This window comes from Mus musculus, chromosome 13 (assembly GCF_000001635.26).
Source record: "Mus musculus strain C57BL/6J chromosome 13, GRCm38.p6 C57BL/6J".
Lineage (NCBI taxonomy): Eukaryota > Metazoa > Chordata > Mammalia > Rodentia > Muridae > Mus > Mus musculus.
Window position 1 is genome coordinate 50,195,317 of NC_000079.6, and position 55,918 is coordinate 50,251,234.

Below are 55,918 nucleotides of genomic sequence, written 5' to 3' on the forward strand. Positions count from 1 at the left end.
AGTGATGCTGTGACCCTGGATGTGGGGAAGGGGGGAGGACCCAGGTTCACCTGACAGCAGGTAGCTTCAATCTCTCAAGTGCATTTCTCTTCCAGATCCTGGGCCATTACCATGTTGTAATTGGTATTATAAAGGTTGAGGTAGGGGAAAGAAAAGTGTACATGGAGAGATGAGGCCCCTCCATTCCACTTGCTCACATTCAGTGTTTGGTCCTTGCACTAAGGTGCTTGAGCATCACAGTCCTAGCATGTGAAGTCACAAGTGGATACCTTACCCCTGTGTGTTCTCATTCCTCATCCTGATCCTACTTAACTATCTCCAGGTTGTACAGATGCAGGAAAAAATGCAGAAGAGACCAAGACACCATCACAACCTATGGAAATGTAAGAAATCTTTGTCTAATCGAATTTTTATACCAGGATGTGGGCTCAGGGTCTGGGTATCTTCATTCTGGATATGCTATGCAGGGTGGGATTTGAAGGCATCTTTGTAGGATGTGAGACTAAGGGGCATAGGATATGTAGGTGATGGAGGTGTCAAATTTACACAGACAGATGGGCCTCTTGATCCTCTGATTGGGGCTGATGCTTTTGCCTCCTGTCTTTTGCAGCCCCAACAAGCAACATTACAACAATCTTATTTGATTTTTATGGGGTACATCCTCTATAAACTCTGAATCAGTTGTGGATACTGCCCATGAGCTCAGAAGCTTTTCCTTGGGAAAACATGAATCTGTGATGTTTATTGATACCTGTGGCCTGATGAAGGTTCATCCAAGGCTAAAGGACTTCCACAGCATTCCCAGTATCGGCCATTACCTCACCACCATGTGACACCAAACTTGGTAGATGAGAAACAAGTCCAAGAAAAAAAAATCCTCCCAAGATCTACCCCAAAACAAACACCTCCTTGTTTCAAAAGTAGGACCTATGTGGTGCCATATCCCACCACTGAGAGAAGGATACAGGCATCCCTACCAGCTGGAAGCCTGCCTGGGAAACATGGACCATATTAAAAGAAACCAAAGGTTATGATGAGCAAAAGCATAAAAAAGCTATTAGCAAGCCCACTGACAACTTGCCCAGGGGCACCCTGCATTGTAAAGCTATCAGTCCAGCCACCATCCATCCTGAGCATTGCAGGAGGCTCCAGCTCCATAAGGACCCAGAGAATAATGAAAAGACAACTAGAGTCAGAGAACAACAAGGAACCCCATTCAGATTCCTCCCCTACAGGAAACCGACCCAGGTACAGGAACATTTGCCAGCAAACACTGTTCATTATTGCAAGAACAGGCCTCAACTCTCCCAGCCTGCGCAGCCCTCCATCTTCAACACCAAACCCTACAAATGTAGTAAATGGAAGGGGTTTGTGCCCACAGGGCTGCCCTTAAAGAAGGACATAGCAAAGTCTGATGTGCATAACACCATCAAGAAGGACCTTGGTGTTGGGGCACAAAAGGTGCCTGGCACTGCAAGCAGCAGCCCTGGGAAGGAGGTGAGACCCAGGAAACCTGCACTGAGGACAGACAAGGTGTCTTCCATGAAACCTACTGAGCACTATTCCCTGCCTGAGGCAAAGAGAGCATCAAATTTCACAGAGCTTCCAGTGGTAGCTCCATAAAGCTCAAGGATATAGCCAAGTCTAGGATAGCAGAAAAAGAAGAGGCTACTTCTAAAAACTCTTGCAAGAATACCTTAAGCAATGATTTACCAGAAAGAAACCTCAGCAAAAAATACAGTTGTCAAGGGGATTCTTTAATGATTGATCAACCAACACCAGCTGCTGAGCAGACAAAAGTCTTAACCATTAAAATGGTCATCTACAGAATGATAGCTGCACTGAAATCCCTTGTGGATGTTCTGTTCCAGATCTTGGAGGACACTGAAGGGGACCCATCAGAGGTACAAGGGAGTGAAGTGGAATCACTGACACCCCAGCTAACATCCCACTCTTCTGAGAGTCTGTTTGACACAAACTATAGCAGACCAGCAAGCAGGAGGAGCTGTGGCCATTCCAGCCCTGAGACGCATAACTATTCTTTCACATATAGAGGAATGGGAGACAAACTGCAGTTAGGGATTAAAGCCCAAAGAGCCTGTGACCCATATATGAACCAAGAGAAGAGCAGGATGTGCTTTGACCAGCTCCACATGCCCAAGGGGAAAGAACTTCCATGTGAGTACAGGAGAATTGGAGCCAAGCAGGAGCTAGGTCTTGCTGCCCAGCAAGCTTCTGACTCTAGGTTTTGGGATAGAAAGGAGCTGTGGTTGGCCTGGGATGGGTGCTAACCATGAGAGTGTTTTTCAAGGCACTGCAGTGATGCTGTGACCCTGGATGGGGGGACCCAAGTTCACCTGACAGCAGGTAGCTTTAATCTCTCAACTGCAGTTCTCTTTCATATCCTGTACAAATCAATCTTAGTCGACTTTTCTGGGGTACATTGTCTATTATCTCTCAACTAGTTGTGGCTACTAACCATGAGCTCAGAAGCCCTTCCTTGGGAAAACATAAATCTGTGACATTTATTGATGCCAGTGGCCTGATGAAGGTTCATCCCAGGCTAAAAGACTTCCACAGCATTCCCAGTATCAGCCATTACCTCACCAACTTGTGACACCAAACTTGGTAGATGAAAAACAAGTCCAAGAAAACAAAATCCTCCCAAGATCTACCCCAAAACAAACACCTCCTTGTTTCCTGTGGCCCTGATGAAGCTCCATCCCAGGCTAAAGGACTTCCACAGCATTCCCAGTATCAGCCATTACCTCACCAACTTGTGACACCAAACCTGGTAGGTGAGAAACAAGTCCAAGAAAAAAAAAATCCTCCCAAAATCTACCCCAAAACAAACACCTCCTTGTTTGAAAAGTAGGGCCAATGTAGTGTCATGTGTTACCAGTGAGAAAAGGATATAGGCATGCCTACCAGTGGAAGCCTACCTGGGAAACATGGACTGTATTCAAAAGACGCCAAAGTTTATGATGAGCAAAAAGATCAAAAAGCTATTAGCAAGCCCACTGAGAACTTGCCCTGGGTATCATGTATTCTAAAGGTATCGGGCCAGCCACCATCCATCCTGAGCATGGCTAGAGCATTCAGCACCACAAGGAGCCAGAGAATAACCAAAATGCAACAAATGGTGAAGAACAACAAGGAAACACATTCAGATTCCTCCACTTCATGAAACCAAACCAGGTTCAGGAACATTTCCCATCATACACTGTTCATTATTGCAAGAACAGGCCTCAACACTCCCAGCCTGCCCAGCCCTCCATCTTCAATGCCAAACCTTACAAATGCAGCAAATGGAAGGGGTCTGCGCCTACAGGGCTTCCCTTAAAGTAGGACATAGCAAAATCTGATGTGCATAACACCATCAAGAAGAACCTTGGTGTTGGGGCACAAAAGGTGCCTGGCACTGCAAGCAGCAGCCCTGGGAAGGAGCTGAGACCCAGAAAACATGCACTGAGAACAGAAAAGTGGCCCTACATGAAACCGGCCGAGCTCTATTCCCTGTTTGAGGCAAAGACCAAAATTAAGCCAGCATCAAACATCACAGAGCTTCCACTGAAACACGGGAAACCCAATCTGCAGATGCTTGTGGCAAGGGATCTGACCCCACCTGGAGTTCCAGCCTCAAACCTCCCCCAGGTTGTGAATCCTGCCTCACCCATCTGTGATTCCAAGGCTGCCAGGGTCCTGGAAAAGTTGCATCACCAGGAACCAGGAGGGACAAGGATGAAAACTGCATCACTTGCGAGGCCAGACAGAGATGAGTTTATACACTCAACTGCAGAGGCTCAGGAGACCCAAAGAGCCCCTCCACCTGCTGCCAGCCATGGGGCCAAAAAGTCCCATCCAGATCCATTGCCGAGATACCTGATGTTCAGAGACCTACTTCCTACTTCCTGGCAGCAAATCCCCAACAGATCAGGACCATCGGAGGCATTGGAAAAGGCAGTCTGAAGCCAAGTACCAATCCCAAAATGGCCAAGCATGCAACACAGAAGAGCTTTCAGGAGGTGGACTTAAGACATCACCCCAGGGTTATGACAATAGAAGGCCCTGGAGAAAGGGTCCGACCTTCAGCAGGCAAACAAAATACAGTGGAGGTGAAAGAAGAGCCACCTCGTGCATGGAGAGTGAGCCTGGGATTCAGTGAGTCACAATGGCAAAAACATCAATATCAGTCCCAGGGTTTTTGGGTCTTTATGGGCCAACAAACTCCCAGCCCATCTACAAATACCTACCTCACAACACATGCAGGACTCAAGTCAGAATATTTTGAGTTCAAACCAGAAGCCAAGAATCTAGCCAGTGAGTAACCATCCAGTTGGCCCAGTAGAGTCCACCATGCCAGGGTCAGCCTGCCCTGACAGAACTCTCTGCCCAGCTTCCAGGCTAGTTGCCAAAACACCAAGATTCCCAGGGCTTATCTGGTGTCTAAACGAAGAGTCAGGAAAGGGTGGAAACTAATGACATCAGTGTTTCAAAGGATCAGAACAAAGTGCTGGATCTCAATGAGTTTCACCTTCATGAAGAGAGGCAGAGCACTCTAAGATCTACAGGCATAAGTCAGGGAGAAAGGAATGTGAGAGTAAGACATTCCATCCAGAGCACCACCGAGCTCAAGGATACAGCCAAGACTTGGATACCAGAAAAAGGAGAGGCTATGTCTAAGACCTCTCAGAAGAAAATCCTAAGTAATGCTTTTCAGTGTCGAAACCTTAACACAAAATGCAAGGGACAGCAGGATATTCTAAAGAATTCTAGCTCCCCACCAGCTACTGAGCAGACACAGAAGGTTGTAACAACAAAAGAGTCCATCTACCGTATGCTAGGTGAAATTACATGCCTAGCGAATATTCTGTTCCAGATCTTAGAGAACACTGAAGGGAAGCAATCAAAGGTAAAAGAGTGGTGTAAGTGGAATCACTGAGATCCAAGCTGGGTGCCTCATCCCAGACCTCTGAGGGTCTGTATAACACACACCATAAGAGAGCAGCAAGCAGGATGAGCTGTGGCCATGCCAGCCCAGAGGAGCATCACTGTCCATTTACATATATGAGAAGTAGAGACAAAGTGCACTCAGGAGTTAATGTCCAGAGAGCCTGTGAACAACATCCAAAGCTAGTGAAGAAAGAAATGGGCTTTAAGCTCTTACCTACTCCCAAAGGGAATGAACGTCTATGTAGGTACAGGGTAACTGGAGACAAGCACAAGCCAGGCCTTGCAGTCCAGACAGCCTGTACACCTGGCAAAATTAGGATCAAGTTTGGATTAGGGCACTCTCCACATAGAAGTCCTGAGGGGCACCACCATTCGTTCAGATACACACAAAATGGAGAGAAAGAGGAGCCTGGTTTTTCCCATAAAGCCTTTGACCCACATCAAAGTACAAGGAAAGGAATAGGTGGTGGCTTCCCTATAAGTTCCAAAGAGAACCATCCAGTCAAGATCAAGGAGAACTGGAATCCAGTGGCACTCAGGTGTTGCTGGCCAGAGAGCCTCTGACACCCAGTAGACCAGAATAGGTCAAGGAGCAGGTGGCTCAGGCCACCCATGCCTCCACACACCAGGAGGTTCTAAAAGATGTCCCATCTGCCCAGTCATCATTTCCCCCGAGCCTCCTGGTAATAAACTTGGGTTTTTTCGACAAATAATCTTTTCTTTCTCGAGCTCATCCTTCTCTGCTCATGGCTCCTGCCCAGAAAGGAAGTGATTCCTGGTTCACATTCCTGCTTTTGAGCAGAGCTGTTTCTGTCCTACAGTGATGGAGGAGGGAAAGGTTCCTCCATGCATGTTGGTAGTAACAGCTTGTGTACTCCTTGGGCTCCAGCTCAGGAGTACAGGGGCTTCCTCTGGCACATGGCTGGGCTTAGTCTCTGGTCCTTTGAAGCCTGTTTTCCCAAGTCCACTCACTTCAGTAACTAGTATTAGCCAGTGGGGTTAGAAACTTTTAGTATGTTTGAGGACTGTTTATATTTGTGATTTATTATATATGCTGAGCCTTGAGCACTCTCCCAATTTACTAGCAGTCTTTCTCTGCAGTTTAGAGGAGCATATATTTTGGCTGTAAGCCCTTCATTGGTTGTATATCTTTGCAGGAAATTATCCTATTCAAAGAACTTTCCCCTGGATATTGAGTTACAGGTGGCTGTGTACAACCATGTGAGTGCAGGTAATTGAACCTTAGTCCTGTCTAAGGCAGCCTGTGCTTTTAACTACTGAGCCACCTTTCCAGTCCCATATGTCCTAATATTGTAAAAAATGACTTTAACTAGTTCATTCCTCAAAAGAATTTCATTTTCCCCTTTATTTTTGCATATCTGTCAATTTCTAAGAAGAAAAAAACTTGAATTTTATCACAATTATTTTGAATCATTTAATAGTATATTGAATTCTTGTTTTCATTACATTACAGTGTGTATCACTTACGATAACCAGTATCACTAAAAAACTGATTTTTTTTCAAAGATTTCTTTTTTTATATATAAGTATACTGTAGTTGTCTTCAGACACTCCAGAAGAGGGCATCAGATCTGTCCTGGAGTTGTTCTGAGTCACCATGAGGTTGCAGAGATTTTAACTCAGGACCTTTGGAAGAGAAGTCAGTGTTCTTAACCACTTAGCCATCTCTCCAGCACCAAAATTGATTCTTTTTGAAAATGAACATGATGCTACTATTTTAAGTTTAGAAATTTTTTTTTTGGTTGTCCTGGAACTCACTTTGTTGAGCCTGGCCTCGGACTCAGAAATCCAACAGCCTCTGCTTCCTGATTTCTGGGATTAAAGGTGTGAGCCACAACACCTGGCTCATGCTAGCTCTAAGTTTAGAACTATTAAATGTATCTTTCCATAATATTGTAAAACTTTCTAGGGTTTCCAACTTGCATTATATATTTTTCTAAATGCAAGTTATATTTTAGAATTATGGCCACTAGACCACTATAATTTATGTGGATTTGTTTTGTGTTCCTTAAGGTAAAAATATACAAGTAAATGTGTAGTGAGGGAGAATTCTGGGAAAAGGAGTAGGAAATGAAAGAATATAAATAAAATATTGTATGAAAAACTTACCAACAAATCAAAACAATGCTTTGGAAAGTAAAAATATATGTACTATTACACCCGTTCAAATGACATTAACTAAGAGTTCTCTTTGCTATATAGAAAGACAACTGACTTCTGCGTATTGAACAGCTAACCAGCTAATTTGCTCACTTCTCAGAGCTTTCCTCTCTGCAATTTTCCTATAAGATCTGCTGTTGGGATGGACATGTGCTATCCACTTTCAGCCCACTTCTCACTGAATCTCCATTCTCTAGTGTGATATGGACTTTGGGACAAAACTGGGTCAAAAGCATTGCAGTGAAACCCTTGTACATAGAAATAGAGAAGAACTTCTATGTACTCTGTCATCTATGTGTAGTGTATATTTGTATGATAGGTGTATTTGTGTATGTGTGGTGTGTATGTGCATGTATACCTTTCCTTTATTTCCTTCTAACAGATTGGTGTACAAATACATGAGGTGAATCTGCAGACCATGAAGGAAGTCCTTACAGCTACCCATTCATGTTGTATGCAACTCCTCCCTAGTTGCACATGGCCTTGCAGAGGGTCTGAAGTGTATATCCCAGAGAAGACTAGGGGAGGGGATCTCCAACTTATATAGATGTATGTAGAAGACATCAAACTCACTGGGTACTAACTTTTCTAGTGCAGTTTTGCAGGAGGAAACACCCACCCCTCTGTGGGTAACCACCAACCTAAGCTCTTTAAGTGAACCCTATACACTCATTGGTTCCCAGAGTGGATGCTGTCTGCATGTATCACTGGGAGCTGAGGAAGGAGGGTAGATATTAAGTCTCCCCATGGGAAGAAATGCTATTGACACCCAATCTCGTAACTTTTACTTCTTTTAATATGTCAGGGCAGGAGGTGTCCAAGAGGACCTTACTCTACGATGATATGTGGGTCATTACAAGAGGAGGAATGTCCAGCAGGACCCTATACCTATCCCTGTACTTCAGGTGACACTGTCATCAGGGGTTTGTCTAGCAGGTTCTGGTACCTGGCATTGTACATGCCAACGTAGAAAAGATGCTGTCAAGGCAGGAATTTTATCTAGAAATCTATTGAGTGTCCTACATGTCTTAAGCTAGCAATTATCTATAGCGTTATTTTATAATTTGTAGTTAATGTCCACTTGTTAGTGACTACTTACTATGTGTGTCTTTCTGAATCTGTGTTACATCACTCAGGTTGATATTTTCTAGTTTCATCTATTTGCCTGTAAATGTAATGGTGTCTTTGTTTTTTATTTATTATAAGTATTAGTATTAGTACTTAATCATTTTTACAATCTACTTGTTATCTCCTTCTCAGTCTGCCCTCTAACAGTTCCTCACCCCATTCCTCCTTCCACATCTCCATGAAGATATTGCAACATCCTAGCCCACCCCACTCCATAGGGACTCAAGTGTCTCGGGGTTAGATACATCTTCTTCACTGAGGCCTGTCCAGGCAGTCCTCTGCTGTATATGTGTTGGTAAGCTCATATAAGTTAGTGTATGCTGCCTAATTTGTGGCTTGTTGTCTGAGAGATCTTGGGGGACCCAGTTTGTTTGAGACTGCTAGTCTTCCTATGGGGTCCTATGGACTCACCCTCTTCCTCAGCTTCTTCCAGCCTTTCCCTAATTCAACCACAGGGGCCCCAGCCTATGTCCTTTGGTTCACTGTAACTTCACCTGACTCTTTCAATTGCTTGTTGGGCCTCTCAGAGGGCAGCCATGCTGGCTTCTGTGTGTAAGCATACCATAACATCAGTAATAGTGTCAGGAGGGTTCCCCCACCTCCTACCTCCTGAGTTTGCCTGTTTCCATTCTTTCTGCTGGCCCTCTAGGCTTCACTACTCTTTCCTGACACCCACCTCAATTATGGTCATGTTTCCATTTTCCCTTCCCTGTCTCCTCTCCCACACAAGTCCCTCTCACTCTCTGCCCCTCAGCCCTGAGATTGCTTTCTTCTTCCTTCCAAACAGGATTGATACATCTTCTGATTGTTAACCTTTTTGAGTTCTGTGGATTGTAACATATGTATTTTGTGCTTTTATGGCTAATATCAAATTATTAGTGAGTATATACCATGCATGTCCTTTTGGGTTTGAGTTCCTTTATTCAGAATGACATTTTCTAGTTCCATCCTTTTGCATGCAAAACTCATGCTGTCCTCATTCTTAATAGCTGAATAATAGTCCATTTTGTAAATGAGCCGTATTTTCTGTATGTATTTTTCCATTGTGGGCCATCTGGGTTGTTTCCAGATTCTGAGTATCACAAACAAGGCTGCAATGAACATAGTGGAAGAGGTGTCCCAGTGGCATGGTGGGGAATCTTTAGGTATATTCCTAAGAGTGGTATAGCTGGATCTTCAGGAAGATCTATTTCCAATTCTCTGAGGAACATCCAGAATGATTTCCAGAGTGGTTCTACCAGTTTGCAATCTCAAAAGCAATGGTGGAGAGTTTCTCTTTCTCCACATTCTCCCCAGCACGTCCTGTCAACCGAGTTTATGATCTTAGCCATTCTGATTGGTGTCAGGCAGAATCTCAGGATCATTTTGATTTGCATTTCCCAGAGTACTAAAGACTTTGAACATTTCCTTATGTGCTTCTCGGCTATTCCAGGTTCCTCTGTGGTGAATTCTGTTTAGTTGATTATGTTGTTTGCATTTTTAGAGGTTAGCTTCTTGAGTTCTTTATTTATTTTAGATATTAGCCGTCTATCAGATTTGGGGTTAGTGAGGATTTTTTTCACAATCTGTAGGTTGTAAATTTGTCGTATTGGCTGTGTCCTTTGCTTTACATAAGCTATTCAGTTTCATGAGGTTCCGTTTATCAATTTTTTACCTCAGAGTTGTGTTTAGGAAATTTTGCCCCATGCCAATGAATCCAGGGCTCTTTTCCACTTTCTCTTCTATTAGAGTCAGTGTATCTTGTTTTATGTTGAGGTCCTTGATCCAGTTGGATTTGAGCTTTTTGCAAGATGACAAATATGGATCTGTTATCATTTTTTTCTACATACCAACTGCCACTTAAACTAACACCATTTACTGAAGATGCTTTCTTTTTTCTCATTGTATATTTTTGGCTTCTTTGTCAAACATCAAGTATCCATAAGTGTGTGAATTTATTTCTGTGTCTTCAATTCTATTACATTGATCCACCTGCCTGTCTCTGTTGCCATTATTCTCACTATTGCTCTGTGGTATAGCTTGAGAACAGGGATGGTGATTCCCCGAGACGTTCTTTTATTGTTAAGAATTGTTTATATTGTCCTTGTTTTTTGTTTTGTTTTGTTTTGTTTTTTGTTTTTTTTGTTTTTTGTATTTCCATATCAAATTGAGAATTGCTCTTTCCATGTCTGTGAAGAACTGTGTTGGAATATTGATGGCTATTGTATTGAATCTGTAGATTGCTTTTGGTATAATGGCCATTATGACTGTTAATCTTACCAATCAATGAGCATGGAATATCAATCCCTTTTCTGAGGTTTCTTTGATTTCTTTTTTGAGAGACTTGAAGTTCTTGTCATATAGAAATGTCCCCTGTTTGATTAGAGTTACTCCAAGATATTTTATAGTATTTGTGACTATTATAAAGTATGTTGTTTCCCTAATTTATTTCTCAGTTATTTTATCATTGGTATAAATGCAAGTTACTGATTCAAGTTAATTTTATATGCAGCCATTTTGCTGAAGAGGTTTCTCAGCTGTAGAAGTTTATTGGTAGAATTTTTTGGGTTGCTTATGTATTCCATGTTATCATCTGCAAATAATGATACCTAGACATTTTCCTTGCTTTTTTTTATCCCCTTGATATCCTTTTGTTGTCTTATTACTCTAGCTACACCTTCAAGAACTATATTGAATAGATACAGGAGAGTGGTCATCCATGTCTCATTCCTGATTTTAGTGGAGTTTCTTCCAGTATCTCCATTAATTTGATATTGGCTGTTGGTTTGCTGTATATTGCTTTTATTATATTTAGGTATGAACCATGAATTTCTGATCTTTCTAGTACTTTTAATATGAATAGGCATTGTTTTTTGTCAAATGCTTTTTCTGCATTGAATTAGATGATCATGTGATTTTTTTCCTTTTGTGTTCGTTTATATAATGGATTACGTTAATAGATTTTTGTATATTGAACCAACCTTGCATTTCTAGAATGAAGCCTGTTTGTTTGTGGTGAATGTTGGTTCCCATGTGTTCTTGAACTCAGTTTTCTAGAAATTTTTGAGTATGTTTGAATCAATATTCATAAGCAAAACTGTTCTCATTCTTTGCGGGATCTTTGTGTGGTTTGGGTATCAGAGTAATTGTGGCTTCATAGAATAAATTAAGTAGTATTCCTTCAGTTTCTATTTTATGAATGAGTTGGAGGAGTGTTGGTATGTAGCTCTTCAGTCCCATCTCCTCCAGTCCTGTTCTCTCAATAATCCCTGCTGAATGACAAGCTGTACCCCCAAAAGGACATGGGTTCAGGAAATGCTTCCCAAATGCTCTCCAGGGCAAAACAAATGTTGCTGCAGGTCTGGTAGCATGGAGGGCAGGAGTCTACCTAGAAAAATGCACTTAAATCTGAGTTTAAAAAAAAAAGCCTTAAGTCTCACTTCTCACTCAACTTAGTGCTTCTCGCTGCTCCTTACCAATGACCACTCAGGACTAGGGAGCAGCTGGCAAGGACAGAGCAGCCTCACAGGCTCTCAAAGCATGCATCTCAACCCCTTCCTTCCCACTCTGGAAAAGCACTATTCTATCTTCACCCAAGAGCTGGTATATTTGGTTTGTTTCTCTGGAACCATCAATAAAAGAAGCAAACTTTTCCTGTTTTCCTCATGTTTACCTATGAGAGTGGCAATCTCTTGACAGCTCAGTAGCACACAGCCTGACTTGGCCAAATGGACTTAAGAATGCATGCATTCGGACTGCATATTGCTACCAAAATGGAATGTGAGAATATGCTATGCACCTCAGGTTGAGAAATGACCAGGAAGTCAAGATCTAAAGGGTGATATATAATATATATATCAATTCTATTATTCATAAAAACCTTGTTTAGTAATAAAAAATTGCTTTGTTTAAATATGAATATTAGAGTCTGCTTCTCATGGTTAAGAAATAATAGACTTTCTGAAAAGCAGGTGCCTTTTCTACTACAACTCCATGTCCTGGGCCTCATCTTCTGAGAAGTCAGACATAGACCTCTCCGATGAGCTGTCCCAGTGCCCTCTTCATGTTCCTTCAGGGCCTCCTCCTTTGCTTACTTCTGGATGTACTCTTTAATTTTCTGCTTGTACTCTTCTGGTCGGTGGAGGTACATGCTGCAGAGTCATCATTGAGAGGATCTATGGGGTTAGGATAGGCCAGCAACTGGGGCAGGAAGGACTCAAATATATTGGTAAGATCTTAGAGAGCTGTCCAAGTTTGATTAATTACACCTAGACACACAGTTCCTGACGCTTCATCAACGTCGGGATGGAAATTTTTATTCATGAATCAATCCTATAGATGGAGACTTGAAAGGGTATTTATCAGGAAGGTCCCCTCTCACTTTCCACAGCCCTCCTTCATATGATGTCCCTTGTGGTCCATAAATCTTGACAACGAATCATTGATTCCTAGGATCGTAGCCTCATGTTTGCTTTCAATGAGCTTGACCAAGTCCATGTCCATCCGTCTCTTGCCTGGACTGGGGGATGACATGGTGTTGCCAACGCCACCTCCTCCTTCGGCCTCGCAGCCCCTGCTTGGCGGAACACCAGGCACTGCCCAGTCGAGTGAGGGCAGGGACCCAGGCGCCCTCTCGGGCTGCCCTCCAACTGAGGCTCCTCTGAGGCCCAGGCTGCTGCTCCTCCAAGCCATGCACTGCTCCCTCCCACCCGAGCTAGCTCCTTTGCCTGCCCACCTGCTTGCTCATGCTCTTGTCAGCTCCCAGCTGCTTCCTCCACAAGCCGACCAATGGATTTTTTTCTTAATTACAAATACGGGTGAGCTAAAAACCTTGAGCCTGTGATTGACCTGCAAACTGCAGTCAATGGAACACTGGCAGTTTAACTATAATTTTAAAGTTTCTTTTGCAATATTAGATCATAACCATAACTTAGGAAACCAAAACCCAATTTTAAACAGTCCATACTCTTAAAAATCAACACCAAAAGCACTACTTTCACCTAACAAAGGTTTTTTTGTTTTTTTTTCTGCCCGTTCTTATACATGAATGCATGACAAAATAGCTCATTAAAAAACAATGTTTTAAATCCTATCCTTTATAAGTTCAGTTTCTCTGATACGAATTACACAAAATATCCCAATTTTGAAGTAACGTTAGAGACCTGCTTTCCTGGGTTGGCTCATGCCATGTGTGGTTGATTAAAATGACTCCAACCATGAATTACCAGTTCTAAACTAACTTTCTTTTTACCAATGTTACAATTTTTTTTTATCACACCCAATAACTTACAAGGCAATACTCTATAACCAAGACATGCAGAACATTTTATACCTATAAAACTAGCCAGAAACAAAAATGAAGTAGCTACACACATCTTTTATATTTAGACCAAACAAAATTTTAATTTTTCAAGCAATAATTTCAAGAAAGGGGCACCTTGTTACCTTCTGAACCCAAAAAATCACAATTGTAGAGATTTTTTTTTGAGATAGCTCATATCCATTTTTTTTGCTAATGCATCCTGGAAACGGGAAAACATTTTCTGAAACCTATTCTTTCTCTCTCTTTCTCTTGTCATATGTATATTTGCCATTCCTACTTCTGGGAACCTTGCACAGCATCAATATACTTGAGCTAATAATTTTTCTAGCACGTGTTTTTGTTGTATTTGTTCTCTCTCTCCCCAGTTTCTCTTCCCTCTCTCCCTCCCTCCTTCCCCTCCCCGTCCTCCCCTGATGAAACTCTTGGCTGTGGACTCACCTGATGCAGTTCTTGGCTGCAGACTAATGCCTATGCAGAATTCCCTCATCCCAACTCACTGTTACACCCCTAGGTGAATTCAGCATTGAGTCTACACCAACTTAGCCTAGTTCATATACTTTTTGCACCTCCAACTGTTAGACCTAGTGGGGAAACCCCCACTCAACTCCCGATTCGGCGTGCACCAAAAAAATCACAAAGTACCATCTCTTGATGTAATTACATGAGGACGTTTAATGACGGAGCTCCAGACCGACATGCATCCCACATAGGAGATAACGGATGTTGGCCATTAGGCTCGAAAGCTAGGGGTTTTTATGGGGTAATGGGCTTAGGGGTGTGCAATTGAGCATATCGAAATACTATTGGCTTATTCAAACATTAACAGAAAGATTACAGGGCATCAGGACTTTGTTCCTGTGGGCTGGGGGCTTATCTTTGTTCACATAGCAACCAGTTGATGTATAACTTTACCAGGCATCAAGGGGCAGTAGACAGAGGGGAGGTTCCGGCCAGGTGGTGTTGACCTAGACAAGATAGCCCTGCTTGCACAATCAAGCCATTCTTAGGAATGTCTTAACAACAGCCCTGTCTGTTCTGTTTTGTTCTCAGCCCCAGGCCAGAGGCTCATAGTCAACTCTTTTACATGAATCACAAGATACAAAATCTTATTTTCTTTCCCAACAACAGCCTCCAAAAGAAGAAATTTATGGCTAGTGCTAGTATCAGTGCTGTATGTTGTTTACTGTAACTTCTTCCATTTTCTGTGGATTCACCAAAGACAGGGTTCCTCAGTTGACCTCCCCACAACCTTGTTCAACCACACATTGGACACCAGTTATATCTGTCCAGCAGCCACAGAGAACTGAGTACACCTGAAAGGGAGGATGGGAATGAAAAAGGACAGGCAGGTGAGAGAAGAATGAAGCCAAGACAGAGATGTCTGAGGAGAGCTCAAAGTTTAATTTTCAGCTTTGTGTTTATATAGGCAAACCCCAAAGACACATCCTTTTGTTTCAGCTGGATTGAGTTGCAAATCAAGCTCAGCAGGTAGTCAACTCCTCAAAGCTCAAAGCTCAAAGTTGGAAGTTGCAAATGCAGCAAGGCCAAGGGCAGCCTCCAGCCAGGTTGTAAAACCACTGGAGGTTTCTTTAGCCTATTCAAGGCTGGGGAAGGGCACATTCCCCCTGGGTCTTTTAAATATCAGATCTGTATCTAGCCTCCTAGAGCAAACTCATCACACTCCTGGATTTCCTGGTCTAAAAGTGTGGCAGTGTATTCCAAACCAGCATTCAGTGCTGGCTATGGCAGGTGCACCAGAGATCTGCCTGCCAGGGACCAGGAGGCTCTGCTCTTACTTATACAACAACATACAGGTGGTATTACTTCCAGGTTCATCTCTCCTGATGCAACCCAGTTTTCTGCACACTCTGCAAAGCATTTGAACTCACCCCCCCCCCTTTAATTAAACAGAAAGAGGGGCAGGACCAGGTCTCCTAGTAATCTTCCTTCTTCAATGTACACACATTTGAGGCCTACTCTCTGCCCTGAGAGAAGGCGGTCTAAGACAGATGGTCTGAAGATCCCACACTCAGAGGCCCTGGCTAAGAGCCAGGCCTGTTAGAGTGTCTCCCCTCAGAATCCATAGACAAAGAGATGCCTAGGAAGGAATTAAATATATTTATATTGCTAGGCTCCTACCACGAGGGACAAACATACCAGAAGAAGTTTTGTGTGATCCCAGGCTAATGTGCAGGTATCAGAAATACAGGGATATAGCAACTCTTCCTGCTGCTGTTGATAGGGCATACACATTCACTCTACTGTGTGCTCAGGCCTAAGGGTCATGCAAAAAGCTATGCCAGTCTGAAGGGAGCTCCAGATGCATCCAACAACAGGAATGACGTGTTTATTGTTCTGTAATATCCAAAATGAATTCAAGACCACTCAGTACCTTCCCCCTTCGAAAAGGACTTTCCGAACTGTACTAGCAGGCAAAGTGCAGAGCCAGATAAAAAATCTGGCTGACTAAACAAATGTAAAAACATAGTTTTAATGGTCAAAATGACTGAGCCTATAAGCTTCCAAAACAATATTAGCTGTTCTCAAAGAAAGAACCATAACAAGATAGCAGCTCCCAGAAAAATCCCTCTGCCCCACCTCACACTAAAAACCTCAAGGACAGACAAAATGAGAGTCACCCTATCCAAGCCAAGCAATGTCTAAAAAGGTTATTAGCTACACCAATTAAAATAAGCCAAACTACCTGGTGCCTATATCCAGCCCTTACAAAAGTGTACAAAGTATGTTCTTTCTTTGTTCTGGGTCTCTCTTCCAGCCTGCATGCTAAGAGGGGGTTCCCCAACATGTTGAATAAGTAAAATCTTCATGCTTTTTGCAAAGATGACGGTCTCTGGGGTCTTTGTGTGGGTGAGGGTCTTTTAAAAAACTACAACAGTTCCTGCCAAGTTACTGTCATTGCATCTTAGGATCTTAAATTATGTTTTGTGTGTGTGTGTGTGTGTGTGTGTGTGTGTGTGTGTGTTGTAGCAGTTTAGCTCCTATCCAGGACTATTCTCAGAGGACAATATGTCTGCCATCTTCAAAACCCCAGTGGAGAGGTTTTTTGACCAGCTTTGTCTCATTCAGGTTTTTGTGTTTTATTCTTTTTAAATTTTTTTTGGCTTTAATTTTTATTTCTTTAATCTTGCACTACCACCTAGCAGCAGCAGGTGGCGATATGAGACAGAGTGACAATAACCAAGGATGGCAATGAGGGTTAGACTTGGTGCTGACACAAGAAGAGTGTAAGTAAGGCAATGAAAGGATATAAAAACACCCATGGAAGGAGTTACAGAGAAAAAGTTTGGAGCTGAGATGAAAGGATGGACCATGTAGAGACTGCCATATCCAGGGATCCACCCCATAATCAGCATCCAAACGCTGACACCATTGCATACACTAGCAAGATTTTATCGAAAGGACCCAGATGTAGCTGTCTCTTGTGAGACTATGCCGGGGCCTAGCAAACACAGAAGTGGATGCTCACAGTCAGCTAATGGATGGATCATAGGGCTCCCAATGGAGGAGCTAGAGAAAGTAGCCAAGGAGCAAAAGGGATCTGCAACCCTATAGGTGGAACAACATTATGAACCAACCAGTACCCCGGAGCTCTTGACTCTAGCTGCATATGTAACAAAAGATGGCCTAGTTGGCCATCACTGGAAAGAGAGGCCCATTGGACTTGCAAACTTTATATGCCCCAGTACAGGGGAACACCAGGGCCAAAAAGGGGGAGTGGGTGGGCAGGGGAGTGGGGGTGGGTGGGTATGGGGGACTTTTGGTATAGCATTGGAAATGTAAATGAGTTAAATACCTAATAAAAAATGGAAAAAAAAAATAAAACAAGCTGGGGACCAAAAAAAAAAAAAAAAAAAGAGGAAGATTCAGGAGAACCTTTAGCGGTGCTGGGGCACGAGGAGGGTAAGGCAGACACCTGAGAAGTCTTCTGTAAGACAGCTTTACTCCTCTCAAACACTGAGTGCAGCAAAGAGAGAGTCCCCACAACAGTGTTTGAGAATGAAGAGTCTGAGATATCTGTTATGAGATGGATTCTGGACACCTGGGGGGTGTTTCTCAATGGAGGAACAGTTTGGTTGTCCTGAGGATCATGTGACAGTGTCCTTTACATTCTGTGAACCCAGGTGGAGAGGGAACAACCTCCCAGAGAGGTGGGGGAAAAGAAGTTTCCACTGAGGGGACAGAAGATGAGCATCCACATCAGGCTTGCTAGTGAGGTGGGTCCCTCACCTTGCCTTCTAATCTTGGCTGAATCACTTTGGTTGGGTTGTAGGTACTGACCCATTCTTCCCATGGCCTGGCTAATGGATGCCTCAAGTCTGCAGAGTTTGGATTCTAAACCATCCAAGACTTTGTGCAGTATTCCTGACATGTGTAATGCCATAAGCATGATTGTTCTTTTGCCAGGGACCATGGCTTGTGCTCCTGAGTTAGCTCTGAGACCACCTACAGTCAAATCCTGCTCTTCACTTGCCTGATCCTCTCAGATTAGTTCTTCCAAACCATCAGTTACTACTTTTGCCTGAGAACTTTGTTGTCAGCCCCACCAAAGATCTTTGAGTTCACAGATTAAAAAATACCATACACTTAGTCTTATTGATTTAGAATTTGCCTACTAGCACAATTTCCTGGCAACAAATCTCCTGCCCTAATCTTACCACTATCAGCCAGATCTCATCAACCTCCTCATGCCCCTGCCTTCAGTGAAGGCTACAGGGCCTAGGTGACCCAAATCCTTTTATGAAATTTGCTTTCTACTCAGTCCAATGTATGGCACCAAAAAGCACCGCTCTCTTCTCACATTCCTTTCTCCTCCTGGGACCCAGACACCCAACTTCTACCTTTTGCTCAGCAATTAGCTGCTTCCTTCCTTATTGACCAAATCAAGAACCAATTTGGCAAACAGATTTTAGTATCAGTTCCACCCCACTGGTGGAATTAAGCCAGAATGTGGCCCCCAGTCCCGGGAAAGGAGGTAGTGTGGTTTTAAAATTGCATGCAGCACACTCCTTGGACAATCTGTGGTGACTGAGACACCCAGGCTCTACCAAGCTCATGCTCTGTGGATGATCCCAGGGAAGCAGAGCCCTGCCCTCTTTTCTATCCCCTTTTCATATCCAGGCTCTTCCAAACATGGAAGTTCTGCACAGGAGAGAAAACACACCACTTTTGTCTTTAGAGAATTGTCTTGTCGTATATAACATTACCTTTCTTTCCACCTGTTTTCTAGAAAGTGACAAAATGTCATTGTTGAGGCAAGACTTGCTTTCAGTAAGTATGTAGCTGGACCTGGATGGTAGGCCCTCTGAAAATGTGACCCTTTTTGGATCTTCTTGTCATTCTTAGTACCCTTAGCTAAGGCAGCTTTACAGAGCTGTGCTAACCTTCACAAGGAGGTGTGGGTTAATTTCAGGATTCTGGAAAGGGGTGAGAAAAATGAGTCAGTCAACTGGACTGAAATTGACACCATTAAGCTTCTGGACCAGCCAAACATCCTGAAGCTGTTCCACATCAGAAAACACATCTTTATCATGCTAGAAATTGCTGCTGAGGGTGATGATGAGCCACATTGAAAACTTCAGCTGTCTACAGGAGGAACAGGCTCAGCACATCTTCACACAAGTGGTGTGTTCAGTTTACCAAGCAATGAGAACACCATTGCACAAAGGTACCTCAACGTGTATGACATTGGCCTGGCTATCTAGTCACCTCTGGACAGATGTTCAAGGGTGGTGGTGGTATAGTGTGTGATGTGGTGAGGCCAGATCCCCAACCTATTATGTGTGGCACAGATGGTTTCTCCAGCTGCATCTGATCATAGTGTTATATTGGCAGGTACAGTTAGATATGGTATGCAACAGTGCCTGATAACCTAGGATCTTATATATATGCTGAGCATGCACCTCTCATCCCATTAACATGCTATATACATTTTTTAGCTTAAGTACATGAAGGACACTCATCAGAAAGTTTTCTAGATATCAGTCCTGCCTAGACAAAGTCTCTTCTACTGTGGCATATATAATGCCAGATACCAAAACCTGCTAGACAAACCCCTGACTCCAGTGCCCCCTGAGATACAGGGATAGGTATCAGGCCCTGCTGGACATCCCACCTCCTGTCATTGACCTACCTATATATCCTGCTAGATTCAAATCTTGCTGGACATCTCCTGCTCTGACACAAGAAAGGAAATAAAAGTCTTCCAGATTAGTTGTCAGTAGAATTACTTCTAAGGGGGAGATTTAGCATCTACACTTCTTCCTAAGGTCCCAGTGACTCACTTTGACAGGATCCACTCTGGGAATCAATGAGGATAGGGCTTACAGAGCTTAGGTTAGTGGCAACACACAGAGGCACAGGTGTTTCACCCTGCAATATTGTAGCAGAAAAGTTGAGTACCCAGTGAGTTTGCTGTCTTCTACATACATCTATGAAAGTTGGAGGTCCTTTCCCCTAGTCTTGCAATTAGGGAAGTGTTGCATACTACATACATTATTTGGTGGTGGCAAGGACTGTCTTCCTGGTTTGCAGATGGGCCTCTTTTATTTGTACACCTATATGATAGAAGGAAAGAAAGAGAAAGGCACACACACACACACACACACACACACACACACCATACACATACACACACTATACATAGTTGATAGAGCATAGAGAAGTTTTTTTTCTGTTTCTATTTACATGGGTATCACTCTAATTAGGAGGTTCCCTGCTTGTAACCTAATTATATCCCAAAGCCTAGATCACACCACAGAATGGAGTCTCAGTGTGAAGTTGGGTGGAGCCAGGATAGCACACGTAGTTCCTAACAACAGAATCTGTAAGAAAATGAACAGAGAGGACAGTTATGAGAAGTGAGCAAAGTAGCTGGTTAGCTGTTTGATATGCTAAATCAAATGTTTTTCCATGTATCCAAAAGAAATCTTAGTTAGCTTTATCTGATCGGGGTACACTAACACATCTGTTTTTATTTTCTCAAGCATTGTTTTGTTGTATTTGAAAGGTACTTTTTTTTTATTGGATATTTTATTCATTTACATTTCAATTGTTATCCCCTTTCCAGGTTTCCCCTCCAGAAACCCTCTATCCCATCCTTCTTCCCCCTGTTTCTATGAGGGTGCTCATCCACCCAGCTACCCACTCCCAATTCCATGTCCTTGTATTCCCGTACACTGGGGCATGGAACCTTCCCAGGACCAAGGGCTTCTCCTCCCACTCATGTCTGACAAGGCCATTCTATGCTACAAACGTGGCTGGAGACATGCGTACCTCCATGTGTTCTCTTTGGTTGATGGTTTAGTTCCTGTGAGCTCTGATGGGTCTGGTTAGTTGATATTGTTTTCATACAATATATTTTGTTTATATTTTTTTCTTTCCTCCAACTTTTCCCAAAATTTTTTCTTTGTACACATCCAACTTCATATTTTTTTATATAAGGAAAACAAAAAAACACAAATTATACTGGTTCAGTGGAAAAATTTTAAAGCATTTAGGAAAATATCCAATACAAGTAGGAAAACTATGAAGGTAAAGTTTTTCCAAATTTTTAAAAGATACATTTAATAGTCCTAAACTTAAAGTAGTAACATTCTTGTCATAATTTAAAAGAATCAATTTTACAATATACTATTTACTGTAATTGATATATTCTAATGTAATGAAAATGAGAATTCAATACTATTTTCAGATTTAATATTATGATAAAATTTAAGGTTTTTTCACAGGTGTACAAAAATAAATGGGAAAAAATATAATGATTTAAATGGATAAAATAGTTAAAACCCTTCCATATATTAATATGACCTATGGGACTGGAGAGGTGGCTCAGTAATTAATACCATTGGCCGCCTTGGAGAGGACCAGGGTTGAGTTCCCAGCACTCAAATGGTGGTACACAGCCATCTGTCACTCAATTTTCAGGAGAAAGTGCTGTGCATGGAACAATTTCCTGCCAAGTTATACAACCAAGAAAGGGCTCATGTTGTGTATAGTTTTTCACTACCTAGCCTGTGCTCTGGGAACATGCTGCACTACCAGACCCCATCCAGCTTCCCTTGAATCCATGAATAAAAGACACACACTCAGTTCCTTTTCAACTTGCCTTTGGACACATTTGTTGGGTGTTACTTTCTCCTGTCTGTAAAAGTGTGCCCTAAACAAAATTCTTATCTCCTCTCCGCTCACCTGCCCTATATTGTAGTTGCTAAGATACATGTAATCCCTGATTAAAAACCCCTGACCACCGTTCCTCACAAGACCTCACATGGCTGCTTGGCTTATCTCTCTCACAACATGGCAAAATCTCCTCTCCTCCCTTCTGTATCTCTCTTGGCCATCCAGGGACCCTGTGAGACCCCCTTACCTCACATACATTGCTAGGTATCAGACCTTGCTGCTCTTAACCTCCTGTGATTACTGCTAAGATATAGTCTTGTTAGGAATTCAACTAACAAACTCAAGGCACTCTGAAGAATTAGGAGCCCCTCCTCCTGCCACCACTGTGCTGTGTAAGTGTCAGGTGCTACTGGACCTACCAAATACACAAAGTGTAGAGGGACAGGACCTAGGGAGGAATGCTCCCCTTTTCCCAGTCATTTCCATCTGCACACATTGCACATTTTCAAGCCATGTTGGACACTGCCCTGCTGTTTTCCCATAGGAACTCCTAAGTATCCAGCCTTTCCCCAGCTGCCCAGCTTGTCCCATGTACACTATTATATCAGAGCCTATTGGTTTCCCTTGATCCCTGTAGCTAACTCACATCCTCTGCCAGCTCTTAGAGCACACTGGGCAACCTGATGCACACTTCCACCCTCTGCTACATTACTTTTGTGTTTCAGGAGTTGTTATGCATCTTTTGACAAGAATTCCCTCCTTCTTTCATAGTTCCATTCCTAGCAGTATAGGGGGGCAGCAGCAGCAGCATGGTATCATAGCTAGTAGCGTGTGTGTGTGTGTGTGTGTGTGTGTGTGTGTTGGCAGGTTTGCCCTGCTGGTCCTCATATCTACTGGACCATGTTGGAAGAGGATGTATTTCACACATGACTTTTGGGCAGTGGCAAGGTGCAGCATGTTCACATACTTGCTTTTGCCTTCAATCCTGATGCTGTGATTTCTGTCAGTAAGAGAAGCAAACTTGCTGTCAGACATATTGAACACATGGAAGATGGTAGAGCCTGCTGACAGGATTTAGACAATGTCCTAGAGAGTTAAGGTTGCAAGGAATGAATGCAGAGTTGGGTGTACTCCTGATCTTCCTGTAAAGGTGAACAGTTCTGTGACCAGGTGGAGGGACCCACAGTTGCTGGACTTGTCAGAAACTGATCCGTCCTTCATAATTACTCATGCATGCTCAGATTCTAGAGGAGGCCTTTGCCACCTCTCTTTATCCTGGTCCATATGGGTGATGGCTTTTCCTGGCCCAGAATGTGTTTACAAGCGGGTTAGAGGATGCTGTTGATACTGCTGAGGGCTACTCAGGACTGCATCAGTGAGGTATTTTAACCTTTCCAACAGTCTGTTTCCTGTGTCTCTCAAGAGATGAAGGAGAAAAGGCCCATCTCTGTGGGTGTTGAACAATGGGAGCAGGGAGTATCCTGACAAGGACTGAGAGGTTAAGGAAGGAGCCAGGCTCAAGCTTCAAGGGGACGTATGCCTGACCACCCACCAGCCAACAATGCAACTCTGGATACAAGTACCTGTGCCATTCCTCCAGTTGCTGGAATTTAGCTACTAGATCTATGCTCCATCAGCTTCCAGGAGCTACAACCATGATGTCCTGGTCATGCTGGTCAAGAACAGTTCCCTCATCCCAGCCCCTGACTTGGGTTTGCAACATGTCCTGGAACCTGGACCACCAGTACCAGGTGAGCCACCCAAGAGAAATAGGCCCCTTTGACTCCATTTGCACATTTATTAGGCTGAACGGTCATGTCTTCTCTTTTCCAGCTGAAGATGCAACAAAATTCCTGAACAGGATGCGAAAGTGTTTCAGCTGAGCCTTGAGAGGTGAACGTACCTTGGCACCTGTCTCCTGGATGGGACAACTTGAGGAAGGGCCATGTATATTCCTGTTCCCTATTCAGGACACTGCTAATGTGCATATGAGGAGTAAGTCCACCACCAACTCTCTATCCCTGAAGGGCTTTCACTGTCCTGAAGTAGGCACAACTGTGTAGGCCCAGCAGGTCATGTCACTGATGCAGAAGAAATGTAGAGAGCAGCATGGCAGATGCCTGCTGTGTAGGCTACACTGATTGTCTAAATGCAAGACAAACACCAAGGGTCCTCCTGGCAGTGAGTGAAAGAGAAACTAAGCAGAGATGAGACAAAAGAGAGGAGGAAGGTTTGTTACCTGAAGGGGATGAGGAGAGCATTGGCATCCTATTTGGGAAGCCACATCCTGCTCCAGCAAGTAAAGCATGGGCACCTCACCCCATGAGCCTGTGCATATGGGTAGAAGTGTGGCTCTCTCCCTGCACATGCTCCATGCAGGAAGACACTAGTGCCCTGAGTATGCTCAGTATAGGAGTTCACTAAACTCCTATGTTGCACCCCACTCCTGGGCATATTCAATTTATGTTCATGGAGCACATACCCTAAAAACATAAATGACAGACAAAAGAGAAGACATTACCTTTTAGCAGATTCCAGATGGTGCCTTCCTTGCAGAGTGGTTAAGAATACCACTGACCATGGCTAAGAACACCACAATGGACACTGAGACTTGTTGCCAGTCCCTGGGCAAAGGGCACACATGGACCCGTTTGAAGTTTGAAGCTGTTTCTTATAGACTTCATGTTTAAGTAATGTTGGGAATCTATGTACAATTCACTCAGTGTAAGCAGCAGTCACTGATCAAAACACTATAGCATTACATAGTTGTTTGCCCTTTTGGCCTTCCTGCCTCATCTCCTTCCTATAAGCCAGTGGTTTTCAACCTTCCTGACTCTGCAACATTTTAATACAGTTCCTCATGATGTGGTGACACTTCAACCATAAGATTACTTCATTGCTGCCTCCAACCTGTAAATATTGTACTGTTTTGAATCATCATGTAAATATCTGATATGCAGGATATCTGATCTACAACCGCCAAAGTGGTTATGACCCTCAGGTTGAGAATTACCACTATAAGCATCTCTGGCAGGGATATCAGCTTGGCCCTGATACCTGAGAGGGCCTCCATCTGGTTGAGCACATCTCCCTGCCACAAGGCTCCATTCTCTGTGATGAGACATCTACACTGCTGAAGTGTGATAGTGCAGGGATAATCCCAGGTCTACCTCCTCCATTTTCCTGGGTGGATCCTCCATTTTTGTGGTGGACAGATTGTGTTTAGAGGGCATTAACTAGCCTGAGTACTCAGGCTTTCCTTAGCTAAGACACACTGTTCTTGTGTTAGATAGGAGGCTAGTTCCAGCAAGGAGCTATAAACAAGGCCCCTGAGTAGAACCTAAACGGAAATAGTTGGGCCTACTCAGGGCCCTCAGAACAGGACCTAAATTAGGGGTTTCAGTTGACTGATGGCCAAGATTGAATGGCAGTGCAGTGTTAGACCCCAGGTTCATCAGCTTGTGTCCAAACAGGATGCAAAAAATGGTGATGTACAGCCTCAGTACCCCTCAGGTGCTTTATGGTTCCCGTTTCCGCCAATGAACTTTTCACCTATGGGTATATTTAGACCCTTGTGCATAGTTGTGTTATATATCTATATTTATATCTGTATCCATATCCGTATCTGTATCCGTATCCGTATCCGTCATCTGTATCTACGTCTATCTATATCTATCTGGTTCCTTGCTGGCACATCCAGGTCAGAGGAGAGAGGTCCCGCTGGGTCTCTACGGGGCTGAGGAGGATGGCTAATGTTGATGACCCAAAACATACACACTCACAGCCTGGAATCTTATTAAAGCAGGAACTAAATTTTATGACATCAGCCTCTCACTTATATAAGTTCAGAATGAAAGTATAACAAAGTAAAAACAAAATTCTAGGCCTTTAGGCCCAGGCTTGGGAATGTGGTCTTTGTAAAGGTATGCTAATCATAAAAGAAATAGCGACATTCCTCCATCCACCCGCTTCCTGGGTTCAAAGAGTGCTCATTCAAAGAAAGTCACCCAGAACCTGCAATGCAAATGTGCTATTGTTGGGGGCTCTTAGAAACTGTCTTGAGAGTTAACACTTACCAGGTATTCCTTGTGACTCTTGTAACTTTACACTTCCTTGTGACTCTTAACTGGTATCTTTGGTATCTTCCAACAACGCCCTCCCCACCTCCTTAAGTTGTGGTTTCTTCCTTAAATACCCCCTTACCCGGCTACTCGGGGCACCACGGTCCTCTACCCCTGCGTGGTGTATGACCATGGGCCCGAGAGCGCTCTTGAATAAAAAATCCTCTTGCAATTTGCAGCAAGACCCGTTTCTTGTGGGTGATATTGGGGTGTCGCCTCTCCTGAGTCAGAACGTGGGGGACTCCTCACGTTGTGGGTCTTTCAAGAACATAGGGGGATTTTTGGTGGGGTAAGATGATATAGGAGGTGAGGGAAGGGTGATGGAGGGTATGTAGTGACTGACAGGGCCAATGGCATAGCTCTACATCAGCAATAGTAGGCCAGAGGCAACACCAAAGAGGTCTTGCAGAGTCATCCCTATATGGAAGTGACTGAGACAGGCCTCAAAACTCGAGCCAGGTTCGGGGTTGGTCCTCAAGGCCCAAACCAGGGCCAAAATGGGGCCCAACAATATATATGACATTATATAACAGACTTAATTCATGGTAAAATGTGCTTTCAAGAGAAGGAAACCCCTGTCCTTCATGTGCCCACTCTGAGGGAGGCCCAGGAATAGGGTACAGTGACAGGAGAGATGTGAGTTCATTCCGCTAGGCCCACTTGTTTTGTTTTGTTTTTTAATTTTTTATTAGATATTTTCTTTATTTGCATTTCAAGTTTTATGTCCTTTCTTCATTTACCCTCCGAAAACCCCTCTATCCTATCTTCCCCCCACCCTCCCCACTCACTAATCCACCTACTCCTGCTTGTCTGTCCTGGCATTCTGGTACACTGGGGCATCAAGCTGTCACAGGATCAAGGGCCCCTCCTCTCATTGATGTCCCACAAGGCCATTCTCTACTACATATGTAGCTGGAGCCATGGGTACCCTTTGGTTGGTGGTTTAGTCCCTGGGAGTTCTGGAGATACTGGTTGGTTCATATTGTTGTCTCTCCTATGGGCCTGCAAACCCCTTCAGCTCTTTTTGTCCTTTCTCTAGCTCCTCCACTGGGGACCCTGTGCTCAGTCCAATGGATGGCTGTGAGCATTCACTTCTTTGTCAGGCACTGGCAGAGCCTCTCATGAGACAGCTATATCAGTGTCCTGTCAGCAAGCACTTTTTGGAATCCACAATAGTGTCTGGGTTTGTTGTCTGTATATGGGATGGATCCCCAGTGGGACAGTCTCTGGATGGCCTTTCCTTCAGTTTCTGTTCTATGCTTTGTCTCAGTATCTCCTCCCATGGGTATTTTGATCCCCTTCTAAGAGAAGTATCCACACTTTGGTCTTCCTTGTTCTTGAGCTTCATGTGATCTGTGGATTGTATCTTGGGTATTCTGAATTCTGGGCTAATATTCACTTATCAGTGAGTGCATACTGCCATGGACCACCCCAGCTGTGTATGGGGGTCCCTGGGATGTGGGTTCTCAAGGTGACATGGGTAAGGATTAGGTGGTGACAAACAGAAACAAACACAGAGGCAGTTTGAATCTGAGCATATTTTGCAGCTCTTTAGCAGGGTTTTTATACATTAAAAACCAAACAGTACATCTCTTAGAAACTGTATCCAGTGAAACAATCACAAATACCAACAGAAATCATTTGGTATAGTATAGCACAAGAATATCTCTTAGAAACTGTATCCAGTGAAACAATCACAAATACCAAAAAAAAAAAATCATTTGGAATATTATAGCACAAAAATATCTCTTAGAAACTGTATCCAGTGAAACAATCATAAACAGAACAGGTAACATCATTAATAATGTTAATCATCAAACTATAACAAACATTCTAAAAGGATATATTCAGTGGGGGCAGTTGTCCAAGGCTAGTGGCATATTTCCATGAGCAGGTTAAGAAATCTTTAAAGGTCAGTGCTCTTTACTGCTGAGCTAACCATCCAGCCCTATATGGTCAATTATTATTTAACATCTAACCCCTGATTTTTTATAAATCTTTAATGCATAAATTTGAAATATTTTAATTCTTTCTTATTAAGGCTTTCTTTACCATATACCAAAATCCACCTCTGCTGACACAAGAGTAGCCATGTGAAATTTTATTGTTGGAAAAGTTTTTTTTTAATTTTTATTTTATTTTTTCTCTTAATTTTTAAAAAAGCAGTTCATAGTACAGACAGATATTCTCTCATTTTAAGTAGAAATCAAGAGATTAGATTGACAAAGAATCCAGATACTGAGTCCTGGAACTTCCATAGAGAGGAGGTTTGTAAGAATGATGAGCGTCTAAGTTGGATGCTTTACAACCTAGTCATGAACAGTCCAAGAAGAGAAAAGGTATTAGGCAGAATGAGAAGTGATCTATAATAAATGATAATTATTAGGAGAGGTATCAGAACTGATCAATATATTTACATTTTAGAAATCTTGCTTGCTGTTATGTACAATGTCTGATAGGATATTGAGTGGAATTTATTTTATATTTTTTGTTAGGTATTTTCTTCATTTACATTTCAAAGGCTATCCCAAAAGTCCCCCATACCCTCCCCCCCACTCCCCTACTCATCCACTCCCACTTCTTGGCTCTGGTGTTCCACTGTACTGGGGCATATAAAGTTGGCAAGACCAAGGGGCCTCTCTTTCCAATGATGGCTGACTAAGTCATCTTCTGCTACATATGCAGCTAGAGACAGGAGCTCTGGGGTGGGAGGTGGGTGGGTGGGTACTGGTTAGTTCATATTGTTATTCCATCTATAGGATTACAGATCCCTTTAGCTCCTTGGGTACTTTCTCTAGCTCCTCCATTGGGGGCCCTGTGTTCCATCCAATAGCTGACTGTGAGCATTCACTTCTGTGTTTGCCAGGCACTGGCATCGTCTCACAAGAGACAGCTATATCAGGGTCCTTTCAGCAAAATCTTGCTGGTGTATGCAATGGTGTCAGCGTTTGGAGGCTGATTATGGGATAGATCCCTGGGTATGGCGGTCTCTAGATGGTCCACGCTTTTGTCTCAGTTCCAAACTTTTTGTCTGTAACTCCTTCTATGGGTGTTTTGTTCCCAATTCAAAGAAGGGCCAAAGTGTCCAGACTTTGGTCTTCATTCTTCTTGAGTTTCATGTGTTTAGCAAATTGTAACTTATATCTTGGATATCCTAGGTTTGGGGCTAATATCCACTTATCAGTGAGTACATATTGTGTGAGTTCCTTTGTGAATGTGTTACCTCACTCAGGATGATGCCCTCCAGGTCCATCCATTTGGCTAGGAATTTCATAAATTCATTCTTTTTAATAGCTGAGTAGTACTCCATTGTGTAGATGTACCACATTTTCTGTATCCATTCCTCTGTTGAGGGGCATCTGGGTTCTTTCCAGCTTCTGGCTATTATAAATAAGGCTGCTATGAACATAGTGGAGCATGTGTCCTTCTTACCAGTTGGAACATCTTCTGGGTATATGCCCAGGAGAGGTATTGCGGGATACACCAGTAGTACTATGTCCAATTTTCTGAGGAACCACCAGACTGATTTGCAGAGTGGTTGTACAAGCTTGCAATCCCACCAACAATGGAGGAGTGTTCCTCTTTCTCCACATCCTCGCCAGCATCTGCTGTCACCTGAATTTTTGATCTTAGCCATTCTGACTAATATTATTTGGGAATTTGATGTTAGGGGGGTGGGGTATCTAACAAATCCTGATATATGACAGTGTATGAGAGATGGTGGTCTATCAGGATATCTTATAACTCGAGTATGGGTGAGCTCAGGGCTGTGTGTGTCTTCCTGAGACATTTACCTAGTACCATATTCTGACCTTGGGGACCCTGGGAACCAAGAGACAATGATCTTTTAGTGGTTAGGATCACCCAGGCCATCATGAGATTATCAAGGTTTCTCTGTGACACACACAGCAGGAGGCTGTCAGTCTTTGTGTTGAAGAGCAAGGGTCCTTTAAACTTCATCCATTCATGACCAAAGTTTTCAATTGAGAACATTTTCAAGGACCTAGACTGTGTCTCTATTTGTAATACTGATGTGTCCATCAAATATTTACTTCAAATAATCCTTCATTTGTTAGAAAACAGTATTGTGTGCATATTGCTTTACTATTTGTTAAAGATGAAAAGCATCTTCACACAAGATGCATACTCTGATTCATTTTTACATAAATAATGAAATGTTGTATGAATGTTTGACAAGATCCTTGATACCTACAAGTTTATAGATGGTGAAGCTATGCTGGTATCCAGTCAGGGTCTGAGGCTGTGCCAGGCATGGTCTGACACCTGTTAGTATATACATGGTGGCAGTGAGTGGCAGCTGAGATTTTGGGTTATATAGTAGGATGGCACTTGTGGTAGAAGGGTGTCCAGTAGGGCCTGATACCTTGAATTGTATGTGGGTTGTCAGTTGACGGAGTTGTCCAGGAGGCCTGACACCCGTAGGTTTAGAAAGGACGGCAAAAGTGATAAATCTAGTTAGTATGGCTTAAAAATAAATATTTTGCTGTCAGTGTTGTAGGGACCATGTTCAAGAAAACCTTGCTCCTATCACAGTATGCTGGGTAGTGTCCAATAGGGCAAAGTAACATTGTATGGATGGTTGATGAAGGTTGTCCAAGAGAACCAAGTACATAACAATGTGTATGTGGTGGCAGAGACAGGGGAAGTATCCAGGAGGACCTGATTCCAGCAGTCTTTGTGTGTGTGTGTGTGTGTGTGTGTGTGTGTGTGTGTGTGTGTCTGTGTGTGTGTGTGTGTGTGTGTGTGTGTGTGTGTGTGTGAGTGTGTGTGTGTACTGTTGTCATGTAACCTAAAATGTACCTGAAACATGGCAGAGGACTACCATCATGGGAAAACACATAAGAGCAAATGTTGGTTTGAGATGAAGGAGGGGGAGGACCTGATACCAAGAGGTATGTTTGAATTTGCAGAGTCTAGGGATAGTGAGCCCAGCAAGGCCAGGCAAACACAGGGGGCTTTGGTTTCAACAGAGGGGCATATCTTACATGGTCTGCTTCTAACAGTGCTTGTGGTTAAGAAGCCTGATGTGGCCTGATACCTAGATGTGTATATGTGGCCATAACCCCCATTGTTCAGTTGGGCATGATGCTTAGGGATCTATGTGAGGTGCAAGAAGAACATTTGTGTAGAAGGCTCTAATATCCAGCATTGTATGTGAAATGGCAGCCTGGAAGTGTTGTCCAACAAAGCCTGATTTCTAAAAATTTTGGTTGGAGGGCAGTACATGGGTGACCAGTAGTAGTACATGGGAGTCCAGTGTAGTTTGGGTGGCAATGGTGAGGAGCTAACACCAATGACCATATGTTTGGTTTGTTAGAGGGCATAGATCACTGGAGACTAGCACATAGTTGTGTATGTACAGCTCTAGAGTATTGTGCAACCCATCCTTACACTTAGACCCCATGGTGATGGACAGCATGGAGGGGGTGTCAGTCAGGGGATGATTTCCAGAAGGGGTTGTGGTGGTGATGGGGTCTGCTAGAGGGTATGACACCCTCTTGGAACTTTACTGGAGTAGCATTTCTGTGCACTGAGTGTAGGTTATCTCTGTCCTCCTTACTAGCCTAAGGCATTCTCTGGCTTTAATAAAGAGCTGCAAGCCTATATCTGTGCAGAATACAGAAGGTGGAACTTATGGGATGAGAGAGGAACTCTGGGAAGAAATCAGAGGTGGGAGGGATTTTCCAGACAGAAATGCAGGAAGTCAGATGTACTGAACATGAGGTTATGATACATGTGAGAAATGTGAATTAGAATAAATGGGTTAATGAAGTTATACATGCTTGTTGTGGGGTAGCAAGCTAAGGCCCAAGCTACAATAAACAAATATAAGTTTCTGTGTCATTATTCAGTAGCTAGAGGTTTGAGAGTCCAGTGATAGTTCTGTGAAGAAGTTCAGCAATTATCAGTGAGTGAAGGCTCAGGGTTGGCTTGCCAAGCATCAGTGCCTGTCGAGTGTTTTCAAAAGCAATGTGGTTATACCAGGGCTGTTCATCAGCAGTGTCTGCAGAATGTGTAGAAGACCAGAGGGTCTGATAGCTAGATGCTTATGTGAGGTGTGAGGTCTGTAACAATACTCTATATCCAGCTTTTTTTTTTTTTTTTGGATTGCAGGGGGGACAAGCTGAGCCTGATATGTTTCATACTCAAGGCAGCACATCAATCATATACTGCTATGTAACAGGCCCTCCTGGATGCCATCAGCCTGGCACTGTTTTACTACACTGTTAAGAGTCTGTGTCTGTGCCATGGAGGCATGTCAGTACGTGGTACTGATATGGAGGTGTCCATGAGAGTCTGATGAAACACCTGGCTGCTGGCTGCCCCCAGTGGTGTGTGTATTAGGTCCTGATTCCTAATAAATTCTGTGGGTGCGGCGTGTGGATGCTTAGGATAGTATATGCTGCTACAAGATGGCAGGGCACATAAGACTGAGATGATTTAGCCTGCACACAAAGCAGGAGTTTTGCAGCTAATGTTCATTAATTGGGAAAGGGGTTTTGCAGGGGCAGTATGGGGGTAGTTAGCAATTTTCTCTAGATAATGTTTTTGAAAGTGTGAGCTCTTTTGTGCATTTTTGCAAACACCAGTTTTCAGTGGTGGGGTCAGCTGTATTTCCCCTGCAATCCTTAAACAGCTGGCTTCCTGGACATGTGAGCTCAGTTTATGGAACCTGCTTTCGTGGAGATTCTTTTAAGAATCATCTACCTTGCCAGGAAGTGTGGCCCAGGCCTTTAATCCCAGCACTTGGAAGGCAGAAGAAGGCAGATTTCTGAATTCAAGACCAGCCTGGTCTACAGAGTGAGTTCCAGGACAGCCAGGAAACCCTGCCTCTAAAAACAAAAGAACAAAAAAGAATCATATACCTTCTTTTTTCTCTTAGGAGAGTGGAATGAAGTCAACCTCTGCTTTATTCTCACATTCTATGAGTCTGGACATCATGAACGATGAGGTTGGGAGGTGAGAGCTGGCCTAGCTGGAGCATTCTACCATAGATAGGATTCGGGAAACAGCATTCCTTTGACTTGTTTGCTGACTAGTAACTAAAAAAGACCAGGAGGCTCTTTGATAAGTGGTGGGTGATGTCCTTGGGTGCATTCAGGGAGAGGAGCTTGCAGAGAGGTTGTTTATATGGGAAGCATGAAGGATAGCCACTAGACCCTGCTGTCAGCTGCTCTGCGAGATATGGTGGCCTAAACAGCTGTTGCAGCAGGCTATGCACTCATCCAAATGCTGATTATTCCTGTCTCCAAGTTGGTGTCAAACACTATTCATATTCCCTGCAAGCCCGAGTTTATTGTAACTATCATGGGAAGAGGACAGGCCTTAACTTGCCTGTCCATCATCTTCATGAGCAGAGGCCTGGGAAGTCCAGCTGGGAGGCTGCAGTGGAGCCAGGTTGTCAGCCATGCTTGAAGTGTACTAGAGTAGGGATCACCATGCCTCTGGTCACCCTCATCTCATGTCTTCTGGACCTGAAAGCTGGCATATCTCTGTGTCAACCTCAGCTCTCAGCCCTGGGTTGGCAGGGTCCCACTGTCGTATGCTTGGCATGAGCATCAGTGCTCTGGAAGATGCTGCCCTTTGTTCCTCTGCCATATTTATCAAAAGCAACCAGGTTCAGGGAAGGGGAAGCACTCACCCAGGCTCTCTTAAATTCCAGGTCTGTATCTAGCCTCCTGTAGCAGACTCATCTCCCTCCTGACTTCTTCATCTAAAGGTGTGTCTGTGGATTCGAATGCAGTCTTCCGTGCTGGTGATGCCAGGTGTGCCAGAGATTTGCTTGCCAAGGGACCAGGAGGCTCTGCTCTTACATGTTGCAAAATACTACTCTACAACAGCATCCAGGTGCTATTGCTTCCAGGTTCATGTCTCCTGATGAATCCCAGGCTTTTGCATACAAGCAAAGAATTCATATTTCTCTCAACAATTAACTAAAGAGGAGTAAAGGAAGAACCAGGTTCCTAGTAATCCCCACTTCTCAACATAGACACATTTGACACCTATTCTCTGCTATGAACGAAGGCAGGCTGACACTGATGGTCTGGAGATCCCACACTCAGAGCCCCAGGCTATGAGTCAGGCCTGTTAGAGACTCTTTCCTCAGAGTCCACAGACCAGGAGGTGCCTGGGAAGGAATTTTATCTAAGTATCTTTCTGGGTACCTAAAAACCAGGGCAAGGCTTTTGAAAACAGACTTTGATTACCTTGTGTGATCCCAGGTTTATATGTAGATATAAGAAAATCCTGAGGACATAGTGACAGGTCCTGCTGCACTGGTTAGTACATACACATTAAGTGTATTGTGTTCCCTGGCCTGAGGGTCAGACAGAAAGTTATGCCAGCCTGAAGGGAGTTCCAGATGCCTCCCACATAGGAACAAAATGTTTATTGCTCCTGACTGAGAAGTGCCATTGCATCTTGGAATCTTGAATTATGCAGTGTGCGTGTGTGAATGTGCATGTGGTTTTGTGTGTGTGTGTGTGTGTGTGTGTGTGTGTGTGTAAAACACTTTAGCTCTTTCACAGCATTATCTCAGGGGACAGTGTGTCTGACATTTTCAATTACCCGGGTGGTGAGGATTTCTGGAGAGCTTTGTTCTGTTCAGTATTTTGGTTTCTGTCCTTTTTTGGTGGGGGAGAGGCTCTAGGGTTGTTCTCAATGGAGGAACAGGCATTGTTTGCCCTGAGGTTCATGTACACTGTCCTTTATGTTCTGTGAACCCACGTGGTGATGGAACAACCTCCCAAAGAAGTGGGCTGAAAGGAGCTACCAAGGAGAGGAAAAAAGATGAGCCTCCACACCAGGTTTGCTAGTGAGGTGGGTCCCTCACCATGCCTTCTCATCTTGTCTGAATCACCTAGGTTGGGTCCTAGGCACTGAGTCTCTCTCCCCACTGTTTGGCTAATGGAAGCCTTGGGGCTGCAAGAGTCTGGATTCTGAAGCTCCCAGGACCCTGTGCAGCACTCCCTGGACAGTCTGTAGTGACTAAGACACCCAGACCCCAGGCCAGCACATGTCCTATGGAACACCCTAGAGAAGCAGAACTCTCCCCTCTTTCATGTCCTCTTATTTCCAGGCTCCGCCAAATGTGCACATTCTGCATAGGAGAGAAAACACAGCACAATTGTCTTTAGGGACTTGGCTTGTCACATGGAGCAGTATCTGTACTTCCACCTACTTTCTGGAAAAGGGCAAAACGACATTCTTAAGGCTACACCTTTTTTTTTGGTCTTGAATATACTTCACATGTTTTTAATTTAAGGATCTGTGTATTTAAGACTCATCCCATATTCATGAATGAAGTGATCTTGATCATGAATATGTGTTTTAAAATGTGTGTTGAACTATCGTGAAGTATCAAAGCAGTCTTGTTAGGTTTTCACATTTTTACATGGAAAATTTGACATAATATTTGGTTATTGTAGATTTAATTGCACATGTGTGTCTGCACACATGTGAAAATCAGAGGACAAATTGTGAGGCCATATCTCTCAATCCACCATGTGGGCTTGAGAAATAAAACTTGGGTCATCAGGTCTGGTGGTAACGAACTCTATCCATTGAAGTACCACTGCCTATTTTCAGTTTATCTGATTTTGGTTACATGGTAACATTGGCTTTCCGGGACACATTGGGAAGTGTTCCTTCCCTTCCATTTTATGGAATTATTTTAGGAACTTTGGTGTTCTTTAAACACCTGGGAGTTTTCATCAAGAATATTTGTAGTCTTGGGCACTTTGTTGATTTGTATTTATTAATATTTCTTCATTGCCTTTTACTGATCTATTCAGGCATTTTATATGTAATTGGAAATTTATCCATTTCTACCTCCTTCACAATGGATTGTGTCATAGGTTTGCTCTATCTATTCTATCGATTCTTAGATCTGTTCTAATAGTTCTTAAAGCCTTATTGTATATGCTCCAGTATTTCTTCCAAGTATCTATAGTTTTATTCTCTATCATCTCATTTTAGTTGTGGTAATTCTTCCTCAGTTTCACATGATTTTCCAAGGACCATGCATTTTTTCATTGTTCATTTTGGTCTGTTTGGTTAGGTTCTGCTACTGCTTTAGGGTGTTTTGTTTTGTTCTGTTTTGGTTTTGCTGATATTTTTCTATGACCCTGAAGTGCACCATGGAACCATCTCAATTCCCTCTCACTTTTCCATGTGTGAAATGAGAGCAGTAAATCTTGTTTCCTGACCTGTTTCTCTTGTGTGAAATATCATGGTTTTCATCTCAGTGTTTTGTCAGCTGGTGTTAGGATGGAAATAGTCAAGCAACATTCAGGCAAATATACAGAGCAGGCAACAGTGAAGCTAACATGTAGACCAGGTCCTCCAAAAGTGTGCCCCTTTCAGATCATGTCATCTTCATGACCTTCTGTGTCTCCTTTCCTGAGCTGTACCATCTCAACAAGGAGGTGTGGGCCTTTTTCAGAATCCAGGAAAGGAATAAGAAAAATGACTCAGTCAACCTGACTGAGATAGGCATCCAAATATAATGAAGCTGTTCCACATAATCCAAACCAGAAACCATGTCTTTATGGTGCTGGAACAGGCTGCTGAGGGAGATCTGGTGAACCACACTGAGAAGGAAGGTTGTGTACAGTTGGAACAGTCATAGCACTTCCTCGCACAGATGATGTGTTCTGTTCAGTAACCAATGAGAACAGCATTGCACACAGCAGCATCACATTGTGTGAATTTGCCCTGGGTAATAAGTGTCCTGCGGAGAGAAGTTCAAGTACTGTGATGGGATAGTGTGGTATGGTGAGGCCAGATTACCAGCATATTATGTGTGGCAGGGAAGAGCTTGCCAGCTGGAACTGATCATAGCACTCTGTTGGCAGGTGCAGTTGCATGTGGTATGCAACAGGGCCTAATAACCCAGAGACTTATATATGTATTGAGTATGCACCTCCCTCCCTGTTAACACCCTATAGATATTTGCTAGCTCAAGACATGTAGGACACTCAATAGATTTCTAGATAAAAGTCCCCCCTTGACAGCATCTCTTCAACTGTGGCATGTATAATGCCATGTAACAGAACCTGCTAGACAACCCCCTGATGACAGTGTCACCTGAAATGCAGGGATAGGTTTAGTGTCCTGCTGGACATTCCTCCTCTTGTAATGACACACATTTCATGGCAGAGTAAGGTCCTGCTGGACACCTCCTACCCTGACATATTAAAAGAAGTAAAAGTTTACCAGATTAGGTCAATAGCATTTCTTCCCCTGGGGAGACTTAATATCTACCCTCCTTCCTCAGCTCCCAGTGACACAGGCAGACATGATCCACTCTGGGAACCAATGAGTGTATAGGGTTCACTTAAAGAGCTTAGGTTGGTGGTTACCCACAGAGGTGTGGGTGTTTCTTCCTGCAAAACTGCACCAGAAAAGTTAGTACCCAGTGAGTGTGATGTCTTCTACATACATCTATGTAAGTTGGAGATCCCCTCCCCTAGTCTTCTCTGGGATATACACTTCAGACCCTCTGCAAGGCCATGTGCAACTAGGGAGGAGTTGCATACAACATGAATGGGTGGCAGTAAGGACTTCCTTCCTGATTTGCAGATTCACCTCTTGTATTTGTACACCAATCTGTTAGAAGGAAATAAAGGAAAGGAACACACACACACACACACACACACACACACACACACACACACACCACACAATACATATACACAAATACACCTATCACAGAAATATACACTACACATAGATGACAGAGCACATAGAAGTTCTTCTCTATTTCTATGTACAAGGGTTTCACTGTAATGCTTTTGACCCAGTTTCGTCCAAAGCCCATATCACACCAGAGTATGGAGTTTCAGTGTGAAGTAGGCTGGAAGTGGATAGCACATGTCCATCCCAACAGCAGATCTTATAGGAAAATTGCAGAGAGGAAAGCTCTGAGAAGTGAGCAAAATAGCTGGTTAGCTGTTCAATATGCAGCAGTCAGTTTTTCTATATAGCAGAGAGAACTCTTAGTTAATGTCATTTGACCGGGTGTAATAGTACATCTGTTTTTACTTTCCAAAGCATTGTTTGTTTTGTTTTGTTTGTAAGTTTTTCATACAATATTTTATTCATATTCTTTCACTTCCTACTCCTTTTCCCAGAATTCTCCCTCACTACACATTTACTTATATATATTTTTTTAAGGAACACAAAACAAATCCACATAAATTATAGTGGTCTAGTGGCCATAATTCTAAAACATAACTTGCATTTAGAAAAATTATATAATGCAAGTTGTAAACCTTAGAAAGGTTTGCAATATTATGAAAAGGTACATTTAATAGTTCTAAACTTAGAACTAGCATGAGTCAGGAGTAGTGGCACATGCCTTTAATCCCAGAACTTGGGATGTAGAGGCTGGCAGATTTCTGAGTTCGAGGCCAGCCTGGCCTACAAAGTGAGTTCCAGGACAACTAAAAAAAAAAAAAAAGTTCTAAACTTAAAATATTAGCATCATGTTCATCTTTAAAAAGAATCAATTTTGGTGCTGGAGAGATGGCTCAGTGGTTAAGAGCACTGACTTCTCTTCCAAAGGTCCTGAGTTAAAATCCCTGCAACCATGTGGGGGCTTACAACCCTCCATGACAAGATCTGATGCCCTCTTCTGGAGTGTCTGAAGACAGCTACAGTATACTTACATATAGAAAAAGAAATCTTTGAAAAAAATCAGTTTTGTAGTGATACTGGTTATTGTAAGTGATACACACTATAATGTAATGAAAACGAGAATTCATATTAAATGATTCAAAATAATCATGATAAAATTTAAGTTTTTTTCCCCTTAGAATTTGACATCTATGCAAAAATAAAGGGGAAAATGAAATCCTTTTGAGGAATGAACTAGTTAGAGTCATTTCTTACAATATTAGGACATATGGGACTGGAGAGTTGGCTCAGTTGTTAAAGGCACATGCTGCCTTGGACAGGACTAAGGTTCAATTACCTGCACTCACATGGTGGTACACAGCCACCTGTAACTCAATTTCCAGGGGAAAGTTCTTTGAATAGGATAATTTCCTGCAAAGATATACAACCAATGAAGGGCTCACAGCCAAATATATGCTCTTCTAAACTGCAGAGAAAGACTGCTAGTAAATTGGGAGAGTGCTCAAGGCTCAGCATATGTAATAATCACAAATATAAACAGTCCCTTAACATACTAAAAGTTTCTAACCCCACTGGCTAATACTAGTTACTGAAGTTAGTGGACTTGGGAAAACAGGCTTTAAAGGACCAGAGACTAAGCCCAGCCATGTGCCAGAGGAAGCCCCTGTACTCCTGAGCTGGAGCCCAAGGAGTACACAAGCTGTTACTACCAACATGCATGGAGGAACCTTCCCCTGCTCCATCACTGTAGGACAGAAACAGCTCTGCTCAAAAGCAGGAATGTGAACCAGGGATCACTTCCTTTCTGGGCAGGAGCCATGAGCACAGAAGGATGAGCTCGAGAAAGAAAAGATTCTTTGTAGGAAAAACACAAGTTTATTACCAGGAGGCACAGGGGAAACGATGACTGGGCAGATGGGACATCTTTTAGAACCTCCTGGTGTGTGGAGGCATGGGTGGCCTGAGCCACCTGCTCCTTGACCTATTCTGGTCTACTGGGTGTCAGAGGTTCTCTGGCCAGCAACACCTGAGTGCCACTGGATTCCAGTTCTCCTTGATCTTGACTGGATGGTTTTCTTTGGAACTTATAGGGCAGCCAACACCCATTCCTTTCATTGTACTTTGATGTGGGTCAAAGGCTTTATGGGTAAAACCAGGCTCCTCTTTGTCTCCAATTTCTGTGTATCTGAAGGAACGGTGTTGCCAGTCAGGACTTCTAGGTGGACAGTGCCCCAATCCAAACTTGATCCTAATTTTGCCAGGTGTACAGGCTCTCTGGAAAGCAAGGCCTGGCTTGTGCTTGTCTCCAGTTACCCTGTACCTACATGGATTTTCATTCCTCTTGGTTTAGGTAACAGCTTAATACCCATTTCTTTCTTCACTTGCTTTGGATGTTGTTCACAGGCTCTCTGGGCATCAACTCCTGAGTGCACTTTTTCTCCACTTCTCCTATATGTAAATGGACGGTTGTCCTCCTCTGGGCTGGCATTGCCACAGCTCATCCTGCTTGTTGCTCTGCTATGGTGTGTGTCACACAGACCCTCAGAGGTCTGGGATGAGGCACCCAGCTTGGATCTCAGTGATTCCACTTTACACCACCCTTTTACCTTTGACTGTTCCCCTTCAGTGTTCTTAAGATCTGGAACAGAATATTCGCAAGGCATGTAATTTCACCTAGCATATGGTAGATGGACTCTTTTGTTGGTACAACCTTCTGTGTCTGCTCAGTAGCTGGTGGGGAGCTAGAATGCTTTAGAATATCCTGCTGTCCCTTGCATTTTGTGCTAAGGTTTCCACATTGAAAAGCATTACTTAGGATGTTCTTCCAAGAGGGCTTATAAGTAGCCTCTCCCTTTTGTGGTATCCAAGTCTTGGCTGTATCCTTGAGCTCGGTGGAGCTCGGGATGGAACATCGTACTCTCACATGCCTTTCTCCCTGACGTATGCCTGTGAACTTAGAGTGCTCTGCCTCTCTTCATGAAGGTAAATCCCGTTGAGATCCAACACTTATTTGATCCTTTGGAACACTGATGTCTTTAGTTTCTACCCTTTCCTGTCTCTTCATGAAGACATCACATAAGACCTGGGATGTCTTGGTGTTTTGGCAACTAGCTTGGAAGCTGGGCAGAGAGTCCTGTCAGGGTAGGCTGATCTTGGCAGTGTGGACTCTACTGGGGCCAACTGGATGTTGACTCAAAGGTCAGGCTCTTGACAGCTGGTTTGAACTCAAAATATTCTGACTTGAGTCCTGCGAGTGTTGTGAGATAGGTATATGTAGATGGGTGGGAATGTGGTGCCCCCTAAAGACCCAAAGACCCTGAGACTGGCACTTGTGACTGTCACTGGATCCCAGACTTACTCTCCATGCATGAGGTGGCTCTTCTTTCACCTCCACTGTAGTTTGTTTGGCTGCTGAAGGTCGGACCCTTTCTCCAGGGCCTTCCATTGTCTTACACCGAGCGTGATTTCCTGAGTCCACCTCCTGAAAGCTCTCCTGTGTTGCATGCTTGGCCATTTTGGGATTGGTACTTGGCTTCAGACTGCCTTTTCTGATGCCTCACATAGTCCTGATCTGTTGGGGATTTGCTGCCTGGAAGTAGGAAGCAGGTCTCTGAACACTCAGGTATCTCAGCAATGGATCTAGATTGAACTTTGTAACCCGATGGCTGGAATCAGGTGGAGGGGCTCTTTGGGTCTCTTGAGCCTCTGTAGTTGAGTGTATAAACTCAGCTCTCTCTACCCCCACAGCTGATCCAGTTTTCATCCTTGTCCCTCCTGGATCCTGGTGATGCGACTTTTCCAGGACCCTGGCAGCCTTGGAATCACAGATGCTTGAGGAGGGATACTAAACCTGGAGGAGGTTTGAGGCTGGAACTGCAGGTGGAGTCAGATCCCTTGCCACAAGCATCTGCAGATTGGGTCTCCCATGTTTCAGTGGAAGCTCTGTGATGTGTGATGCTGGCTTCTTTCGGTCTTTGCCTCAAGCAGGGAATAGTGCTCAGCCGGTTTTATGTAGGGCAACTTTTCTGTCCTCAGTGCAGGTTTCCTGGGTCTCAGCTCCTTCCCAGGGCTGCTGCTTGCAGTGCCAGGCCTTTTGTGCCCCCACACCAAGGTCCTTCTTGATGGTGTTATGCACATCAGATTTTGCTATGTCCTTCTTTAAGAGCAGCCCTGTAGGCACAGACCCCTTCCATTTGCTGCACTTGTAGGGTTTGGCATTGAAGATGGAGGGCTGGGCAGGCGGGGAGAGTTGAGGCCTGTTCTTGCAATAATGAATAGTGTTTTCTGGGAAATTTCCCTGAACCTGGGTTGGTTTCATGAAGTGGAGGAATCTGAATATGGTTCCTTGTTGTTTTTCCATATTTGTTGCATTTTGGTTATTCTCTGGCTCCTTGTGGTGCTGAATGCTCTGGCCATGCTCAGGTTGGATGGTGGCTGGCCAGATAGCTTTAGAATATAAGATGCCCCTGGGCAAGTTCTCAGTGGGCTTTCTAATAGCTTTGATTTTTTAAAAAATATTTTTTATTACATATTTTCCTCAATTATATTTCCAATGCTATCCCAAAAGTTCCCCATAACCTCCCCCAGACTTCCCTACCCACCCATTCACATTTTTTTGGCCCTGGCGTTCCCCTGTACTGGGGCATATACAGTTTGCGTGTCCAATGGGCCTCTCTTTCCAGTGATGGCTGACTAGGCCATCTTTTGATACATATGCAGCTAGAGTCAAGAGCTCTGGGGTATTGGTTAGTTCATAATGTTGTTCCACCTATAGGGTTGCAGATCCCATTACCTCCTTGGGTACTTTCTCTAGCTCCTCCATTGGGAGCCCTGTTTTTGCTCTTCATAAGATTCGGTGTCTTTTGAATATGTCCATGTTTCCCTGGCAGGCTGCCAGCTGGTAGGCCTGCCTGTAACCTTTTCTCACTGGTAGCACATGACACTACATAGGCCCTACATTTGAAACAAGGAGGTGTTTGTTTTGGGGTAAATCTTGGGAGGATTTTGTTTTCTTGGACTTGTTTCTCACCTACCAACTTTTGTGTCACAAGTTGATGAGGTAATGGCTGATCCTGGGGATGCTGTGGAAGTCCTTTAGCCTGGGATGGAGCTTGGTCAGGGCCACAGGCATCTATAAACCTCACAGATTTATGTTTTCCCAAGGAAGGGCTTCTGAGCTCATGGTCAGTAGTCACAACTGGTTGAGAGATAAAAGAAAATTTACCCCAGAAAAATCAACTAAGATTGATTTGTATAAAATCCTCCAGGACCCTGAGGTAAGACAACAGCTGAGGGAGAGGAAGATGATCCATTTTCTGTCTGAAGTTCCAAAAGGATTGTGGTGTGAAGCCCAGGTAAAGTTGCTTGTTGGGACTGCCAAACATAGGAGGCAAATGCATCAGCCCCATGCAGAGGATCAAGAGGCCCATCTGCTTGTGTAAATATGGCACCTCCATCGCCTACATATCCTATGCCCCTTAGTCTCACATACAACTAAGATGCCTTCGAAACCTACCCTGCATAGCATATCCAGAATGAAGATGCCCAGAGCCTGAGCCCACATTCTGGTATGAAAATTCCATACGACAAAGATGTCTTACATTTCCATAGGTTGTGGTGGTGTCTTGGTATCTTCTGCATTTTTTCCTCCATCTGTACAACCTGGAGATAGTTAAGTAGTATCAGGATGCGGAATGAGAACACACAGGAGTGAGGCATCCTCTTGTGACTCCGCATGCTAGGACTCTAATGCTCAAACACCATAGTGGAAGGACAGAGCACTGAACATAAGGAAGGAGAATGTAGGGGTCTCATCTCTCCATGTACACTTTTCTTGCCCCTACCTCAACCTTTATATTTCCACTTATAACATTGGAATGGCTACAGGATATGAAAAAGAATTGCAGTTGAGAGATTGAACCTACCTGCTGTCAGGTGAACTTGGGTTCCCCCCATCCAGGGTCACAGCATCACTCCAGTGCCTTGAAAAACACTCTCATGTGTAGCACCCATCCCAGGCCAACCACAGCTCCTTTCTATCCCAAAACCTGAGGATTCCATAATTCTTATTTCCTTTCCACAAGCCCCCACTTCTTTCTTGCATACCATGTCCTCTTCACTAATGAGCAAGGCAAACCAAACCTCAAGCTCCCACTGTCTGTGGGATAATATTAATGTTCCATCTAAACATTATTCGTCATTCCATATGATTCCTATAGGAAACATTATTTCACCCGTGTCTGCTTCAGCCAAACATTATTTTTGGAGTCTTTCAGGTGTCAACCAGAAAGTTACATTGTATGTTTGCCTCCTAGAAGATACCTACTTGAGTAGATCAGGTTCTTAGTTTTTGACAAAGTGAGCTTCTCAATAGAACTTGAGTTGTTTCTTTGGTATTGTCACTTTCACATTGTCTTCTATCTGCAGAACCCTGTCTGTTCATTCTGTGATCACAGATTGTCTCAACTCAGACACAAAACTTCCTTTTGTCACTTATTTATTTAGATTTGTTATTATTTAGTACAATCAAAACTAATGTACATTTTTGTCTTCAGATCCTGATCCACCAGGCTTCTGCACATTAGCAACGAGTTCATATTTCTCCTATCTGTTAAAGAAAACAACAGGCAGAACCAGGTCTCATAGTAATTCCCTCCCCCTCCACAGTGCACACAGTTGAGGCCTACTCTCTGCCCTCACAGAAGTCAGTCTGAGACCGTGATTGTCTGGAGGTCCCACACTTAGAGCACCTGCCTAAGTGCCAGGCCTGTTAGAGAGTCGTTCCTCAGAGCCCATAGGCAAAGAGATGCCTGGGAAGGAATTCTATTTATGGATCTTTCTGGATTCCTAAAATCTAGGGTCAAACCTATTGAAAAAAGACTTCGATTAACTTGTGTGATCATATTTTTATCAGCAAGTATCTGAAAATCCTGAAGACATAATGACAGTTCCTGCTGATGATGATATTGCATACACATTAACTGTGTGCCCAGAGCTAAGGGTCATGCAGAAATGTATACCAGCTTGAAGGGAGCTCCAGATGCATCCAACAATGGGAATGCTCCTCTGGTAACTATCATTGCATCTTGTGATCTTAAATTATGCAGTGTGTGTGTGTGTGTGTGTGTGTGTGTGTGTGTGTGTGTGAGAGAGAGAGAGAGAGAGAGAGAGAGAGAGAGAGTTTGTGTGTGTGTGTGTGTGTGTGTGTGTGTGTATGTGTGTGTGTGTGTGTGTGTAGCACTTTATGCTCTAGCCACGACTATTTCAGAGAACACTGTACCTGCCATATTTAATAACCCTGATGGTGAGGCTTTCTGGCCAGCTTTGTCCCATTAAGATTTTTGATTTTTGTTTTTTGTTCTCTGTTTTTGAGTTTCTCTTTAATTCTTACATCATGTTCTCACAAGCAGAAGTTGGCGATAAGAGACAGAGTGACACTTGCCAAAGATGGCAATGAGGGTTAGACCTGGAGCTGACACAAGATGCAAGTAAGGCAATAGAAGGGGAAGAAAACAATTGAGAAGAACCTCTAGGGGTACTGGGGCACGAGCAGAAGTCTTCTGTAAGGACAGCTTTGTTCCTCTCAAACACTGAACTGCACCAAGGAGGGAAGCCCCAGAACATAGTGTATGAAAATGGAGGGAAGCAACCTCTGTTATGAGATGGATTCTGGGCAGCTGGGGGTGTTTCTCAATGGAGGAACAGAGTTTGGTTGTCCTGAGGATCATGTGACAGTGTCCATTACATTTTGTAACCCAGGGGGAGATGAAAGGACCTCCCAGAGTGAAAGGAAGCTAAAAGGAGCTTCCACTGAGGACAGAAGATGAGCATCCACATCAGGCTTCCTAGTGAGGTGGGTCCTTCACCCTGCCTTCTCATCTTGTCTGAATCTCTTTGGTTGGGTCATAGGCACTGAGCCTCTCTTCCCACTGACTGGCTACTGTAGTCCTCGGGGCTGCAAGAGTTTGAGTTCTGAATGTGTATGTCTGCACACATGTGAAAGTCAGAGGACAAATTGTGGGGTCAGTTCTATCCTTCCACCATGTGGGCTTGACACAAAATTTTGGTCATCTGCTCTGGTGGTAAGCAACTCTACCCTCTGAAGCAGCTCTTTTCTGTTTGTCTGGTTTTGTTGACAGGGCAACAGTGGCTTTGTGTAACACACTGGGAAGTGTCCCTTCTCTTTTATTTTATGGGATTCTTATAGGATCATTGGTGTTCTTCAAAACATTTTATCCAGAGTATTTCTTGTCTTAGGAATTTGGTTAATTTGTATTTGTTTATTAATCTTTCAACTTCATGCCTGTTACTGAACATTTTATATGTATTTTAAAATTTGCCAATTTCTCTCTGATTCACAATAGATTTCTGTATAAGTTTCCTATATATATTCCATAGATTCTAAGATCTGTTCTAATGGATTTTAGAGCCTTGCTGTATCTGCAACAGTGTTTCCCCCAAGTGTCTCTAGTTTTACTCTGTATTTTCTCCTTTCCTTAGTTTTGGGAATGCCTCCTCCATTTCCTCCAAGGGTCATGTGTTTTGTTTTGTTATGTTTTGGGTTTTTTGCTTTATTCATTGTATGTTATGGGCTGTTTGGTAATGTTCAGCTCTCTCCTTCAGTGTGTTCTGTCAGCTACTGCTTTGGGGTTTGTTGCTGTTATTTTCTATGACCCTGATGCACACAGTGCTACCATCTTACCACGCTCTCACTTTTCCATGTGAGAACTGAGAGCAATAATCTTCCTCCCAGACCTGCTTATCTTGTGTGTAATATGTTTTTCATCTGAGTGTTTTGTCACCTGGTGTTAGAGAGGAAATTGTCAAGCAAGTTGCAGGCAAATGAAGAAGAGCAGGCAACAAGGAAGCTAACCTGGAGGCCAGGTCCTCCAAAAGTGTGAATTTTCAGATCATCTCCTCATCTTCAGGACACTTGGCAAAGGCAGCTTTCCAGAGCTGTGCCACCTCAATAAGGAGGTGTAGGTCACTTTCAGAATCCAGGAAAGGGATGAGAAAAATGACTCAGTCAACCTGACTGAGATTGACATCATTAAACTTCTGGACCATCCAAACATCATGAAACTGTTCCATATCACCCAAACCATAAAACACATCTTTATCGTGCTGGAATGTGCTGCTGAGGGAGGTCTGGGGAGCCACAATGAGAAGGCCAGCTGTCTACAGATGGAACAGGCTCAGCATTTCCTCAAACAGATGGTGTCTTCCGTTCACTAAGCCATGAGAACAGCATTGCATACAGCAACATCAAACTGTGAATTTGGCCTGGCCATCAAGTCACCTCTGGAGAGAAGTTCAAGTGTTGTGGTGGTGTAGTGTATGGTGATGCCAGATTCCCAACCTATTATGTGTGGCAGGGAGGGGCTCTCCAGCTGGAACTCTTCATAGCACTATATTGTCAGGTGCAATTGGACATGGTATTCAAGAAGTTCTGATAAACTACAGTCTTATATATGTGCAGAGCATGCATCTCCCACTCTGTTATCATCATATAGACATTGTTAGCTTAGAGACATTTGCAGCACCCAAAATATAGATGTCAAGATATTCCTGCCTTGACACCATCTCTTCTTCTTGGCCTATACAATGCCAGGTACCAGAACCTGCTAGACAACCCCCTGACATCAGTGTCACCTGAGATACAGAGATAGGTATCCTGTCCTGCTGGACATCCCACCTCCTGTCATTGACCCACATAATCTGCTAGATGAAGATGTTGCTGGACACCTCCCGCCCTGACATAAGAAAACAAGTAAAATCTTTCAGCTTTTTTCCACCATACTTTTATCTTAAGAAAAACAAAACAAATAGAAGCCATAAAATTTTAGTGGTCTAATGGATATTATTTACAAATATTTCTTGCATTTCAAAAAATATCTAACACAAGTAGGAAAACCTTGAAAGTTAAGTTTTACAAAATTATAAAATGGTACATTTAATAGTCCTAAGCTTAAAATAGTAATATCATCTTCATAGTTTAAAAGAATAGTTTAAGAATGATAATGGTGCCGGACAGTGGTGGCACATGCCTTTAATTGCAGCACTTGGGCGGCAGAGGCAGGCAGATTTCTGAGTCTACAGAGTGAGTTCAAGGACAGCCAGGGCTATACAGAGAAACCCTGACTCAAGAAACCAAAAAACAGAGAGAGAGGGAGAGAGAATGGTAATGGTTATTGTAAATGGCACATATATTTAAAGAAAATGAAAATTCAATATACTATTTTAAGATTCAACATATTGATAGATTTTAAGATTTTAAGTTTTTCCTCCTTGATTTTGACAACTATAAATAATAAAGGGTCAAAATAAACTTATTGTGAGGGATGTACTAGTTAAAATCTTGTGATAAAATGTGAGAACCTATGAGACTGGAGAGTTGGCTCAATATTCATATGGTGGCACTCAGCCATGTGTAGGTCAATTTCAAGTGGGAAAAACTTTGCATAGAATGATTTCCTGACAAGATATACAACCAATAAAGGGTTTACACCCAGAATATATGTTCCTATAAGTCTGTGAAGAGAAAGGCAGTTCAAAGAGTGGGAGAATAGCTCACTTGCATGAAATAAAAAGAAATATGAACAAGGACCAAACATACTAAAGTCCTTAACCCCATTGGCTGATACTACAGTTAACTGAAATGAGTGAGTTTGGGAAAGGAGGCCTGAAGGGGCCAAAAAATTAAGCAAAGTCCATGCCAGTGGAAACTCTGTACAGTTAAGCTGGAGCCTCAGAAGCACACAAGCTATTAATCTCAACATGCAGGGAAGAAGTGGGTTCCAGGACAGTCACAGCAGTTAAACAGGGGAATGTGCACATCTGTCAACTTTGGAATGAGTAGGGAAATCTGGGTACATTAAAACAATGTGAAACTACTTAATATTAATCATTCAGATACAGCTCTATAGAACAAGTGCTACAATGCTAACTAGAGGATGCCAGACAGAGAAGAGACACAGTATGATCGAGCCAGACTGCTAAGTTGAGCAGTACAAGCTCAGGGTATTAGGATTCTACTTAAATGTGAGGAGGAGGTCTCTAAAGTATGGTGACATCCTTGGCACGGGGGAGGTATGATGACAGAGGAGCACATGGGCTTTGAGGGGCTGACAGGACCCTGCATATTCACCCTGGGTGTTTGGGCATGTGTTTGGTTTATACTAATGAATTGACATCCCATGTTTTGCTATACTTATGTTATTTTACACTAAAAACAAATATATGAAAAAAGGCAAAAGAAAGAGTAGAGATGAGATATGGTGAAGTAGTAGGGGATCAAAAATGGATTGTTTCATTCAGGGCTTGGCAAGAGGGATGCAGAATTGAAAAAAAATATGGGAGAAAAGAGGCATGGTTAAACTTTGATAAACAATGTATGCAGTGCCTTTGTTCTCCTCAGAGATTGAAGGATTTGTAAGGTAGGAATGTAGATTTCTAATTTACCTGCATAGAAACCTTCCAGGAAACAATCTACAAGCTATCAGACATTGTCTACACCAGAGTGACACTGGTATAGCATCATGTGAGCTGCGTGTCCTCATATCAGCAAGGTGATGGCCTGGGCAGGATGGATCCAGGTCTCCAGGGAGGACACTGAGTGGACTCCATGGGATGTCTCTGGTTTCTCTGCAAGCTTTGCTGTGCTACTGGGCAGGCCTGTGCAACATGGCCCTCAGTAACCACCCATGGTCAAACACTGCAGGATCTACTCTGGATCCTGCTCTTGTCAGAGAGAAAGGCAGGCTGTGGGATCTACTCTGGACCCTGCTCTCATCAGAGAGGAAGGCAGACTATGGGCAGTCACTGCCCTATCACCCAGGCTTACATAAGTGTTGATAGGGGCTCAGGTGGCATCAGGTTGAGGAGGGTCTCTTGGGATAGGTATTCTCTGTGCCTGTCCTACTCATGCAGGTAGAGATTCTCCTATCTTGGAACTGGGGATGAAAATTCGTGATTGTTGTCTCTGCACATACATCATTCTGTACAGTGACAAATACATCAAGGTGGGACAGCGAAGAGAAAACATTGGGCCACAGACCTGGGTGGGTAGCTCAGACAGTTGGGTCATCCAGAAAATCATGTAGCCTTTTGTTGTCTCTGTTATGACAGAAAGATTAATACTAACTGCACAGTGATGGGACAGTATGAGGATGACACCTGTAAGTGACCGTGCCTTCCCATCTACTGTGTCTCTCCATAAAGTGCACAGAGGCAGACACAATGTTGACCTTCCTCTTCTCCATCACTGTAGGACAGAAACCACAGTGCTAAACGACAACAGCAGGAAGCAAGCAGCAGCTCCTGTCTGGGAAGGAGCCATGGGCAGGCAAGGAAGAGCTCCAGAAAGAAAGAGTTTCCTTGTAGGGAGAAAACCAAGTTTATTACTAGGACAATGGCTGGCAAGATGGGACATCTTCTAGAAGATCCTGGTGTGGGAAGGCATGGATGGCCTGAGCCACCTGCTCCTTAACCTATTCTGCAAGGTATACCTAGAGTCAGAGGCTTGCTGGGCAACAAGACCTGGCTCCTGCTTGGCTCCATTTCTCCTGTACTCACATGGAAGTTCTTTCCCCTTGGGCATGTGGAGCTGGTCAAAGCACATCCCTCTCATCTCTTGGTTCATATATGGGTCACAGGCTCTTTGGGCTTTAATCCCTGACTGCAATTTGTCTCCCATTCTTCTATATGTCAAAGAATAGTTATGCATCTCAGAGGTGGAATGGCCACAGCTCCGCCTGCTTGCTGGTCTGCTATAGTTTGTGTCATACAGACTCTCAGAAGAGTGGGATGTCAGCTGGGTTGTCAGTGATTCCACTTCACTCCCTTGTACCTCTGATGTGTCCCCTTCACTGTCCTCCAAGATCTGGAACAGAACATCCACAAGGGATTTCAGTGCAGCTATCATTCTGTAGATGACCATTTTAATGGTTAAGACTTTTGTCTGCTCAGCAGCTGGTGTGGGTTGATCAATCCTTAAAGAATCCCCTTGCTCACTGTATTTTTTGCTGAGGTTTCTTTCTAGTAAATTATTAAGTAAGGTGTTCTTCCGAGAGGTATTAGAAGTAGCCTCTCCTTTTTCTGCTATCCTAGACTTGGCTGTATCCTTGAGCTTTATGGAGCTCAGGATCGAAGGCCTTATTTCTTCAAGCCTTTCTGCCAGGCGTATGGCCCTAGATTTTATACTCTGGCTCTCTACATGGGGATGGACCCCATCATGATCACAAACTTTGATCTTATCAGCTAGGACCCTGTTCTCTTGAGTATCACTCCTCTGGTGTCTCCTCATGAGGACATCGCATAAGCCCTGGGAAGGCTTGGTGTTTTGGACTGTATTCTGGAAACTGGGCAGAGAGTCCTTTGAAGGCAAGTTGACATCAGCAGGGATGACTCTACTGGGGCCAACTGGATGGTGACTCACAGGCCAGGCTCTTGGCTGGTGGTTTGAACTAAAAATACTCTCACTTGAGTCCTGTGAGTGTTGGGAGGTAGGTATTTGTAGATGGGCTGGGAGTCTGTTGGCCCATAATGACCCAAAGTCCCTGGGTCTGATATCGATATGCTTACCAATGTGACTCTCACTGGATCCCAGACTCACTCTCCATGCATGAGGTGGCTCTTCTTTCACCTCCACTGTAGTTTGTTTGGCTCCTGAAGGTAGGACCCTTTGTCCAGGGCCTTCCATTGTCATACACCATGGGCGATGTCGTGAGTCCACCTCCTGAAAGTTCTTCTGTGGTGCATGCTTGGCCATTTTGAGATTGGTACTTGGCTTCAGACTGCCTTTTCCAGTGCCCCAGAGAGTCCTGATCTGTTGGGGATTTGCTGCCTGGAAGTAGCAAGCAGGTCTCTGAACACTCAGGTATCTTGGCAATGGATCTAGATGAGACTTTGTGGCCCCATGGCTGGCAGCAAATGGAGGGGCTCTGTGGGTCTCCTGAGCCTCTGGAAGTGAGTGTATAAACTCAGCTCTCTCTGGCCTCGCAACTGATGCACTTTTTATCCTTGTCCCTCCTGGATCCTGGTGATGCAATTTTTCCAGGACCCTGGCAGCCTTGGAATTGCAGATGGGCGAGGAGGGATACACAACCTGGGGGAGGTTTGAGGCTGGAACTCCAGGTGGGGTCAGATCCCTTGCCACAAGCATCTGCAGATATGGTCTCCTTTGTTTCACTGGAAGCTCTGTGAAATTTGATGCTGTCTTTGCCTCAGGCAGGGAATAGTGCCCAGCAGGTTTCATGGAGGACACCTTCTCTGTCCTCAGTGCAGGTTTCTTGGGTCTCACCTCCTTCCCAGGGCTGCTGCTTGCAGTGCCAGGCACCTTTTGTGCCCCCACACCAAGGTCCTTCTTGATGGTGTTATGCATATCAGACTTTGCTATGTCCTTCTTTAAGGGCAGCCCTGTAGGCACAGACCCCTTCCATTTACTACATTTGTAGGGTTTGGTGTTGAAGATGGAGGCCTGGGCAGGCTGGGAGAGTTGAGGCCTGTTCTTGCAATAATGAACAGTGTTTGCTGGGAAATGTTCCTGTACATGGGTCGGTTTCCTGTAGGGGAGGAATCTGAATGGGGTTCCTTGTTGTTCTTTGACTCTAGTTGTCTTTTCGTTATTCTCTGGCTCCTTATGGAGCTGGAGCCTCTGGCAATGCTCAGGATGGATGATGACTGGACTGATAGCTTTACAATGCAGGGTGTCCCAGCGCAAGTTGTCAGTGGGCTTGCTAATAGCTTTTTGATGTTTTCGCTCATCATAATCTTTGGTTTCTTTTGAATATGGTCCATGTTTCCCAGGCAGGCTTCCAGCTGGTAGGGATGCCTGTTTCCTTCTCTCAGTGGTGGGATGTGGCACCACATAGGTCCTACTTTTGAAACAAGGTGGTGTTTGTTTTCGGGTAGATTTTGTGAGGATTTTCTTTTCTTGGACTTGTTTCTCATCTACCAAGTTTGGTATCACACGGTGGTGAGGTAATGGCTGATGCTGGGAATGCTGTGGAAGTCCTTTAGCCTTGGATGGAGCTTTGTCAGGGCCACTGTCATCACTAAACCTCACAGATTTACATTTTCCCAAGGAAGGGCTTCTGAGCTCATGGACAGTAGCCACAACTGATTCAGAGTTAATAGAGTATGTACCCCAGAAAAATCGACTAAGATTTTTGTAACGTTGCTTGTTGGGGCTGCAAAAGACAGGAGGCAAAAGCATCAACCCCAATCAGAGGATCAAGAGGCCCATCCATCTGTGTAAATTTGGCACCTCCATCGCCTACATATCCTATGCCCCTTAGTCTCATATCCAACAAAGATGCCTTCCAATCCCACCCATATCCAGAATGAAGATGCCCTGACCCTGAGCCCACATCCTGGTATGAAAATCGATTAAAAACAAAGATTTCTTACATTTCCATAGGTTGTGATGGTGTCTTGGTCTCTTCTGCATTTTTTCCTCCATCTGTACAACCTAGAGATAGTTAGATAGGATCAGGATGAGGAATGAGAACACACAGGAGTGAGGCATCCTCTTGTGACTCCCCATGCTAGGACTCTAATGCTCAAGAACCATAGTGCAAGGATAGAGCACTGAAAGTGAGCAAGGGGAATGAAGGGGCCTCATCTCTCCATATACACTTTTCATTCCCCTACCTCAACCTTTATAATTCCAATTACAACATGGTAATGGCCCAGAATCTGAAAGAGAAATGCAGTTGAGAGATTGAAGCTACCTGCTGTCAGGTGAACCTGGGTCCTCCCCTCCCCACACCCCCCCCCACATCCAGGGTCACAGCATCACTCCAGTTCCTTAAACAACTCTCCCATGTGTAGCACCCATCCCAGGCCAACCACAGCTCCTTTCCATCCCAATACCTGGGGATTCCATAATTCTAATTTCATTTCCACATGCCCCCACTTCTTTCTTATATACCAGGTCCTCTTCACTAAACGCTAGGCCAGAGGGAATTTCTCTCCACAGGAAAGCAGAAGCCTACCTTTTCCAGTAGCTGTTTTCTTACTGGTCTTCTTCTGCCACCTCTTCACATCCTGCCAGTAATAAACAACACAAATGAGCTGGAGACATTTCTTCCTTTCTCTGGTAGACAAGCTTCCTGGTCTCTTTGTTACCCAAATACATGAAATCTGCATTTTCTAAGAAGTGTTCTCTCATCCATTCTCCACTCACTCATACTGTGTATAAACACATTTCCCTTGTCACCTTTTTGGAATAAACAGGAGAAGGCACTGTCTATGCCACAGTTACCACAGATGTCCTCAGTCAATGTTTCTCAGACAGGATCCTACCCAAGGCTGAGCTCTGCAGCTGCCTCTGGGCTGTCAGGTGATACCTGTTTCCTCAGAGCAGAGGAGACTCAAGCCCTGATCTGAGGCTCATGTTCTCATCACCTTTTTCATATCAGCTCAGCACAGACATAAGCAAGCACCTGAACAGAGGACAGATGATCTCCTCTGAGCTTCTCCTGTGTCCCCACCAACTCAGAAATGTATGTCCATGGAACCTCACTGATTCTTACTGGCCTCTCTGCCATCATGTACTGATGGTCGGTGAGCTTCATGCAGACACCTCAGGACCACTCTCCCATCTGCCCTGCCTGTCAAGCCCTTCAGAGTCTTTCTAGAGATTACCACTTACTGTCTGTAGCTAGACCTAATCTACTTTATATGTTCGTCTTTCTTCCAACCTTCTCCACCCTTTTCTTCACCCATTCTATCCCCTAACTGTTGTTAGGTGTGGGGAGAAAAGCATACAGGGGAAATGGAGAGTCGTTATTATAAGTGTACTGTCTGCTGATTGGGGGTGTTGAGTGCCTTGGGGATATTTCATCTTCACTGTTAATATATCTTATTTCGTTTTCTTCTGTCTTCTATGCACATAACTACTGATCAAAGCACAAACACAAGCAAGCGATATAAACCAAGATCAAAGGACAACCCACTATGTCTCCCAAGGAACTAGCATTTATGTATTCTCTGAAATATCTCCAGAATTCTGAAATTAACCAAAACAAACTATCATCTCCTAGCAAAATCATTCCCTGTCTTGAACATGAGGCAATTCATACTCAGCTGCTGTGAACATTTTTAAGCAGCCACATATCTCATACCTGAGACTAAAACAAAAGATTATATTCTTATGTTACTTTAAAAAAAAAATACCAAAATTGTCACTAAACCAGTGTTCCTAGAAAATCTGAAAGCAACAGCCATGAACAACAGACTGCTGCCCCATTGTGTATAAACCAAGGCTCTCCTCACCTGTGGTTTGCTCCATTCATTCTCAGATGCTGGTGACACTGGGTACTCCTTCAGGAAGGGGATAAGTAGGAAAAAGAGCCCAACTCCACACATAAAGCCAATGGTCATGTCCATTGCTATGTCCATGGAGCTGTTGCTCATCCATGAATCGATAATGCTATTCATCAGAGAGAGAAAATTCTCCATCTTCTGAATCGCAATGCAGCTCTCAGGCTACTGAGTCCTTGAGTGCAGTGTGAGATGTGTCAGGAGGGCTCATGGCACATCACACAGGTGTGGCCTCCTCATCACAAAGGGCTGCTGGCAGTAGAGAGGCTGCCACAGCCCCTCCCAAGCCTCCAGGACAAGGTCACCTCCTGTGTCCTTTTCCTGCTTCCTTTTTTCCAAATCCTGCTGCTGAGTCAGGCACAAATAGACCTCTGGCCACGTTTTGTTCCTTATCCCTGAGTATCAGTGCTCCTCTGTGTAGGCATTTGTTTTGTTCAGCCTACTTTAACAAGAGTTAAATTCCCTCTAGCCCACAAGCCACCAGATGAAGTGGGAAAGAAAGATTGTTAGGATATGGGGGAAGCAGACCTGTATAGAAATAGTTCTACTGGGCAATTACAAACTTAGTTGGTCTGAGTCCAGTTCCCTAGCAAACACCAAACAGGAATCAGTTCCTGCAGACCAGTCCACTGGGCAGACACCACACAAGAGTCAGCAAGGGCAGTTGAATGCAGACGAATCTGTGAGGCTGCCAATGAGGTCTGAGTCCAAGGAAGCAGCAAAATCCTCAGGAATCTCACTAGAAGTTCTTTGATGAGTTTCTCTGTAAGAGGACTCCATGGGTGAAGCTCAGCAATTGTAATGTGAACCAATACAAGCTTTACACCTGCTATGAGTAGCAAAATGGAGCTAGGCATACCAAACCTCAAGCTCCCACTTTCTTTAGGATCATATTAATGTTCCATCTAAACATTATTCGTCATTTCATATGTTTCCTATAAGAAACATTCTTTCACCTGTGTCTGCTTCAGCCAAACATTCTTTCAGGTGTATTTCAGGTGTCAACCAGAAAGTTACATTGTAAGTTTGCCTCCTAGAAGATACCTACTTGAGTAGATCAGTTTCTTAGTTTTTGACAAAGTGAGCTTCTCTGTGGAACTTGTGTTGT

At 43.7% G+C, this 55,918-nt stretch overlaps 1 protein-coding gene, 1 long non-coding RNA gene and 4 pseudogenes across 4 annotated transcripts; 3 read left to right on the top strand and 3 right to left on the bottom strand.

The window, feature by feature from the left end:
- The window catches only part of Gm19484, a 2,949-nt pseudogene extending 134 nt beyond the window's left edge, over positions 1-2,815 (top strand).
- Positions 2,625-6,699, top strand: Gm38453 (annotated as a pseudogene).
- Gm2645 (predicted gene 2645) lies at positions 11,469-12,783 on the bottom strand (annotated as a pseudogene).
- Positions 23,042-32,785, top strand: Gm31217. Its single transcript, XR_382346.1, has 3 exons — positions 23,042-23,454; positions 23,537-23,698; positions 32,729-32,785. It is a non-coding gene; the product is annotated as a predicted gene, 31217 (long non-coding RNA).
- A 7,009-nt stretch (positions 32,786-39,794) lies between these two features.
- Gm29769 lies at positions 39,795-43,440 on the bottom strand (annotated as a pseudogene).
- An 18-nt stretch (positions 43,441-43,458) lies between these two features.
- Gm906 (predicted gene 906) lies at positions 43,459-55,043 on the bottom strand. 3 transcript variants are annotated; one of them, XM_006516934.3, is made up of 5 exons: positions 54,763-55,043; positions 53,481-53,532; positions 52,894-52,954; positions 49,992-52,673; positions 43,459-43,532 (listed from the first exon to the last, which is right to left on the bottom strand). In XM_006516934.3, the coding sequence occupies exons 1-5, from the start codon at positions 54,946-54,948 to the stop codon at positions 43,481-43,483; spliced, it is 3,033 nt and encodes a 1,010-aa protein (XP_006516997.1). In that variant the 5' UTR covers positions 54,949-55,043; the 3' UTR covers positions 43,459-43,480. The 3 variants fall into 3 exon arrangements, with proteins under 3 accessions (XP_006516997.1, NP_001028610.1, XP_006516998.1); XM_006516935.4 differs by lacking the exon at positions 43,459-43,532 and having other exon boundaries at positions 50,282-50,365; positions 51,067-52,673; NM_001033438.2 differs by lacking the exon at positions 43,459-43,532 and having other exon boundaries at positions 49,865-52,673; positions 54,763-54,992.
- Positions 55,044-55,918: the final 875 nt, after the last annotated feature.

Excerpts from the sequence above, each read along its gene's own strand:
- Gm906 (NM_001033438.2), bottom strand. The coding sequence starts at position 54,948 with ATGGAGAATTTTCTCTCTCTGATGAATAGCATTATCGATTCATGGATG. Across the intron at positions 53,533-54,762 it reads ATGAATGGAGCAAACCACAG|GATGTGAAGAGGTGGCAGAA; the intron begins GTGAGGAGAGCC and ends TATTACTGGCAG. Across the intron at positions 52,955-53,480 it reads GAAAACAGCTACTGGAAAAG|GTTGTACAGATGGAGGAAAA; the intron begins GTAGGCTTCTGC and ends AACTATCTCTAG.